This window comes from Phaenicophaeus curvirostris, chromosome 18 (genome assembly GCF_032191515.1).
Source record: "Phaenicophaeus curvirostris isolate KB17595 chromosome 18, BPBGC_Pcur_1.0, whole genome shotgun sequence".
Taxonomy (NCBI): Eukaryota; Metazoa; Chordata; class Aves; order Cuculiformes; family Cuculidae; genus Phaenicophaeus; species Phaenicophaeus curvirostris.
Window position 1 is genome coordinate 4,314,357 of NC_091409.1, and position 60,948 is coordinate 4,375,304.

Consider the following 60,948-nt stretch of genomic DNA (forward strand, 5'->3'; position numbering starts at 1 on the left):
TCTGAAGAAAGAACAGCTTCAGAGAGAGGAAGGGAAAAATTCATAGCAGGGTTTTCAATAGGGCACACGGATCTGCTGCAGATAAGAAGCAGTCTTTTTTCCTTATTCAAACGTTAAGCTTTCCCAGGCAAATAATATTTTCCCCTAACTAGTCATTCACTCATCTACAATTCTATGCAAACAAGTCCTTTTTATTAGAAGGGTCACTCTCACAGTTTTATTTTGATCAGACATTGCTTTTGTATTGCATATATTGGATTTTTTTCCTGGTTTTGGCAGCTAAACAGCCTCTGGAGGCCTTTGACAGTAACTCTATGCTCTCATCTTTCATTAGGTCTAAGCTCTCACAGATCACTTCACATTTATCAGAGCCAACAGCTGCAGGATTGAGTGGACCGGACACCCACGCATCAGCTCTACCAGCACCCTGGTGCCAAGGCTGGGTCACAGCACTTTTCTGCACTTCCCTCCTTCCCCAGGCCTCTGTTGAATCCTTTTGACGCAACTGGCTGTCTCCAGGTTTACCCGGGAATTGCAAAATGAAGTAGAACAGACAAATTAAGCTATAGTCCAGGCGTATTATGCTTGGCCTGGTGCAGCCATGGAGCACAGAGTCAGCCCTGGAGAGCTCAGGGCTGAAATGCTGGAGAAGAGACAACTTGCAGATGGAGATACAGCCAGCAGCAGGGGTCACTGATAGGAAACCACAGCTCAGAGCTGGCCAGTCCCCAAACAGAGACATGCCCTATATATGCAAGCTTTTCATCTTCTGTCCTCGGCCAATTTTCTAGGCTGTAAGTGCACCGAGGGCAACAGCAGGCAGTGGATCACAACATGATATAAGGGATTGGACAACCTCCCCTCCCACTCGGGATGGGAGAACTTCTGGTCTTCTCGGCTTTTTCAGTGTTCAGTGAGAGCTCCCTGCTGAAGGTGATGGGGAACCCGGGAGAAGTTCCTGCTTTGTGCCAGGCTCTGGAGGGTCTGTCTCTTCCCATCAGCTGCAAAAGCCATGCAGGGAGACCAGCCAGCCCACAGAGACACCTTAATTATGTCTTCTGTGAAGTGGTGCAAATGTTCTCAAAGTTTGCGCTGAACTTCCTATAAGTAGAGCAGATCCTGGAGGGAAAGAAGGCAGCAGAGAGAAAGCAGGACTGGAATGTGATTCCCTTGCATATTTGAAATGTTATTTACTATCTTGTAAACTCATTTTATAGCACCCTGCATTTTATTTTCAAACACTTCTATCGACACACACTGTATATCAGTCATTATCTGATTATGGAAGCTTTCACAACAGTTTCTGGGCAGTTATAAAAGCTGCCAAAGAATTCAGTATGGCAGAGGTTTGAACTTCATTGCTGCTTTTCACAAAAAGGCTGAAGAACAAATAGCAGAGACAGAAACAAAGGGATTTCAATGACCTGTATGAACGTGGTCTGCCTTAACCCTTGGAAAAAAATTACCATTTGGGGCTTATACAATTCAGATAACCTGCTCACAACTTTCTGTCAGTGGATAATGAGATCCACAGCCTCTCTGGCTTTTTTATTAATTCTTGAAGAAAAGCAATAAATAAATGTCATGTCATTACTGAAAAAAAATGCCTACGAGACACAGAACAAATATTAATTGTATTTAAAGTAGTCTAGTTAGATAGTATATGTGCATCCTAGAGAGATGATGGACAGGTAAAGGAAGAAATATCTATGTTTAAAGGAGATAGCTGACTCAACTGGTCTGTTTTTGCTGGCCACATGTGAATAGGATTGTGCCTGTACCAATTACTTTTACATTCTCTACTTCTCCTCAGGGACAATACCTTGTCTTTTTAAGCCATTGAGTTTTGTTGATAATTTTTATTCTTTACACTAGGCTGTTAGCCAAGGCAAATGTTTGTGTTGTTTCAAAAACTTGAAGTGTATCACTGTGGGAAACTTAAAATATACAGATAACTTCAGAAAGCATTTAAAAAAAAAGATGTGATAATACCCCATGTTGTTTCACTTTCCTTCAACTAATTTTACATGTAGCAATGTTCAGTGCCTTCGCTGCCTGTTTTTCTGTCCTACTCCCTTCCTATTGCAAATATATGAAAATACAGATGCAATGTTAATTGAACTGAACCATCAACAATTCTGTAGCAACAAAAGTTACAGAAGAAATCAAGGGGCTAAAATCAAATGTTATTTTTATCTTTGAAAGAATGTGTGAAATATGTAGCTGAAATAAGAAAAACGCTTTGAGGTGTGTGTATATTAAATATTAGCACTAAACAGGACTCAAAATGGTAACGAAAAGACAGGCAAAGTTTAATTGAAAATGACAAAATTAAATAAGACATAGCCTCTGAGTTCACATAGAGAACATTTGTCTCAGTCAAATGCTACCAGTGCTGCATACCAACGATGTGCTGTGTGCTGCTGAGCACGCAGGGACTCCAATCAAAAAGATTACAAGTTTGGCTTGTGAAGCCTGCCTCAGACGCTAAGTAAAACAAAGTCAGACTGAAAATATTCAAGGACTGCTAGGCACAGACCAAGAAAGCTCAGAGGAAGGAGCAGAAGTGAGGAAGAAGGTGTCCGGGCTCTTTGCTGCTTGCAGAGCCACTCACCCTCCCAGCAGGTCTCCCTCACCCCAGGGGCAACAGCAAAGGAGGATCCTCCACCACGGGAGTACACTGTTCACTACCCTCTCTGTCCTGGAAGTGGATCCACTACCACCAGTCAAGGAGATATTGCTCACTGTATAAGGAAATATTGATTAAGGGTGAACCTGATCTGCAGAACCTGGGCTTGCGTGTCTGAATCCAGCTTAAGCTACAGTTCAAGCACGTAGGTTTTGATACAGTGCAAACAAGTAAATCAAGCAAGCACCAACTGTCAGCCCAGCCCAGCATCCCATATTTCTGCCACATTTTTTATGGCGAGAGCAATGCTATGTGTTTAGACAAGCCAGAGGCTGTCCTATCGGGAACCTGACATGTATAAACTATACAGGTGTCTATTAATCAGATGATGATTGAGCCCCTGTGTGTCCTTCAGCTAATAGTGGTCCTGGCATATCCAGTGTGGACCCAAATCTATTATATACACCAGCTTGTCCTCGTGAGTGATCATAACCCCAGACCTACCTTCCTTTTCCAAGACACACACAGAGGCACAAGTCCCTGCAGGTTTGTTGTTTTAGGAGCAGATGACATGAAAGTGGTACAGAGTTGTGTAATGTAGCTTTAAGAAGCATGTGCTTTCTATTTGTCACTGCTTAAACTGTACTTTTATACACACAGCCCAGAAGTCTTGCTGAAATCTGCAAAGTATTAACAGCAGCAAAGATGAAGGGGTTTTGAATACTCCGTGGCTGGGGAGAGCGTCTGGCTGTGGAGGCTGGGTTGGGAAGAAGTCATTTTGATGGAATTAAAGGAAATAGTAATCAGGGTTCTAGCGAGAACTCTCTTCCTCCAGTTAATGTATTTTCTTAAACAAAGAACAGGAAGTTATAACAGAAAGGTCCTCTGTGCTCCCTAGGCGCACAGCGGCCGGCATCCTTAGGCAACCAGCTTAGCACAAATCCCCTTTGACTGGGGGCAAATCGGAGATCCTCCCCATTAGCAGCACACAATCCAGGCATGCTCCATTCACCCCCTCCTGTTCCCACTCCAGGGATGCTTTTCCTCTTCCATTTAGCTCCTTAAATAGGTGATCTGTTGGTGGAGCAAAAAGAGAAATGCCAGGTTTTCCTCCTTTTCACTGAACTCTGTCCCTTCAGCTCTCTTGCTGGCTCTAAGTGTTCTTAGAGTGTCTGTTTTTCAGCACTAACCATTCCCTAACCAAGGTTACACATACTGTCTAAGTGCCAGCAACCAGAAACTTTAAATAAAGTGTTACTGAAGTAACTGTACAAATATCTTTTTCACAATAATCTGCTCACTGTCTTTCATGTGTTTGCTAATGAGCTTTACCTCCTGTGGAAATTCAATGGGCTCTAGCTGTACCATTTTCCAGCATTCAAAAAATATATTGGTTTTGCTGGAAGGGGAGCTGGTGTTTGTTTTTCTGTGGTGAATTTTGTTTTTATTGCTCTAGCTGCAGCTTCAGAAAATGAAATATCTGTCAAAACAAATCAGGAGCAGGAATGCTTGAAACTTACATTTTTGGCACCGTTCTGCAACATCTAATGTTCATCGTCTCCATTTTCGAAATGCTGAACGTGGTTAAAATGAACCTCAAGATCAAAAATCCATAGATGTCCCATTAATTATGTTTCAATGTGTAGTGAGCTTCCAAATTGGAACTCGAGGCCATACAGATTTTTCTGATGCCAAAGCTGAGGGCTTCTCTAGCTCTACTATTGCTGTTTTAGTTACTCTCAACACATTCCATCCCCACAACTCACTAATAGCAGAGGAGACTGGAGAAGTCCCAGTTCTGCAGAAATGTGCCACTGATCATATTAATCATATTACTAGCACAAATACTAGTAGCATTTACCATGGCGAAGGATAACACTAGTTGCCATGGCGTTACTTAGGCATAGAGTATAAGCATGAGAAATATTTTCAGGTCTCAACAAATGTTCTTGAAGCAATTCAGTGCAGTGAACTGAAATATCACGGCTTATTAGCTGATGATAAAAGCAGGGATGCTAATAGGCAATGCATTTTGTCTTTGCAAATGAACCCCTATCATTTTCTAATTAAGTACAAACAAATTGGTGTACATGATTAATTAGTCTGGTATAGGCGTTGTGGAATACAGCCTCCTCAGCACAGCCCTTGTCTCAGGTGGAGGATGGCAGGTACGAAGGCTGGAGCCCACACAGCACATGATGTTTGAGCTAATGCCAAATATTTTCAGGGTAGTAAATCTTTGGCTAACTAGGGAAGAAAGGATCAAGAAGAAAAGTTATAAGGCGAATAGTTATCATGATATTAGGGTGCAGACAAGGCTGAAAATGGCTGATGTTTATGATATCTGTTATTAATTATGAAAGCAATTTCCCATTGGGGTCTGTTGTTAATAATAACAACAACAACAACAATAATAATAATAATATCAACAATGAGCTAATAGTTGTGCAAAGAGATGCATGTTTAGGGTCATTTGCCACTAGACAGCACATACAAATCTTAACATACAAATTCTGAGTCCAGGACTGAACAGGTGGCTTCAGACAAATGTGCATAAATACTTTCCTAAACAAAAATAAATAATAGAAAGCACAGGCAGACTACCGCATCTAATATTTCCTATATGCAACTGCAGAATCACAAAGTCCAGAGATTAATAAGGGGGAAGTTATTCCATGTCAACGCTAGCGAAAGTTTTAGAGGCCAAATTACTCCTGAATCTGAGTTCAGACGTGAGGATATTCCCTCGGTGAAGAACCATGATTGATTCTCTCAGAACGAAATAATGGAAAGAATAATGCATTGCACTTGCACAGTACAGCATGGGAAGTGGCAAATAAGGACAGTGGTTGCATCTATGTGAAAATAAACCCCAAGCTGGGCTCAAAGCCAGCTCTGCCGTTCACCTACACTCCTTTGCTGCTGTAGCAACCTGAGTCAGCTCTGGAGTGAGCCCTCTGGCAGTTCAAGAAGGGGAGAATTTGACAGGCTCTCTGCACTGTGCAGCACATGCAAAGCATGGATCCAGATCTAGATCTATAGCATCTATAGCACGGATCCGTATCTAGGTCTATAGCATGGATCATACCATCTACTTTAGCCAGGTTCTGTCCTCCAGCGGTATAAAGGATGTGAGCAGCTTGTGAAAAGCGTTGTACATCACCATTCCCAAACACACAGCAGGCAAAAGCCTTAGCTGGGACACACTGAAGGAGAAGGGGTGGCCAAGAAAAGCTCTGCTGGCCATGCCTCACCTCTGACTGAGTGGCCACTGAGGTTGCTCAGACACACTACCAGCCAAAGAGCCAACCTGAAAAACTGAGAGTAGCTATTTACTGGTTCCCCTCCTCTCTGCAGTGTGCTGAGCAAACATTTGGACTAATAGAATAAATTTACTCTAAGGAGGAGAAGTGGCTTTATTAGTTTGTGGTAACATTTTTCTTTCAAGTTCCATTAATAAGGTTTTGTGTTCCTTTAGATGGTGTTCTACTGTGATTTTTAAATGTTAACATAAATCCTGTTGTTCCTCAGCATATCTGCACTGATCTGATTTCATTAATTCCTGGTTTTGCTACTGCAGATGTTATTAATTTTATTCAGTATATAATTAGATTTTTAAGAGTCATCATTAAATTTCTAGCACTTGAAGTAGTCCTGAGAGAGTCACCCTGCAAATGTGACCGGCTTCAAGCCCTTTTTTCCCTTATAAGGAGTGCTGTAAGATCTTTTGTTTTATTCATGAAATGTCAAGTTGTCTAACATCACAGCACTACATCACATAACACATCCAGTTCTGTAGTAGTAATTCCCTTTATGTTTCTACATTGTATTCCAATTTGCAATATTAATGCTGCAAGTAACATATAGTGACAACTGAAACTTTCAAAACAACATACAATTTCCATTCCAGACACCCACTATCATTTCCAGTAATGGGTATCCAGTCTGAATGTATGTTTCTAGCAGAAAATAACAGTACAACCACTAAAGTACCAGTGGTACTTGTGAAACCACAAACATGCAGGTAATCTGTGAATAGCAAACCATTTCCAAGAACTTTGGCTTTTCCATTTCAAATCTTAATTCCTTGATATTCCCCCAAAATACATAATAATGACAGCAACAATGATCGTAATGATAATAACAGTAACAGTTAATGGCAGAGTAAGTGTGAAGTGTCTTCCAATAATACTCATACATCAGTGCACAGCTACATTTCTGGGTGCTGCAGAGCAATTCATCTTGCCAATCCTGTCTAGAAAGACCCAATTTGATGACTAAACCACGGATGTCACCAAAAGACAACTTCAATTTTACCTCTTGAAGATCTTAAAGGGTTTCCCATTTTTAACCTGTGCCACCAGGCTTACACAGGCATTGCTACCTTCCCACCAAACGACCTTTCCACCGCACTCTCGGAGGAAGTCGCTGCCATCACGATTTAGAATCAGTCTTATCAGAGTCTCCTTTTTACCTCTCCAGAAATAGCTCAGACATCTGCACACATGATGTTCCTGCTCTGCCTGCAGTTGTACTAATCTCAGAAAATGTAAGAAAAGAAAAATGAGGAGTAGCTTTTGAAAAATCTAGAAAAAAATCTCAAATGAAGATAGCCCCATCCCCTCCTCCTTGCACACCTCAACCACAAGTTTAGATTTGTTCAAGTTCTGGCTTTTCCTGAGGCCTCATTCTCCATTAGGAAGTTTTATCCTTTCTGTGCTGATTGTTTATACCAGAGGTAAATCCTCCCAGCTGCCCAGAAGGAGCAAAGAAGTTCCCACAGCGCTGCTATCTCAGGGAACACTGCAAGCCTCAGGGGAACATTTCAGAAGAACATACACACTGCACGTCAGGACCACATTTCTTTCAGGCAGTGGTGTTTTGAGCATTTAATTATCTTATTAGATATGTCAGGACAGGTGACAACATCACAATTCTCTGCTGGCATCGCATCAGTAGTGCAGTCTGGCTGCAAAGCTGTGAGAATGCTTGAAGATAAATGAGCCCCTGCCTCCCAGCCTCTCCACGTGTAGCTGCTTTCACCCTTGGGATTTCACAGGTCACTTTGGTTTCAGTAGGTCAATTATACCAGCCTGGGGATATGTGCTTACCCATTTCTTTTACATCAAAAGGATGTTCCTAGGAAACCAAACTGGGGGTGGCAAATTCAATTTATCAAAACTTGCAGGTAAAGAACAACGATCATCACAGACCTTGGGTCAGCTCTCAGATGCAGCAGGTCCGTGCTGTTAAATTCTTCTGTTTCCCTGAAGCTGAGCAACAGTTGGGCTGAAAGGGTTTCCAGTGTACCTTAGGATGGCCCTGGTGCTCTTCAGGAGCAGCACCTTGGTTGCTTTCTGCAGTCTTAGCAGAGAAAGAAACCTACTACCTGGACCAAAGTCCGAGGATTTAGCCTATAAAACTCAGGGCTTTGATTAATTCCTTTCCTTTCACTTTTTCCCCCCCCTTTGCAGATGTTAACATTTTCCAAGCAGTTATATGCTACCTTGGTAAATTGCAAGGAAAATAGAAATCGTGCCTGAAATTACACGAAGGATAAAGTAGAATAGCATGCATTGGTTTAATGCAGCAATAAAGATTAGATAAGGAGCATATGCCCAGTGCTGGATCTGAGAAATCAGAGGAAAGCAAAAGACATTTTTAGCATGTGTTTCTGATATGAAGTCACTTTCACTCAGAGTAGAAATACATTCTGCACTAATATCAGTGTTTTCTTCCCTGATCCATCAGGAGAAAACATATTGGAAGAGGCAGGATAATACTACTTCACCAACTGTACAATTTTCTTCTTGCTAGGAACAGATATATTGTGCCTTCTCAGTCAAAACTGAGCGTTTTTGACTGATGGCATCCAGCGTGCTCCCAATTACCTCTTGCTGCTTCTGTCATCTGACATTTTTGTATAAACAGATAATGATTTAAGATTTCAGCAGAAATGAAATAATTTTGCCTGGTAGAGGATGGTAAGCTTTGAGGCTGTGCGATCTCGATTATATCAATTTAATATGAGAATACACCATGCATCTAAAACTTGCTTCCTTTTTGTTCCAAACTTAAGAACTCAAGAACAGAGTTTCTTTCATCATCCATCATCATGATAATGGTGATGATGAAAAGATGTGCTAGCCATGCTCAATTTATTTACTTACATAAGTAAATTTTAGTATGGAAGCACTATAATAAAGTTTGAGAACTGAATACCACAGGTTTTCATGTTACAGTCTGTGAGCTGGACTATGGCAGTACAGATGTTCGCACAAATCTAGGGACTCAATAAAGACCTGAGAGTTCCTGTCTCATTCGCATTCAAATAAGCAGTTTTCACTGGGAATGTTGTGGGTTTGCCAGTCAAACTGACATGAGAAAAGATTAATTTCCACTCTTGAGGGGCTACACAGAATTGATGGATATTTTCCACAACATGCTGTAGGAGCCTCATGTTGATGCTCTGGATCCAATAGCCAAAGGATTGCTCTGTCCTTGTGACTCACCCTCTGGAGGAGCCCCAGCCTCCCTCTGTGGGAGTCTGGCAAGATGAGCCTTCTATTTTGGGACTTAAGTTAAAGCTAAACAGGAGAGAATACTCCTACAGATACAGCAATTTCTTCTGCAAAGAGTGGCTGAACAACCAGACCATTTCTGCAATAATTTCTGATATTTTCCACTTCCATACAGTTTCTGCTGGGTTGCCAGTTCAAGCGAGATGTGCATATGAACGCACACGGGTAGACGTCTATCAGCAGTGCAGCAAGGAACAAGCACTCAGTCAGCCCTGTGGCACTGCTCTTAGACCTCTCCTCTCTTTAAATTCCCAGTTTTATATCTGTATTTTTTTTTATGCAAGAAACAAATTACTCCCATGGTATACAGGCTCCCACCACACAATCATTAACCTCCCATACGTGATATGCGCCTGATGCCGCTTCCAACATACCAAAACTCCAGGACTGGAATACATGACCTCTTCCTTCTCCTTTCCCACTAAAGGCAATCACAATACATTTTTTATAAGGTTGTATACTCCCACATAGTAAGGGAAAACACAGTGCTGCTCTTGTGCCCATATCTTATGAAAGAAATTATTTTGTCAAAGAAGCCCCACAAATTATAGCCCAAGGGATAAAAAAAATCTAGATCCCAACTCAGATTTAGATGTGAACACACTGTGATCAAAGATCTTGGAACTAAGGATAATTACACCCTACTGCAACAATCATTGCTGCTTTAAAAATAAATCAGGCTGGTTAGGATCTTTTCACTGAAAGCAATTCCAAAGTAAAAATGGGAATTGGATCAAATACAATTTTAGGAAAATGTTAGTTCTAACTATTAAAAAAAGAGATCAGAAATTTCCAGGCATAATTTGGATTTTTGTATTAATTATATTTTCACCTGAAACAGAGTTAATGTTGATATTTTGTTACCTTTAGAAATCTCCTACAAAATGCATCAAGTGAAAAAATTTTAAGCAGAAAACGTTCAGTTAAAAATTTTACAAGAAAAAAACCACAGCCTCAAAAATAAAATTTAAAAAGACATAACTGGAGAAAATTAAGCTTCTGTATTCATAAAAATAGGATCAGCTTTTATTTATAAAAAAACAGGTTTTTAAATAAACATCAGCCTCACCTTCAAATGCGTGAGCCCAACATATTGTCACCAGTACGACCAGAATTACAGGCACGGCTAAAAGTGAGTGGTGACAGACCAGTGTGATGAAGTGCTGGTGTCTCAACACTTGAATTAAAGCTTCCAGGCTGCCCAGTGCAGTGGTGGCTGCCCCATCCCTGGAGGTGTTCAAGCCCACGTTGGATGGGGCTTGGAGCCCCTGATCCAGTGGGAGGTGTCCCTGCTCATGGGGAGGGAACTGAATGATCTTTAAGGTCCCTTCCAACCCAAACCATCCTATGATTCTATGATCCTACGATTCTATGATTCTATGATCCTACGATTCTATGATTCTATGAAATGATTGCTATCATGCATAATGCATTTATCACAAATTATATGGATGAAAATAAAAATCCCTATTACTCTAAGCACAAAATTACAGGGATAAATTTAGAAACTATTTTCAGATTTTCAGTATTCCTACTGCATTAATACCTCTCTGCTTCTCCCATTATTACCATATTAAGTTAATAGGACTATAGTCAGAAGAACTATCACAAACAGAGTCCCCTGGTAACTAATATGATGTATTTCAATTCTGAGATTCATCAATATACGGTCTAATTTTTCTATCAGCATTTTATTCTATGTGTAGAAAATGCACAGAATTTCAATGGCCATTTTAGAATCTTTTTTAAAAATTGAACAGTAGAGATCATATTTTCCAAACCTGCCTGGTCTGTCTCTTCTAATTAATGATGTGGTGCACTAAAATAGATTGCTGTGTAATTTGCAAAGTGTTGCTTGAAGTTTGACTTGTATGACTGCCATTGACTTTCACGGCTGTTGCCATGAAAACTCCAAATCATTATTAAAAAAAAAAAGATGTCTGTAGAGTGGAATAAAGGCAGGAGTCACAAATAACATGCTGAGAAATGAATATGCCTAAGTAAGCGTGCCATCACTGCCGTGCACCCAGGATTGCTCTGCCAAAGGGAGCTCTGTTCAAGAAATGGCAGCGGGGAGTTCTTGTGCCGTTTAATCCTCAGCCTTGAGCTCAGCAGCAGAATTAGCACCAGCCCCTTTTGAATCTGTTTAGCAGAACCGAGAGCAATGAGTCATTTCTCAGGAGAAGTCAAAAACTGATCAGGTGAGAACGGCTTTTGATCACAATCCCTTCTGTGGCCCTTCCACCGGCTCTCCTTGGTGTCCCGCGTGAGAGGGCCAGTGACCCATGGAACCTGGCAGCTTCCACAAGAGCAACATGCGACTGCAGATTCTTCTGCTGGTGGATCTATTCGTAAATTAGTTCTGTTTAAAACCATCCAGCTGCAGAAACTTGGCAAGGGGGCTGCTCCACAACACGAGCAGTAACTTAGCTGTCACTCTGGGTACAGGGCTTTTGCACAGTGTGACATCTGCACTGATGGATGATGTACCCAAACGGGGTGTCTATGTAATAAATGCATATAAGTGAGTAAGCACATTTCTTTCCCAAACAAAAATCATGCCTATGAGAACAAGAAATCAACAAACACTTTAGTGAAGTGAAAGGGCAGGGCAGGGAGCTTTTCTCATTAACCCTTTAACTACTGAGAAGCTGAAAAGAGTAGTCACTTAGTCAATATATGCAGAGCTAAGGGTCTCCATTGCCTTCTTCCTTCCCATCCATATTAGCATCTAACAACAGTGTAAGCATGGATTTCTGATACTGCAAAACGTTTTATGTCTTGGCACAGACAAGAATCAGAGATCACTACCTACAGCATGAAAGAATATGTCCTGTTGGTATGGCTTTAGCTTCTGCCGTCGAGCCGCAGGACGCAGCCAAGGCTCAGCGCTGTCACACCTCGGTTAGCAGGTGCGGGATTTGATGCAGCTGGCATCTCACATACATGATCCACACAGGGTGAGTGCATGCTCTGCCTGCTGGAACCTTGCCCATCGCACGCACTACGTGAACAGTGGCCCTGATGCTGTTTCTTCCAAACCCCTCAGGGTTCCTTCCACCAACACAGCACATCTACCTGTGTGCTAAGCTTGTGTTCAGACACCAACACTAGGGAATCTTCATTCCCTTTCTAGCTGGGTCACAAGGCAAAGCTTCACATGCAGCCAATGCCTGTCTCACTCTTTTCAGATCCAAATGCCCTCAGGGCCTCAGTATGGTGAGGTGTCTCTGTTTCTGAAGAAATCTGCCACATTTACTTCACAACTGCATAACTTTCTCATAATGTTTCTTCCTGCAGATCACAAAAGGAAGCCAACTCTCCTAAATTCCCAGTTGCTGCAGGCCACCTATCCTTTTATACCCCTATTTTGTGTGCTATTTCAAAGGCGGTTTAGGGAGGGAGAAATTCTCTCCCCTCTGTCCATCAGCACAGGCTTCTTTTCCTCATCGCCCTGCCTGAGGCAGGAGCAGAGCTGGGGGGTGACAGCAGAGCTAGGACCAAGCTACTTGTGGCACAGGAGCAGCCCTTGCTGCAGTGTGCTACGCCTCAGAAAGCTTTCTCCTGACATCGGGTGGTCCAGGATCCATAATTTGAGAAACACTGACAGAGAGAAACAGGCTTTCTCTGTTCTAGTCCAACACCATTTGGTGTTTTCACTTACACGCTGTTCTCTCCACCTCACTGCACAGAGAAAACACCCTAGAGTATCCTGTTCAGAGCCACTTCCTTACCCTACATCCCAGTGGATGCAACTTCTGAAAGGAAGCAGAGTCGGCAAGGATGGAGTGCTTTTGGGAATCATTCCCACCATATGGAGACTGCATTCTGCAGCAAGCAAGGGCAGCTCCCTCAGCAAGTGGAAAATGGGCTTCACCTCTCTGTGGTCTCACTGCGGTTTGCTTCCCTTGCGATATTATTTTTGAATAGCAGGCAGGAGCTCTGTGTTTCTTGTTCTGTTTAGTAAATCCAACAACCAAACCTGGCCCACTTCTGGGTGGTCTCCGCAAAATACCAGGAAACCACGCCAAGGCCATGTGATATAATAATTATAAGAAACAGAGGGATTGCTTTGACAGATACCTCAAAATCAGGTTTTCAAGAAGTGGGATGTTTCAACCAACGTGTCAGTTCCATTTGGGTTTTTTTTCTTTTTTTCCCAATGCCTTTTACTTCATCAGCGTCTTTGTTCTTCATTCTGGTAAGCCAGAACTACCAGCCTGGAAAATGAAGGTCACTGATGCGTGATGCTTGACTCGGTCTTAGGCTAGGAGACAGTACACTACACAAAATGCCTTCCAGGTTAAAGAATTCAGATCCGAATTGCTAGACAGACTGACTGCTTTCATGACCAAGAATAAGAGATGCAAAAAGCCAGCCATTAAAACCCAAACTTAAGCATGGTTTCCTTTTATTTTCCTGAATATTTTGTGGGTAAAGCTGGCGTTCAAGGACTAATCTCAGCGCGCAAGGCCAGCCCAAACCTCGCCAGGCAGCGTGCCTGCCCACACACCCGCAGCTCTGCCAGCAGAATTCACTCGCAGCAGAGCCGCCGCTGCCCCAGGCAGTGCCCCTGCAGTCACCGTGTGCCAGCGTGCTCCAGCCCCAACTCCCAGTGCCTGTGGTCCAGCTCCGACCCTCCTCGCTGGCATCAGCTCCAGGAGCATCCCTGCCCTCCTACCTCTAAAACTGCTTGTTGGATGTATCAGCCTCTGGGGCAAATACGGGTGGTGCGAGGTAGGCTAAGGGAAAGCAAATAATCTGAGTACCTTCTGACCTGAGTGGAGGCTGCTTGCACACTTACTCTGCTGTCTGGTCCCTTACAGGAGCAGGGGCACAGTGAATCATCAGCTAGTTCATCAGCCTGCACATTTGGGACATCCCTAAAATGCTTGCCTCAGAGAGAAAATAAGCATCTTATTTCATCACTAACAGACTCCTTCCCAGCTACCAGCTATTATGATGTTATAATTAGCTAGCGTATTTTCATTCACAGCTTTTTACAACTGCATTGTATATATGCACAGCCATTTCTGGAGGGGACAAGAACGCAGATGTCTTCAGAAAGAGACGACAGGTCAGAGACACTGTAGTAAATTCCTATTCTGCTAGCAATAAAATTAATAATTATTTGGATCAGAAAGGCTCTGCCTTCTTAAGGGTCTGATTCAATTCACACTGTATCAGATGAACTTTTTTCTTTTCTTCAGTTGCCTGTGCAACAGCGCCTAATTGGGCATCAATGCTCTTATTTGTCACGGCCCTGATTGAATTAATTGCCATAGGATTAAAAATTCTAGTTTAATTCATGCTCACATTAATATTAATCATTCTTGACTATTTGTATGAACATGGGCCCTAATTCAAATATCGTAATTTTGCACAGCAAACATAGCCAAGCATGTGATAAAGGAGAATTTCATGATCAGAGTTTGGCCAATATGGACACATAACACAGCAACGTGACCAAAGCAGAAGAGTGTGATTGATTTTCCTCTTCCTTTACTCCCAGCTGCTGTGATTCATGTGAAATCTGTCTCAAGACAATGGGATCCCACGAAGGGAACAAGCAGCCAGCAGTAAAAGGGATACACATTCTCCCTTTCCTGCTGGCATGGATATGCATCTCGATAGACAGTTATTGCACTCCTGGATGCCTTGTCATTTCCTCATGATCTGGGAACCCAGCTGCTAAGCTGCACTTACACAGACGCTCAGAGTTAAACAGGCACACCCCAACCCTCCCAAAATCTTCATCCTGCTATTACCTGGCACTTCACAAACCTGCTGGTTTTTATTTGCTATGTTACTTTCTCGTAGAGCTTTCTTTGCTCTCCCAGCATGTATATAATATAAAAAAGACTGTTCCCTTTGTATTCAATTAGTGAGGGGAAAATGGCTTTGTGGTTAATGGGCCAGGTGGGGATTCAGGAGATCCCAGTTCAGTTCCCGGTGCTGCCATACGCTTCCTGTGCAACCTCAGCTTCCCACACAGTCTTGTTGCATACACCCAAGCCAAGAGGAGAGTGAGAGAGCAAGCATGATTTCAAACAGCAAGCCCAGGGTGCCAAACCCACCAGGCATCAAATGACCTAGTCCCAGTGATACCAATACCCTGCTGCCCGCATGTGGCTTTATGCAACCAGGGTCATAGGCTGAGCAGAGCACGGTGCGGCGCCGTCCCTCCTTCTCTTCAGCAGGAAAATTCCACCGCAGTATTTCTGGCTACAATGATTTACTGTCTGTTCCCTTGCACCGCATTGGACAGAGCCAGCCAGGGCACAGGGAAGCTGAGGACAAGCTGTGATGAAGGGGGCATCACCGCGAAGACAGAGGAAGGTTTGTTTAACTGCAAAGGCAAAAGGTCAAGTCCTTTATTAAAAAAAATCCATAAACAATTAAAGTAGCCACTAATACGAGAGGTATGAATGCAGCCATTAATATTTAGGGGAGTGGAGGAAGGAAGACAGAGAGATGAAAGCTGAACACCTTTCTGAACCTCAGCCAAGGCTTTATCAACCATATAACTAAGAGAACATATCCTGCTCAGCAAGACACGTATTCACCCTGTTTCATTACATTCTGTTCTGTCCTCAGTCATGATGGATCCTGCTGAGATTCGTGTTTAACAGCTCCTTCCTGGAGTGGCTCAAGCAACAACAAGAAAAAAAATATTGTGAAAGTCACACCCCATTGAAATTGCATCCTAAAGGGACCTGGCGAGTGCAGTAATTACCAGAATGACTCCAAACACCAGGGCCACACTTGGCTCAGAGACTGCTGTACATGTTGAAAGTAAAAAGGACTTTAAGCAGATGCAAGAAAAGTAGAAATTAGGGACCAAAGTGTAGGCAAAAAAGCGATTCATCATTACTGATAAGGAGCCATTATGCTGGATTTTGATGGGAGTAGAATGCAGGGAAGCCAGTCTTTCTAAGCTTACAAATGCAGTGTAATCCCCAACTGTTTTCAGATAATGGAAAACTGCATTAACCTTGTAATGCTTCCCTGGTGACTCTCACATTCACCATCTTAGAAGCTTCTCTGCTACTTTCTTTGTGCCCTCTGATTTCCATCCTCTGGGGCCAATGCAAAATTCCTTGGTACACGAGATCAGAGCCCCATCCCTTGTTATTTCAGCCAGAACAAGATTTCTGGCTCGCTTTAGCCATCAGGATGGCCTTGACATGCTTTGACTTGCCTGCACCAAAAATGTAAACAGCAGCGCTAAGTACAACAATTAACATTGCGTCTCTGCAGATGTTTGTTTCCCTTGAAGGAGCTTGGAATTTGAGGGGGGAGAGCAGGGTAGGCAGCAAAGAGAGGCTAATGCAGTCTGGGGCAAACTTCCCAACTGCAGTTTTATAAACAGCTTAAGCTGCTCCCCTTTCTATCAGTGATGTCACTCCTAACCTTAGAGCGGGCTGCAGCATTACTATCCATCATCTGCCAGCTGCTGCTCCTTCCCCACCAGAGAGCAGGAGGCACACGGGCTGTGAAGGCAGCTGGAGTCTTCAAGCATTTCAGCTTCACGTGAATGGAAGCCAATAAGCTTCAGATTCCCTGGATTTTTCGTACAAATTATCTCACCCAAGTCTGCAGATAATGCCGTCTAACAGTTGTAGTTTATAATTTCCAAACAGCAAGATAACCTTCATCATCAAGCAAAGGCAAAAATGCCATTAGCAGATAGAGGGGTGATTTAACTCAACCTAGCCATTTGCTCAAGAGTCTGAATTTATGTCATCAGCTGTGATGAAATGAGTGTTTTCTTAGAGAGATACGGATGACTAACACAGCACAGAACTCGGTAATCTTCAAAGGACACTAAGTTTTAAATTCTCTGGCTGAAGCCAAACATTTGTCTTTCTTATCACTTTCGCTCAAGGGATGTGGTTTTGCAATATTACATCAGGTTCATTTGCCAAGAGAAAAGGCCAAAAGGTGATGTCCAAGAGATGAACGCTGCCTTCACTTACTAGACAGTAACCCATCAGCTGCACTGAAATGTCTCTGGGTTTCTAGTGAAGGACTTGACTGCAGGACCATAACGACCTGCTAGCACATTTCTTATATCACCCTTGCAAGAGATCTGTAAATCCAGCATTTTCCAGCAGAGAGATGAGAGCTCAAAGTTGAGGTGATTAAACATCTAGAAAAGAGGTGATTGAACAAAGAATAACAGTAGGATACTCACCTGCGTTCCCCTGTCCAAAAAATGTGTTAGAGTAACACTAAATGCAGAGTTATTCCATAACTAAATCTGTTTCTCTGCAATTATACCCCTTCACAGCATGGGAACTGGAGGCTTTGGGAACAGGACATACTCTTTAACAGGTGCCCTGCATTTTCTTGTTCTCTTCTCAAATGACAGCACCTCGGATGCTTTTGTATCCTCCTTTAAACAGGTCAAGCCTGTATGATTCTTTGCAGTGCCACTCTCATCCCTCAACAGGCCATGAAAATCAAAGCAAATTTCATTTGCTTTGGAAACAGATGCCTCGTGAAAAAAATCCTCTGTCTGTTTAGCAGCATGGCAGATTCATTCCTCTTGCAGTCAAAAGGTTTCAAGTTTATTGAGGTTGTACAGTCAGAAATTGGCCAATTGAATACTCACCAAGAACCCCTGCCCACGTCTGTTGTGATTTAACAGGACAGAGAAGTACCTTCAGCACCAGCTAGAATATTAAAGTATGTCTCATTATTTAAATACAGTGAAGAGGTTTCACTGCAGTACATTGTTATTACTAGACCAGCAAATGTTACCACATCAGTTTTACTCTCCTGCAGCCTCCGATAGGGCTCACAGCAAAAGCAAAAGAAGTGAGCAAAGCATGAATGTGGGCACTGGACTCCTTCAGGCACAGGAAAGGCTGAAGGTGACTGAGTGCTTTACGCAATATGTGACTACGAAGCCTGAGCTGGTCGTTTGCCACTTTTCTACCAAGGTAAACACAACATGCCCCTACTCAGCGCATGCAGTTTTCCACAATGCCATGAACCCTGCAGGTGACAGCCTGGGCAAGGGAACAGAGCCAGTTCTCTGCACACACGCTGATTGCATTTCAATACACAACCGTGACAGATGTGGATATTTTTCAAAGCTATCTGTTTACTGGAGGATTTGAAATGTTTCTTACCTGAGGCTACTTGCAAATAACTACTACTACTTCTTTGCAGCTGCAAACACCTTCAAAATTAAGGCAGAGTTCCAACTAAGCCTGATGCTCAAACTCCAGCTCCAGCTTTAAGGGATGTGAAGAATTCAATTGACCTACTCATGAATCTTGCTGAACAAAGATGAGTTGTTTTCTGTGCCCATAGTTTCGGGAGGGTTGTGTCAAGCTTTTTGCTATACCTTGCCCAAGACTTGCCTGAACCCTGATGCATCACTAAGTTAGTGAGATTTCCAGTGTCCCCACAGTGACATTAAAGAGAGCAGCACTTTGCGTCACAAGGAGCCACCTTTGTGGCTTGAGACAGATGGATCAGCTGGGAATACCTAGGCAAGGATGACCAGAAGGTTTCTGCATAGAAGAAGCTGAAGAAAAGCCCCCTAGCACAGTGCATTTAGCCATCACTAACGCTTATGAAGTACATCATTTGAAACAAAATTAAAAGTAGCTCTAATTTCAGTCTTTGCACTCCTTGTCTTCAAAGAGCTTCCAAAGGCAGCTTGAATTCTTCACCCTTTTGCTAGCATGCTCAGAGTGACATTAGAAGCCACTTCTGGCACTAGCTGTTATCACATCCCAGCAACAGCAGCCTCCAGCTGGCCACATGTTGGCAGCAGCAGGGAACGCAGCTGTAACACTATCTGACACACACCAGGAGAGTTTGTGCAGCCCCACTCCCAACTCCACTACACAGCAGATATCATCCCCACACGCTAACTATAGACCTGCTGAAACATTATCATACATGAAGGACTAATTAGGTGTGCTGGGCCATTAGCCATCTCTGAACATTGACTGATGAAAAACATAATTAATAGCAGGTTTCATAAAAAGAATCCAGAATAGAGAATTAAATTAAAAGGAAAACATCTGTTGCTAATGGAAATAAGGCCCATTCTTGATTAAAATATCTGCCTGTCTTTCTGTGGGAGTCCTTCCAGAATGGTGAGACGGAAGAGTGTAACGAGATCTGGGAGCGAAAAATCTGCAAAGCTTCCTGCTGAAGAAAACACAACTTCTCTGGCTGATGAGTCACAATGTTTTCCTTTCACAGACTGGAGCAGGGGAAAGAGCTATACAATTGCCTTGTTCATCTCGCTGCCAGCCTGAATGGCATTATAAACCTTGGAGATCAACCCTGACATAACAGAATCCAGTTCAGCTTTCACATAAGGTAATATTTCATGTGACGTGAACCCATAGATACAGGAGGTTCCAGATTTCAAAAGCTACTCGCTAGGTCCTACGTGCTAGTACAGAGCTCTAAATACAGAAGACATTCCTGGATCACCACTATGGACTCCATAAAAGTTTGATGACGTAAATGAAAGAGTCTGAAGGACAGAAAATATCAGAAGATTTTTTTCAGGTCAAGAGGTCTTCCCTTCATGCTCTGATGATTCTGGTCCTCTATGACAAGTAGTACTGCAGGAAGAACCTACAGTACAGAAGAGTTAACATCCAGATTTTCATAGGCACTGAGAAACACAGCTTCACCCACCTCCTATCATCTTCTGTATGACAGAAGTCACACACTTGTGGGGTGAAATTCTTCTTTCCGAGTCCCTGAAGTTGTTTACTTTCACATTTGCTTCATTCAGCGTGACATTTTCAATGTGCTTCCAAGCCGCTGGGATCTGTCTGTCAGTAGATGTGGCCTTCTTACAGTTCTAACCTGTGTGTTTCAGTGTGTCCTCTCCAAGGCTCACAGAGGCTTTAGTCTGTCTTTGTATAAAGTCTTGAACCATGGGGTTTATTCCTTGGGAGGGCCCTGAGCAGTGCATGTCACAGATTAATACTGGTACTTAACTGTTGAGCAGCTCTTTGTAGATTCGCACCCCGTTCTGTACCCAGGGCAAGAGAGTCTCTGCTCTCTGCGCTGACTCCATTCGTCTTGCTCTGCCTTGTTCAAAATGATAGATCTTTTCCATCACTGATGCCTGAGAGCTAAACCCTGGAAATCCTATGCCCCATGCAGCCTGCTGACAAGGAAATACATGTTCCATACCACCTGTGCCTTGAGGAATGAAGGCGTATGAAAGGCTGCGTTCAGGCTGCACTATCAGATTCAAAGTGGAAACTAAAAAGCGAGAAAGGTCCGAAAGATGAGCCAGACAGGAATGCCTGTTGCTTTCACCTTTGATCCACGGGGTGCTTTGATGTGGTATTTCAGTCCTTCAGACAAGGTGACTTATCCCAGTCTGTAGCTCACAGCACCGCCGATGGATATAAATGAGGCAGCAAGCCATGCTCTTCAGGTCTCCCTGAGGCACTGTCAGTTAGCAGCATAATTCAGTTCTCTTCCCATCCCCATTTGTTTCTCTGTCTGCAGAGTCTAAAAGGAAATTCCCTCACATAAATACAAAAGCACTTGATGTTGATCTAATGGCATTTCAGGGAAAGGAAGCATGAAACCACACAAGTTCCTAATCTCCATAAAATGGTTTTATCGGGGGCCCAGAATACAATTCCTTGGCCTGAGGAGGTCTGATCTTCCTTGTGAGATGTAACTGCATGACATCATGTGCAGAATGGGTGCTGCTTGAGAACCCAGATAGATAACAGAGCAGGCATGTGGGAATGATCAGCATAAAATATTTCCTTTTAATGATGTGCACACTTCTGCTCCTTTGAGGAAGATCAATATACACACTGAATACTGTAGCTCATTCTTCTAGCGATATGGAGGTCTTGATCTGCTGGTGAGGGCTCAGACTTGAGGCGTTATTTGTATCACTGACTTGGCCAAAGGTTTGTCCCTCCATCACTCACGATCTCTGTCTCCCAGTGCCAGGGTTTTCCCACCTGCAATATGGAAGGAAAGTCCACGTCCATAGGTTCATCATTTGGGCAATGAGCCAGGAAAACCTGGCTCTCAGCTCCCTGGGGTTAGCTCCTCTGAAGTCAACAGCAGCATGCAGTTTAGTTTTCTCCCAAAAGATTATCCCTGCTTCTTCCTTCCCCCTCACAATATCACCGATGTGAGCCTGAACTCCCAAAGCAGGATGACAGAATCATGTTCAAAGGAGCCCAAAACCAGTGCAGGAATGCAGCCTTTCTTGCCGAAGGCCTGGATATAAAGCAGAGGAATCCCATGGGGTGAGAAAGGACCTGTTGGGCTCAGCTGCAGTGATGCAAAGCAGTGGCACCAGAGCTGATCACTGCTCCTCCACTGGAAGCTGCTGTCACAGCCCAGCAGCTATCACAGAAATCACAGCTCGCAGCCACTGCAGTTCACAGTTCATTGCCATAAATTAAATCATCAGCACAAGGTAATACAGCAGACTGGGAATTGCAGAGGCTGAGGACCTGGCAGACATTTGTGCCTCTCTCCCCTTCCATTATGAAAACAGGCTTATATGTCCACCACCCTGGGAAGACTTGGCATAGTTTGTCTGTCGGCACCCCAAGCAGCTCGCTGAAGGTCACAGAGAAAATGTATGTTGGCACAGATCATCATGCAGGGTGTTGGATTTGTGTCTCCGAAGGCCCAGGCAAACACCCCCCATAAGACTAACCTTCCCCCCTGAGCAGGAGCTGCTGTAACCATCAGCCCCACACCCTTCAGCCACCACCGCTCCTGCCTGCCAGGCATGTGCCTATCGAGCCACCTTGTAAGCAGCTGGTGCATGCACTAGGAGGAACATTTTTCTGTAGTTGCCTTTCTAAAGCCCCATTGAGAAATCTGTCCCAAAGAACAGAAAGAGAGCTATTAGTCTAAACAAGCACTCCTTAACGTGCACATGAAACAAATCCTGCAAAGGAAGTAGAGCTGGAGCTCTTTGTACTTGCTACCTCTTGTGCAGGCTTTAATTGCATCGTATTCATTCATCCTAACAGATCTGCTTTAAGAACTCGTGTTCCATAAACAACCAGAATCCCTTCTGGACGACCCCGTGTGGGTTCACATCCACCCAAGGGACTGTCACAGACGTGTCAGAAATTCCCATTTCCCTGTGCAAGTGCTGTGCTAGAACTGACAGAAATTAGTATTCGTTGTGTCGCTTCGTTGGGCTGTTTTTGAAATTGGTTTTACAAAATCTGCCTGGGAATCCGAAGATAATTGCCTAGCTTTTGGTTTAGTTAGGAACAGAGACACCCTCAGGACTGGCACTTGGCGGGAGGCAGATATCTGCAGGGCTGCTCTGAGCTGCAGGAGGCATCTCACCGAGACGTGGCTCAGAACACAGTCCCCGGCAGGAGGGAGATTCCTTCTCTCACCCACCAGCTGTTTGTGTCGGCTGCCACCCCCGTGTGCTTGCTCTGCTGTCAGACCACGTGCGGATTAGACATGCAGTTCTGGGTCTACAAATATTAGCGCTCACCGCAGTGACAGGGTTTCATGGTCGCTCTACAGACAGCATCACTCTGGATCTGGGTCCATAAAACCAGAAAGAAACTAACAATGGAGATGCAGTAGAGGGTGAATTCTCCTCATCCAGGGCTTTGATCTCAGTAACACAGCTGCCATCTTGCTTTAAAAAAAGGAGGAAAGTTAGCTAGAAACAGAAATGAGAGACAGAAAGGTGGAGAAGGAAATGCAAGGAGCGCAGAAAGGTATTCACAGGTCTCTGTCACCCTTGGTCTGCACATTTAGGAGAATCGAACACAAATGCAGCTCTGTCATTCTTTGATTCAACAGGAAAGCTGGGCAGCTGGTCCTGCGGGGAGGAGGATGGGGTAACTCGCAGTCGGTACAGCAGAGAGACATTCTGAGCTGGATCTGGAGCCAGACCAGCTATTGGCCAGAGTCGCCTCTGATATAACACTGCCAAAAGCAGCTCAGCATTCTTCACCCCTCTTGAGCTTCACCAGGGACAAACCTGGCTGGGCTGTGCTCTGCACGGATAATCCAGCTGCGGTAGGACCCGAGTTCAGCAAACTGAGCGGCCTTGTGGGCACTAGCCAACCTGACACGTCTGAGTTCGTGACCTGCAGATGGTGCTGGCCCGTGTGTTTCACTTTCCCTTGACATCCCCAAGCGAAGCGAGTCAAGCGTGCCTCACCGCAGCGCCTAGGAGACCATGGGCAGGAAGGGATCAAATTTTCCAGTTTTGCCTCAAGCATGTCACCACATCAGCAGACAACTCCTTCGCCTAATGCCAGCGTACTGCATGTCACCTCATATTTCACACAATACAACACAGTCCAGTGCTGCACATCCCTTCTCCTGCCAGCTGACCGGTATTTATGGAGATAGCAATTACCAGGAAGCCAGGATTTAAGGCATGCAACGGTTGGTGGTGGTGCAGAGCTCTTGCTACTGGCGGGTGGGATTCCTTTACCTCTCCCTGAACTCCTGCCAGGCCACTCAGCACATCTCCAGCCACAAGAAGTTTGCAGCTGGTTTGGTTTGAAGCACCAGAAGAGGGGGAGAAGTAGGGGAGGCTCTATCAGCTCTTCCCAGGGAATGTAGTTCAGCTCCTCACACCTCATCTTTGGTCAGGAAACCAAGATGGGGATAGGCAAAGCTGCTGAGCCTACTTACACAGAATACCTCAAGAAAACACGCGGAGCCAAATTATGTCCCATTAACTTCTCCCAGCCCACCACGTTCCACAGCTATGCTGCAGGGAAAGCAACTCAGCAGCTGGACCATTATCTTGGCCTCTGTTACTAAACACCTCCTGGTTTCTCACCTCCTGGTTTCTCACGTGCTCTTGTTGGGGATGGGGAAAGCCAGTTCTGTTAGCTGGGACACAAAACCACCATGAATAACCCAGATTCAGGCACCCTAAATCCCACTGTGGTCCTTGTGCTCAGTGTTTCCTGCTGACTGAGAGCTCCTGATGGCCTCTTCTATGGATTTCAAGGGGAAAACAGTGGACAGAAGCCAGGGTAGATATTCCTATCCAAGGAAAATGGGGTGACAGTGTTAGGATAACCAGCCAGCTTGGACCGGCATGGGCTGGATCCGTTTCTCCTTCAGGTACAACAATTCAGACATGGATCTCTTTTTTTCCCCTGCAACTAAGCTTAGGGCTATAAGGATCCTGAGCCCTCTCTAGTCAATGGGGGATGTACTCCAAGCATGGGAAGATGTGACCACCCCTGCGAAGTACAATCAAAGGATTATATTTCCCAGCAGGGATGCAACAAGGACAGCAGAGGACAGCGATGGGGTCATACACCTTTAAGACCACAAAGCCTCCTGGTCCAGCCTATATAAGGCAGCATGGAGGTGGGAGATCAAAATAACCCTCTGCCCACTGTGACCACTGTTGCCTTTTTTTCACAGTGCACTGGATGATCCTCTCCTGGCAAAGCGGGTGAGTAGGCAACAGCTGAAGGGTCCTGGTCTAAAGCCAGACACTGGGGCATCAGTGAGGGGCAAACTATTGGAGCCTGCTGTTCCTTGCAACCCCTCTGTTTTGATTTCAGAGGTATGGTTTGTTTTGGTTTGTTTTGGTTTTTCTGTGATGCTCTTTAAGGCCAAAAGGGGATTTCATCATCTCCCCAGGGCCATTCTCAGCTGCAGCTCTGATCCCTCCGCCCCACCTTGCTTCACTTGGTCTAATAAACTTTTTTTTTTTTTGGTCTAGTTTCCTTCCTTGTGCTCTTACATCATCTTTGTACTTATCTCAGATTCCAGTATTTCCCATTTATAAGCACCTCTGAGAATAGCAATAAACAGCGTCTTCAGCAGTATCTTGGCATAACATGTCATTTCCAAGCAGCAGTCCTAAAAGACAGAAAACCAATATGGAAATCTATGATTCCTTCTTTTGAGGATACCCACTTGCTCACCACTTGGCACCAGTTCTTAAGAAAATCGGCATTCACAGTTCCCGATTCTACAGGAAAATACAGGAGAAAAAAATTGAACATTTGTTAAGAACCTTCTCTTATGTGCCCTCTGCTGTTCTCAAATGGCATTGAAATTAGCAGGGTCATTCCTTCTTTCCCTCTTATTGCAGAATGATTTATGGCCAAATGCTATTCATTGTAAAGCAGAGTCAGACTACTTCTGTGCAAGATAATACTCATTATGTAGACTTTCTGACTAGACTTTTTTTTCACTATTTCACTGATTATTTTTACATTGTAATGTGCAAAAACCTATTCATGTCTTTATTAGCCTGACTTGTTTCCTACACTTATGAAAAAGATCTTTCTTTGATAACAGTTGTTATTGCTGGAATGAATGTCAGACTGTGATCCATGGTAATACATCTTTTCGAATTGCCTTCTCTAATTTTATTAGTTGAAAAAAACACTGCCTAATTTAAAGAGATAAAACCTTCTGGAAGTGGAACTTTGCCACTAATTGGGATAACAAGAACATGGATATGAGTTGCTGGGGATGCTGGATTCTTTTTCTAACACAAGCACAGGCATTGTTTTCTGGAACAGTCTTCCTTCAGCTTCTAAAATTCTGTTGCTTTTGAAGAAACGATTGACATTAATCTCTTTATCCACAATTCCCTTGGGAAAAATGCTGACCAGACCTCAGCAGCTCCAGATTCAGGTCCTAGGTTTGCTATAAATACCTTGTGTGACCTTGAGCAAACCACTGTTTTTCTGTGACTTAGTTTTTCCATCTGTAAAATGGCAGTAATGACGAACTTTGTGTTTTCTTGCCAGCTCTTACATTATGCATATCTGCGGGGGAACTGCTCATCGAATCTCTTCATGGCTTGGTTCCCCATCTCTAGAAGAGGAATAATAATACTTCCCATGTCTACTTATTTTGATTACAATCTCTTCATGTATGCATGTACTTGAAGTACTGTGGGACTCAGCCACAGGATGCCAACAACATATTTTCCTCCTCTTTTACTCCAGACACGGTACTGTTGGACCCTCTAATATGGGTTTACAGGGTGCTTTTGAGCTAACTTCCCTCAGCACTCCAGCATGTCAGCTGCAGTGGCTTGACCTCTCAAGGAAAGCTTCTATATTAGTAACCAAACTGATCAGCTTGCACTAAAGCACATGAGACGCGCTCACAGAGCACACTGTGCTAGCTAAATTGCATGGTAACATCATTGCTATGGTAAACAGCAAACAGCTAGGGGACAGAAACATCTTGAATTCACACTGCTATTTCTGTGGATGAATGCTGCGGTGCCCAGCTAAACCGTACATCCATGAGAACTAGGCATCCCATCTTGAGCTACAATCTTCATATGTATGTTACAAGAAAGAGATCAATGAGGATTTTTTAAACCTGATAGATCAATTTAAATCACAATATCTTCACACGCCTACTGGAGAGGTAATTTGGATAACCAGAGCTATAAGTTCCTACCATGAGCAATATTTTATCTTTGCTGCAGAGGTGACCTAACACCATGGTGACACAGAAGATTTAATATAGTGCCCAGCTAAGGAAAGGAATTTTGCACAATATTAGATGACAAACTTGTTCCATTGTTTAAGTACCATAGGCATTATTAGCCTGTCACGAGACTGGGGTATGAGCTCATAGACTGTAACTCTTACATCTGCCTTTGTACAAGGTTGCCTGTCTAATTGTGTAGGTGAAATATGTCTGCCTGTAAAGACCAAATTTTTTTAGTTGAATTTTAATTAAAAAATTCCTCCCACCCCTCCAAACAGACACAGCAGTCTTCACTGCCTACCCAGCTTGAAGTAAAACTTGATTCCACCTCATCTGATTGCATTTCAGTAGCAGGGGAGGGGTACAGATACATTTGCAGGATCCATTCTACCATTTTTCGGAGTGCAGAAGAGCAGCTGAACCTAAGGCAACATTTGAGCATGGAGCAAAAGAAGAGAGCCCCCTTAGAGATGTGAATTTCTTTTTCTTTATAATTTAAACATCCGTTACTTAGGGGCTCTGCATGACTAACTTATTATTCTTTTTCAGATATTCTCCTCTAATTCTTTAGATTCTACAATCTGGTGTTAAGATCCTGGTAAAGCTAGACCAATATGAAAAGATAGTTTGTTCAACTGCAGTTTTTCGGGCAGAGCATAGATTGCCAACAGTTTGATCCCAGAGAAAATAACAGATCTCCTCTGTTTATGTTTCCAAGGGGTGCATTTAGATTATAGCTCATAAAAATAAAGAAATTATGGGAAACTATGTCTAATTTTCTTTTAACAAAGTTGGAATACCAAGAGCTAGTTAAGAAACCAAGGGACTGAATTTTTAAAAATAGCCTAGGCGAGTCTTACTCCCATCACGCTGCCTTGCAGCACCACCTACAGAGAGGCTGTCAGCATCACACCCACTGCCAAAACTCGGGAATCTCCCGGTTTGCTGGCCAAACAAATCCTGGTTCAGTGATTAACACGCTCTGGAAACTGCAGGTTTGACAGATCTGAAGCCTGCAGTCTTCTGGTACAGGATAAAGGAAAAAAATACGGTCTATTTTTCCAAGAGTCCCTCACTTCCCATGCAGAAAATGCACCAATGACAGAACTAACCCAGCCACTTCGCTGATTTTTTTTTTTCACTTCAGAAGCTTTCATGCAGAAGAATTTTTCTGGCAGCCAAGTGTCCCAGCTGCAAAAGGATGGTGGGATTTTCCAGGGCAAAATGCGCCTAACGGTCCATTAATCCTACCTTTGGCACAAGCTGATTGTTCAGGCTTCAAAAGACTGCAGTATTTCACCTCCTCCGTGTATCTACTCAATTACACAAGGTAAAATGCCGTGGAGATTGACCTTCATCAGCGAAGTATAAGATCTGTTTGCCCTTGACTTACCCTGGGTACTACACAGGGGAGATACAGGGGCTGGACAGTGAGAAAGAAGGAGTTTGCAAGCACAGTTTCAAAGCTGGCATTTGAAATACGGCACCGATTATCTCACCATTTAAAAAAAAAAAAAAGTTTCGCTATTCACCTCAAAATAGAACGTTCCTCTGAAATATGGAGTATTTTTGTTTTCCTCCAGAAGCCTAATCCAAATGCCACAGTAGTAACTGGAAAATTCCCTCAGTTTTGGATCAGGCCCTGGCTGTGGGAGGTGGTGGGTGCAGGAATGCGTGAGTGCAGGCGGCATTGCTATCCTATTGCTCATAAAGAACAGAAGAAAAGAAGAGGCACTGAAAAAGCAGATAAGAGGGCAAAGGAAGACACAGGCTCCAAACCTATGACAGTGAGCTTTAGCACCCAGAAGCAACAGCCCAAAATACCAACAGTATATGCTTAGATAGATATATTTAGGGATATGTGCTGTCTTAGGAGGGGAAAATATGATCCTTTTTATTAACAGATGGAGTGCTAGCTTATAATGCATTTGTCTGCCCTTCCCATGCCGGTAGAAAAGATATACCAGGACCTCATTCCTATGATGGTTAACCTTTTTCTTCTAATTTCCAGCCTACAGGTATTCGTTACCAGAAAGGACAGGTCTACTAGCTTTTATATGTTTAAAAACCCAGTTATCTTATAAAGTCATCAGGTCTAGCACTACACAGCTTTAGCAATGCATGTTGTGTTTTAGCCTACTTCTACATAACATTTTGTCTAGTATTATTCTTTCCTACTAAATTTATCCAAAAGTCTTGCATGTTATTTGGAACAGACTTCAATCATTTTTCCTCTTTTTTAAAAGCTGGAACGTTTTTTCCTGCTCTCAGATGGTGACGTGTTGTTCCTGTGGTGATGCTGGTACACAGCCAGACACAATCTTGATGGGGCAGTGCTGTTAGATGCCTGGGTCAGAAATCAGAGTATTTCAGTTGAAAGGGATCTACAACAATCATCTAGTCAAAATTATCATCGTATTATAATCTTTACATTTTGTTCCACTTGCATGAGATGATTTCTATCTCCATGCATTCATTTCCTCTACGTATAATACATTTCCACTATATATTATGCATTCATTTGTGTCCTGTCTCTCCCCTTTTCAACACCCTTACCTCTTCTCTTGTTCATCTCCTGGTAAGTAAGCCTGAAGAGAGTTTTGCTATTTGTTTTAATTTCCTTTGCAAGGTCTAACTCAGCTTCATTGCTCGCACATTTCCTTTTATGCCTACACTTTCTAACTTCTCAGACAGTTTTCTTTGATTAATCCTTTTTTTCCATTCCTCCTACTCCCTTTGCTTATTCACGATAACCACTTTGAAATGGTTATTTGCCGAGTTAGGTCTGGAGCCCTTCCTTGCAGAGTTTTATCCTCCTGTGTACATATTCCAAATAGTTTTTGTAGCCTTTGCTTAAATTCTGAGTCTGCCCAACATTGCAACTTTTCTTAAGCTGTCAAAAATCAGAAAGCAAAAGTTGTTAATAGCTGGTGTGTAGCAACTTCCAGCAAATTAGGCTTCCCATTGGGTTCATGTTTGCCATCCCACCATGTGAGATATTCCAACTGGTTTTCCCTGTGCACACATCCAAAGCTAGAAGATCATGGGGAGACTGCGAATGGTAGAGACATTCTTCTCGACCTACAGCCACAGCAGCAGTGCCAGAACAAGGCTAGAAGGCCATTAGCTGAAACTATTCTCAAAGAATAAAAAATTGTTACAGTAGATTAAAAATTAGCATGAAGAAATGAAGTACATACATATATTTTTAAAGCCTTTGTCAGGCAGCCAAAATGGAAACAGATTTCACCAGACCACGAAAAATGAACCACGTGTGTTAGTCCTTGTACAACTGGAGCTTATTTCCTTGCTAAATTCCAAGTTTCGGGTCTCTCCCACTGAAGCAAAAGGCCTGCTCAAGAAAACTCCCCAAATGGCTTATAATAGCAAAGGAATACTTCTTTCTGTTTCTCACTGTACAAGTTTGCCCAGGCAGTGAGATAAACCAGGGTAACATTTCCAGAAAATGTGGTTATGATTATAGTTACTGTTCCTACCATATGTGTAATTACTAGTTGTTTTGGGAGGTCTTTTGAGAATTTAAGCTATATTCTCCTGACCGCCCTGGGCAGTGGCTGCTGTTGTTTCCACAGGGGCCATGATAGGCAACCCTTGGGGTGCAGGAGGGAGCCCAAACCCACCCCGCACCATAGAATCATAGAATCATTTGGTTGGAAAAGACCTTTGAGATCATTGAGTCCAACTGTACCTGTCCACTACTACACCATATCCCTGAGCAACTCGTCTAACAGACTTTTAAATCCCTCCAAGGATAGTGACTCAATCACCTCCCAAGGCAGCCGTTCCAGTGCCTGAGAACCCTTTTGGTGAAGAGGGAATGGCCTCAAACTCCGCCAGGGGAGGTTCAGGCTTGACATTAGGAAAAAATATTTCACAGAAAGGGTCATTGGGCACTTGAACAGGCTGCCCAGGGAGATGGTTGAGTCACCTTCCCTGGAGGTGTTTAAAGACGGGTGGATGAGGTGCTGAGGGACATGGTTTAGTGATTGATGGGAATGGTTGGACTCGATGATTCAGTGGGTCCTTTCCAATCTAGTGATTCTATGATCCACCCTCATCCTATCACTCCATGCTCTTGTAAAAAGTCCCTCTCCAGCTTTCCTGGAGCCTTCCCTTTCAATACTGGAAGCTGCTCTAAAATCTCCCTGGAGCCTTCTCCAGGCTGAACAACCCCAACTCTCTTAGCTTGTCCTCATAGCAGAGGTGCTCCAGCCCTCGCTTCATGTTTTTAGCCCTCCTCTGGACTCGTTCCATTTTTATATTACAAAAACATTTCTTTTCCTAACACTGTGGCTGCCCCATCCCTGGAGGTGTTCCAGGCCAGGTTGGATGGGGCTTGGAGCAACCTGGATCAGTGGGAGGTGTCCTTGCCCAGGGCAGGGGGGAAGGAACTGGATGGGCTTTAAGGTCCCTTCCAACCCAAACCATTGTGAGGCCCCATCTGGAATGTTGTGTCTAGTTCTGGAATCCTCAACATAAAAAGGAGATGGAGCTAGTGGAACGGATCCAGAGGAGGCTACAAAGATAGTCAAAGGGCTGGAGCACCTTCCGTATGGGGACAGGCTAGGAGAGCTGGGCTTGTTCAGCCTGGAGAAGGCTCTGAGGAGACCTTATAGTGACCTTCAGTACCAGAAGGGGCTGCGAGAAAGCTGGGGAGGGGCTGTTTACAAAGGCTTGTGCTGACAGGAGGAGGGGCAGTGGGTATGAACTGAAGAGGGGCAGATTTAGACTAGACATAAGGAGGAATTTCTTCACTATGAGAGCGGTCGGACACTGGCCCAGGCTGCCCGGGGAGGCTGTGGCTGCCCCGTCCCTGGAGGGGTTCAAGGCCAGGTCGGACGGGGCTTGGAGCTGCCCGCTCCAGTGAGACGTGTCCCCGCCCCCGGCAGCCGGTGGAACTGGATGGGATTTAAAGTCCCGTCCAAGCAGTCCCGTGGTTCCGGTGGGGTGCGGGTCCCGCCTCGGAACGTTGCTGCTGGGGGCGCGGCGCGCGGCGGACGCGCGGGGCGATGCACAACGCGGAAGTGCGCGGAGCCGCGCGCGGATCCGGGGCTGGAGGGGCCCGGCGGCCGGGGGGGGGCGGCGCTGGCGGCCGCCGGCCGGGCCCGCTGAGGCTTCTGCCCGCGGGCCCCGGGCTGAGCCGCGGCCGAGGGCCCGGCAGCGAGGCAGCCGAGCGGGCCCCCGGGCGAGGGGCCCCGGGGCGGGAGGGCCATGGCCACCCGGCGTCTAACGGACGCGTTCTTGTTGTTGCGGAACAACGCGGTGCAGAGCCGGCAGCTGCTGGCCGAGCAAGTGAGTAGTTACGGCTCCTCCAGCCCTCTGAGTTCACGTAGCATGGCTGCTGCGGTGAGTCTCCTCCCTTCATCCTTCTGTACCGCGCTCGCCTCGGGCTGCCGGGCAGCCGTGCTGTGTGTCCCGTTCCCCTCTGGCCCTCCCACCCCCCTCACCGCCCCATGGATCCCTTGCTTCCTTCCCCTAGGTCGTCTCCTTGCCCCACACCCCGTCCTCTGTACTGTTTCCCCCCTCCCTGTACCGCCCCATCAATCCTTCACTCCCTTCCCCTAAGCCAATTATTTGCCCCGCACCCCACGCTCTGTACTCTTTCCCCCCTCCTTGTACTCCCATCAACCCCTCACTCGCTTCCCCTAAGCCTTCTCCTCACCCCCACACCCCGTTCTCTGTACTCTTTCCCCCCCCGCCCTGTGCCGCCCCATCAATTCCTCTCTCCGTTCCCCTGCCTCCTCCCAGTACCTTCACCAATGGATCAACCCCCCGCTCCCTTCCCCTAAGCTCTCTCCTCGCCCCCGCACCCCATCCTCTGTGCTCCTCCCCACCGTGTTGATACCTGTTCCAACTACTTCATGTCAAATGAATAGATCTGTCTTTGTGCTGATCACACCTCTGTTCGTTTTGTGACCAATAAATGCTGCTGTAATAATTTCATGTTAGCACTGACATGAGGTTTTTTGTCCGTTGCGATTTTTGATGCCTCCTTTCCCCAAAGAAAAAAAATAATCCAAGTTATTTCCTAGAGCAGAACTCTTCTATTCACTCAGTGTGGGCACTGTTAAATATAGTAGTATGGATTATTCCCATTGCTTGATTTTATTTTTTTTTCTGCAATCGAACTTAAAGTTCAGTGTGGAAAAGGGGAGTCAGTAGGTACTAGTGTAAGTCCTTATTACAGAAACTTTAAAAAGTCATTTGTTCAGAGGCAGTTTATGCAGCTTTTTGTGAGTTCTGAGCTAGTTAGACTGTGATAGACTGCTTGGCAGCTTGGTGCTACTGAGTTTTTTACAAATAAATGTTTGAACGAAAAATGTAATAGGCACCAGTATATATCTGCTGGCAGTTTCATCATTCTAAATTGTTTTGCATTCATGTATTTTTGTTAGGAAAAGCAGTACTTTGTGCTGCAGATTTTACTTCAACTGAGGAGTTGCTGTTGAATGCTCTTTGTCCATTGTTACACTTCTGTCCAGCAAGCTGCGTATTAAATTGCATTTGCAGAACAGGAAATGTCAATAGTAATCTGCGCTATAAATGTGTATTTTGGCACTGCATTTGGTTCTTGTTAACATGGGGGGTGGATTGCTGATACTAGTATCACTTTTTTAGTTGCTTGGATTTTTTTAAATGTATCACCTAGGGAAGTTAGTGGTAGTTCAAACTTGCCTACAGACTGCTGAGCAGTGAAGCTGCGGTTTTACTCAACAGTGAGTACAGTAACACTTAGCACTTGCATGAAACGTTTGTTTACAGTGTTAACGTTAATTGAAGCTCTTTGCTAGGATGCTCAGTCAGATGTAATGAATGCAGACAGCGATTGGAAATTCTTGCTGTTGTGCAGTGGATTAAGTCTGTCAGCGGCTCAGTGTGGATCCTGATGGGTAGCTGAGAGTTCTGTAGCTCACTACAAGCATACTGTTTCAGCGAGAAGTCCAAAGGTGGCAGTGTGAGCTGTTCACCTGCCATGTTTCTGAGGTGTCAGGGTTGTAGCTCACTATCTTTTCTTTTGGGTGGTATCCAGGGAGCAGAGCTGCTGCATGCTAGCAGGGCAGCACTGCCACTTCTGGCTCCTAGTACTTTGGCTTTCACTCTCCAGGGTTCTCCTGAAGAAATCCTTTACTAAGAGAGCTCACTCTCAAAAATGGCTTTCTGCCCTGTAAGGTGCATTCTCATGTGCACAGTCAACCACTCCTTAAAGTCAAATAATCGAAGTAGCATTCCTAACAGTGTTGCCCTATTTCAAAAGCTTGATATAGGATAAAGAGAGATCACTAGCTGAAGCCTGCTGCTTTGTTAGACCACAAGTATTTTGTCCTTGGTTTAGATCTGACATGCTTGCTTTATTCATCTTCCAGTGAAATATTCTATTGCTCACATGCTCCCTACCATAAAAGGACTGGTGAATAGAGAAGGTGCAGATATGTTGCCTTTTGTATTTTTTCAAATGCATGTTAGGATTAATGCTCCCTGAAACTAAAGCGTAATTGAAGTGTGGATATAAGTGAGCGTATACTGCACATGCTTTAGCTGTTTGTCTTTTGCTCTCTGTTCCAACTTGTGATAACTGGGGTGCTTGTCAATAAATGTCTTACAAAAGCTTGTGTCTGCCTCCTCCAATCATAATTGAACCTTCTAACTCACAGTAGGTGTTGAATGCTGCAGTCAAATTGCCTTTGCTGTTGAACTTCAGTATGTTCTATTGCAGTGCTTCTACCTGAGATCTTAGTATCTAGAAACTTCATTGTAAAGTTACTTTGGGAAACAAACCCAGCTCTTAATGTGATTTCTTATATTCTTTCTGTTTACCAAGCAACTGAAATATTTTTAGAAGCAATTTTGTGCATCAAGCAAAATACTGACTTGAAGTACATCATAATGTATTTATTGAATGTTTTAAAAGCCACTTTGTTTTGTTCTTGGTAAACCATCATGCTTAGAAAACAAATCAGTATTTTCTCAAATGACCATACTCTATATCTGTCTTCTGTCTCTTTTTTTTCCCTTTTACCTTTTGCTGTCTCTAACTGGATGGGGCTGATGGGATCCACAAATCACTTCAGGAGCTGGATGAGGTATTGTTTTTCATGTTTTATTCTACCATGGCACATCAAGTGCACATTGTTGAGCTAAAATGTTCCTCTCTGCTGCTGGTTTATTACATTTCCTTATATAGGATGAGGTGTCTCCATATGCAGAAGGATAAGGCTGCATAGAGAAGATGAACATTTTATGTTATAATGTTACATTTTTAATAGATGCGTGTATAAACTAGTTTGACTTTCTGTATACAAATGGGGTATAGTGACTTTGTACAATGAAGCTATTAACTATTTTTTTATGCTATTTATGAATTGTACAAACTTCAGGAAATAAAGTCAGAGACAAAAAAAGGTTGTCAAGAGAGAATTACCCAGAAAGGAAGAGGGATTGTTTTTTCAGAGGGGAGGGGATGGGAAACCACAAAGCTTTCCAGGTTTGATAAAGGAAAACGAGAAATCTGGAAAAAAACGGAAAGTGAGGTTTTTTTTATGAAATCTTTCCCTGAGAACTAATAGTGAAGAAATTTGGTATGTTGCAAGTGGTATCACTGATGATACCACCCCTTTCTGTCTTCAGTAAAGGAAGATGTGGAGCTTGATCATACGTACATCACATGCAAATACGCTTTTGGGGTTAATTTTTATTGGACAGCATATATGCACCTTTTCATGATTCTCAAGGATCTTGTTTGAGTAAAGTTAATTTGCTGTCTTGTCTTATCTTCTGTAGCTTGCTGATGACCGTATGGCACTGGTATCGGGAATAAGTTTAGATCCCGAAGCAGCAATTGGAGTAACAAAGCGCTTACCTCCCAAATGGGTTGATGGAGCAGATGAAGTAAGTTGTGTGGCAAATCCAACACAGAGTTTGACTTCTTATGTAGGAATTTATTCATGTTGTCAAGTTACATTCTCAGTGCTGTAAGTTTTATGATAGAAGTAGTATTAGAAGAGATATTAAAATAAGTATGTTTTCTGATTTGACACCCTTTAGGAGAAAACATGAGACGAGCTGTGATTTGTTATCTTGAAGGATAGATTGCAAGTGAAGTAACCAAGAAGACTGGGTTTGCATCATCAGTGGGAGTATTAACTGTCCCAGTATTAACAGTACACTAGGACCATTAGGATAGACATGCTAAACCTTTAGTTTTGAGACTGCAGGAAGGTCCTAAAGCTCTTGGCAAACCAAATTGTTCTCGCTTTAAAACTTGGAAGGAAGGGCACAAAACAAATTAGTGCTTCCACTACGCTTTGTGTTTTAACTCTGAGGGGTTCAAATGAATAGATCCTAAAATGTTGGAGGTTAACCTTTTCCAATATTTGGAGTGTGAAGCTATACTTGACTTTCAGAAAATCCTTTTTAAAATGTACTCTCAGAACACATGTTGGCTCATCAGTTTGTGCATACAGAGCCCATGGTGCAGAAGGGTGATCAGTCTCCTTCTTACTACAATAGTAATCATCTGTGCAGATTTATTTTTAATGACTTGCTTGAAAGCATGTAATTTAACTTCTGCTGTTGATTCCAGGATGTCCAGTGTTTGACAGAGTGGAAGGTGTGACCTGAATTTTCATTTATATTTTTGGAAGTTGGCTAAACCTTCTTACTATTATACTTATTATAGTATAAATTATTATTCCAACTTACTGAAGCATATTTGGAAATAGCATCTTAGCATAAGACTAAAAAGAGTAGGTTTAGAAAAGTACCGAACTTTATATACAAGTATTCAGTTACTTCTTAGTCAGCTTTTTGTGGGTGTTCTTTAATAATCTTTGATCTACTTTTTGCAATACAGATTTCTTTCAATTATTTTGGTCTAGCTTTTGTCAGAACGTTTTCCTCTGAAACATTAGTCACTTCCCTTTCTCTACTGTTGGATTTTCTATTCTAGATTCAGTATGATATCACCAGGGTAAAACAGAAGATGAAAGAATTAGCTAGTCTTCATGATAAACATCTAAACAGGCCAACACTGGATGACAGCAGTGAAGAAGAACGGGCAATAGAAATAACAACCCAAGAAATCACACAGGTACAGACTGCTTTCAGTTCTACACCTGCAGTTTGACATACCTGTAACGCATCATTATGAGGCAGAAGTTTCCTTTGAGCTACGCATTTCTTTTGTAATTAGTATTCGAGTGAGTCCTGGGCTCTGTGCTTGCTGCTGCACTCAGTGTCTCAGTGAACTTCTCAATGAGTCACTTAACCTCCACGTTCTTTTACTTACTGTTTGCTTTACTACTTGGAATAGGATTGAGGGACTTAATCAAATCATATTTGCAGGTATCTCTGAGAAATACAGATATATATTCTAAGGCTTCCTGTCCAAGCAGTTCTAATGAAGCAGATGTCATTGATCAGAAGTAGTTGTGTTATTTTTTTATTTTTACACTGTTAGCTTTGATTTGTTTATTCACTTGTGTTTCTGTATGTTGCATTGGGCAATAAGAAATCAATTTTTAAAATCTAGAAGTCAACATGTTGCTTCTGCTTGGAACTTCTGCAGTGTTAAAGTGTGTGCTGCTGTATTTTTTACTAATGGAATTGTTTTCTCAGTTATTTCACAGATGTCAGAGAGCAGTCCAGGTCTTGCAGAGCAGGTCGCGTAGCTGTACAGAACAAGAAGCACGTGTTCTCAGGAATGTAGTGTCTTCCTTAGCACAGTCCCTTCAGGAACTATCCACCAACTTCAGGCATGCACAGTCTGACTATCTCAAACGTAAGCATAAGAGATACAGTAATACACGGGCATCTTCTGTGGAAAGCACTAATTAAGGTGTGCTTATTTACTCAATTTGGAAAACCGAAGCACGGAAAGGTTAAGTGATGCACACAGGAACACCAAGATGTTAGAATTTAGGAGTTTGGGGTTCACAGTGAATGTTCAAATTGGTTTACTCTGCTTATCTACTGCATATTGCTAAAGAAGAAATTTCATAGTTAAATATATCAATGAAACCAGTGTATTTCATCCATCCACATCTTTAATGTATCATTGCTTCACAAATTGTTGTCTGCAAAGCTACGTCTGTTACACTGGTGAAGCAGTCGTTGGTCTTAAGACATGATACTTACTGTTGATTGGTAGTCTGTGATGAAATTCTGCATCCATAAGTAGACCAGAAATGGAATATCCTCTATTTAAAACTCTAAAGTTGTGTGCAGTTCTCTTGTCAGCTAAGTAAGATTATTCCAGTCTTGTAAGAAACCCAAAAAACCCTTGATCTTCAAATTTAATACTGATAATATTTCTTTCACCCATGGTGTAAATGGCACATGTGGAACTTAAGATCACAATTCAGACAAGGGATGTTTCTAAGAATTTGTTAAAGAACTGCCTAGTATGATCACACTTAAAGGCTCTTAACTTACTTAACTTAAACTTTATGGAACATCATGACTTAAAATCACCGATTTAATCAGTCTTGCAAGTCTGGTTGAATTTGTTGTGCTTTGTTAAACAGTAAGCCTGTGTGACCGTTAAAATTTAGATACTGCTGTTTGTCATTCATTAACTAGATTTTCTTTCTTGTGCTTTTCTATCTGGTGCTTCAGACCTTACTTTCACTCTTGATTTTAGTGTACATAAATGTTATGCTCAAACATAGTTGTTCTTTTACAGGCATGAAGAATAGAGAAGAAAGATCCAAACACTTCTTTGACACCTCAGTCCCACTGATGGATGATGGGGAGGATGATACGCTTTATGATAGAGTAAGTTAAGAGATTTTCACACAAATTCAATATGACAGAGTTTTTTAATGTACATTTATTTTTAGTATGAAAATATCAAAATAGTATGCCAGAGCACCAAGCTACGTGGATATTATATTGCTGCAGATTTCTGTGATACATTTTCTTAATTAGTATTGCTGATGCAGTGTTAAGATGATTGCACCATCTGCCTTAGTGCTGCAGTGTGAGGAAACTACTGAATTCTCCTTACGTGACTGATGGACTAGGAGGTCTGTAAATACCATACTGTCCTTTGTCTTGCCACCATCTGGGCAGGTGCAAGTGTAACTGTTAGAAAACTCTGAATTTGGGTGGAAGGTGGCACTTGCGTTAAAGCATTACTGAAGACTTTTACATTTATTAGTATTGCAGATTGTTGCTAATAATGATGTAATGGTTTGTTTCTGTAGTTATGTTGTAGAGCAGTACTAGACCCACTTCTTTGTTTTACTTTGTTGTGGAGTTTGGACATGCTACATTTCTCAGCAGTGGTGCGATCTTTTCTGTTGCATCCGATCTAGTAGTGCTACAGAATATTCTTGGTGGTAACATTTAACATTTCCTGTAAGTTCTCAGTTAAATGTTAAAGCAGTTTTTCAGCTAATCTGGTGTATAAGAGGGTTTTAATTTGTCTGTGTATAAGAGTGATTGTGGAAAGGATACTGTTCAGTTGTGACTGGCCTTGGGAGACAAAACCAGTAAGGTCTCTGTAGCGTAAAACCATCAGGATTGTTGCTGTATCTTTAAATGTTTTAATGGCCATTGAGGTTACTGGACGTTCTGTAATGCTGATAAGTCCGTCGATATTCCATAACTACGGGACACATTTATTGGTTTTGTACATCAATAAAAACATTCTTTTGGACATATCTGACTTTTAAAAGCTCTTCTTGTGTTCAGGAAGGATTTAAGATTTACCTTTTCTCTGCTAGAGAAACATGTATCTGCCCAAGTTATTTTAGTGGTCCTGAAACTCTGTTTTTAAAATACAAGACTTTTTTTCTTACGTAGTTGTCTTACTTCAGAAATTCCGAAAGGACTGTTGTGTTATGAAGTCTTATAATTATTTCTAGTGTTCTGATGCTGTTAGTGTTAATTCAACATCTAAATCTTTTATTTCAACAGGGTTTTACAGATGACCAGCTAGCATTGGTGGAGCAAAATACATTAATGGTGGAAGAGCGGGAACGGGAAATCCATCAGATTGTACAGTCAATCTCCGATCTCAATGAGATATTTAGGGATCTGGGAGCAATGATAGTAGAACAGGTACATTGACATCACACTGTTAGTAAGAAATAGGAAATTCTGGGTAGTGTTAAGGCTTGCAGACTCTTCCTGTTGTAACATCCTGTTTTCATGTGCTTTTTGCTTTTCTAAACTTACCTCTTCAGCCTAAGGTTTCCACTGCTTGAAATCTCCCAGAAGATGTGTTAATGGAGGGGGGTGGGGAGGAAATGAACTGGTTACGGGTGTTAGGCTAAAAAAACCCATTCAATCCCAGAGTTCTGTTGGTTATTTTTCCCAGAGATGGTTTAGGTTAAATTTGTCAGCCAGAAGCACCTGAACTGGAAGTAAGGTGATCATTAAGGCATGTGATTTGAGATAGTGACGTAGATGTCAATGGCATTGAGCAAGGAGGTCATCTAACAAAATCCTAACTAGTTCTTCTGTGAAAGTTCACAGTTTACATAGTTCATTAGCTGTGACCATTGTTAATTAACTTTGCTAGTAATTGGTTTATGAAGTTCATTTAGGTTCAGATTGGTGCTCATTCCTTCTATTTCATTTAGGGGACAGTTCTAGATAGAATTGACTACAATGTTGAACAGTCATGTATGAAAACTGAAGAGGGCCTAAAACAACTACATAAGGTAAGCTGATGGAATACTTGAGCTGCTTTGCATACCTAATAATCTTTTCTAATTTAACAGCCATGAAGTTATTCAGTTATTCTTCTATTGGTCATTATTCCTTTTAGAAATAACTGCTATACAGTGCAAAATGCTTAACTGTACAGTAGTAGGAACTTTCCATATAACTTCTGTTAATGTTATGCTTGATGCCTAGTGTTAATTTCTTAAATAACCTTCTAGGCATCCAAACAACACACTTTGATCTTTATATTGCTGACCTCTCTGTTTTGAGAACCCAGCAGTTGTGAAATGGGGCTGAGTATTGGGTACCTCCCTGTAGATTTCAGTCAGTTAATATATCCTAGTTTGAAAACATTATCCCAATAGCGTGAGCTGCAAGAATAATTTTTGATATTTTCTCCTACTATCTGACACTTGTTAGAAGTTTGGTCCAACCTTATGCTTTTAATGTGAAGCTTTTGCTACGAACATCTGAAGAGTTTGAATTGGCAGCAGAAGAGAGTTTTGTGGTTGTTTTGTTGGCATTTTTTGTTTTGTTTTGATTTTAAGCTAAGTTTTGACTTGTCAGCTCAGCTGAGTGCTTCCACTGCTGGAAATAAAGTAGAGTGAGAGATCTGTGCAAAAGCCTCTGAGTAAAATGTTCTGTTTTGGAAACAGACATTATTGCTAAACGCTCAACTTCATATTATGGTAGACTTCTAATACAGACAGCAGAAAAAATGCCATTTGAGAAAAAGCAAAATAAATTGATTAAAGGTTTAGTCCTGTTATACATAAAAGTAAATTAGGGGTCACTAAAATAAGACACTGACCAATGGTAAAGGCTTAAAGTAACTGCAAGCAACTTGTACAAACTGAACTAGAAATAAATTAATCTGTTGGCATCAACGCTATTTCTAGGCTAGGGGTAGTTAATGAATTGTCAGCAAACTGGATTGCTGACTAGAACATAAATTTTTGATGCAATGTATACATGTTTTCAGTACAGCATAGGAATTTTTTCACCCATCATGAAGACATATACACAGGTCTGAAAACCAGTATCATAGACAGTTACCTTGTTGTTTCTAATACTGTTGATAATTTTATTCTAATTTAATATCTGTAATGACAAACAAGAGCCTATACTTTGTAGATTTGCAGAAATCTGAATACTAATTCTTCCTTTTCTGTTAATATAGGCAGAGCAATATCAAAAGAAGAATCGGAAGATGCTTGTTATTTTAATTTTGTTTGTTATAGTAATTGTCCTTATTGTTGTTCTTATTGGTGTAAAGTCACACTAGGTTTCACTTTGTTTTCTTATTTTTGGAGTTATGTGGACTTTCTTCCCCAATGTGAATGGATGGACCTGCACTCCAGAAAGCTGCCTTTGAATGTATAAGCCCTTGTGGTGCGAAGTCTGTGCAATTTTTCTGTAGAACTCTTCAAAGTACAATTTTGGTGACCTGTGAGGTGTTTGTAAGGATTGTATGGAAAATGTCAGGAAACTTGATGCTCCCACACAAAGGATTTAGTACTCTATGCAGAGGTATTTGGAAACACAATACTTAAAAATAATTACAAAATTTAGGTTTACCAGTGAGTACAGTAATTGGTGTGTTACTGTGAACAAAAATGTGTTGTCTTCTGTATTCCTATGTCACAATTGTTATAGGCTTCAAATTTAAACCATATTACTGAGTTGTGGGACTAGATAACAAATTAATCCAGATGTCAAGTATGTTGAGGCATAAAAATGTTTGACTTCATCTCCATTCTTTCAGCCTCAAAAGATCCGAAGAACTGGATAGACAACTAAAAATGAAAGCTTTTAGCAACCAGAACATAAACCAACCCTTGTGATCTTAATTTAGATACTGCACATTACTAAGAATCAGAGTAGTATTTGATCTTGTAAATAACAAGATTTAATCACTGGCATAATTTAACGCATTTAGGTAATTAAAGAATTTTGTGAGCTTGAGTAGTCATGGGAATGCTTCTCCTCACCAGAAATGATCATATATGTTTTTTCATATACGGGCTTTTTTTTTTTTTTTAAGTACAGACATTTCATAAAAGCAGTTGTGAAATTAAACCTAAAAAATAGAGGTTCTCCTTTTGGGTTTCTACTCCATCTGACCTACTATAGTGGGTCTCATGTTTCATACTTCAGTTGTATAAGCTGTTTATTTTACAGTGTGTCTGTCCACATGTGTTGTTTCTTTATATAAGAAGGGGTTTCACTGCAGTACATGTTACATGCAGTTTTCCTGACAGAAGATGATTTTTTTTCTGAATTCCTGCCTGGAAGAGAACATGTTTCTGGCCTTTTACTGGTTGTGAGAGATGTTGTGCAAGTGAGGCCTTCAGTAGAGAATTTGGGGTTTTTTTCACTATTTTTGTAGTGGAAAATTTTGCTGTAGGCCATAAGAGAAATCAGGGTAACATCTAAGTAGTAGAATACTCCTGATTTAATTCAGGTCTGAAGTGGTGTGCAATTGTAGAGGCCTTAATATTTTTAATATGGTTTTTCTGTATATTTTTTCCCCCAAAGGGACTGTAACTTATTTCCTTCATGTTCTGACTGATGCAGTTCTCCCCATGAACTTGCAGAATAGCTGCAAGAATATGCGGTTTCATAATACTATGGTTTTAATGTTGACTATATTGCTGGCCCTGGGTTTCTTTACTGTGTACTGAGGAGAGCTTAAGATGTGAGTTTAAACTGACTTGGTGCAGGAACAGACCTGAAAGTAAAGACTACAAAGATGCAAAAGCCTTGGCTTTTCGTGTGGCTTATTGTGAAAAGCTTTGTACCACTCTGTTACCTCTATATAAAGGGGATGTTGAGCTTCCAAAACTGCCAGATCAAACCCTAGTTTAAATTTATAAATTAAACTGGCAAAAGAAAGAATAATGCTTGTAGTTGGTTGTGCAGCTCCCCTGTTCTGGTAATAGATCTTTTTGATGATCGTAAGTAAAACTACTGTCTCCCGAGTGTGCTGTCTACATCAGCTGGTGTGAAGCAGCATATGGCTATAATTTAATATACTGTATTTGCAACTCTCTCTCTAACATGAGGTTGTGTTATTTATTTGTCTTGACTGGTGCTTTTGACATTTTATCATGGCTAACGAATTCAAAGAAGTAATAAAACACTTCCAACTTAATTGGGCAATTCTTAATTTTCTTAAAAAGTATAAACTGAAACGTACTTGCGTGATGTTAATGTGTCTTTCTATTTTGTCATAATTAAATGAAAGCAGTGTTTACATGAAATATCTTGGGGAAAAAAAGATGTAACTTTCTCTAGCACAATGTAACTTGCATTGTCAAGAGCTATTTCCCATGAGTTATGCCCACGGTGTCTGAGCTCCGCTCAAGTAACTGACTACATATTTTCTATCCAATCCTGTAAAAAGAAATGCAGTTTCAATATGCATCAGACGAGGCAAAACTCTGATGTCAACTGTCCTGTGTAACTTGAGCTGGAATTTATTGAAGTTGATTATATCAAGGGGAAAACAATTACAACAGGCTTCTAAATCATTGCAGGTGCCTAGCTTATTACAAGTCAGTCTAAACTATCAGCAGCTAAATCAAACCCTTACGCTGTGCTTGGTAAGAATATCTCCACATGGCATGTTGCAGAAGGGGTGCTGTCTGTGCCATTGGGCAACGAAAGCCCAGAACAGCCACTGCAAATGAGGAGTAGCTTGGTTTTAACAGTGGCTGCTGCCTACTCAGGTGTTAAAGGAGAGGAGCTGCCTGAACCTACTGACACGCTTCTGCCCGGCCCTGTAATCATGTGTGTGTTCTGCTGCAGAGAAAGCTGGTACACCTTGTTCTGCAGATAGTGGCCTCTTTGTGGCTGCTGGATTCTTCCTCTTGGCCTGTACTGAACCTCTTGATTCCTAACCAAGGAACAGAAGAGCATTGCTAGAGCATCTCCCAAGAGTCTGTGGCTCCTCACTTGGTGGGAACGACCTATAAAGCTGTTGGCTTGTACAGAATTATTTTTAATAAACGTATGCAAGTGTGCAAAAATGAGCTGCTCTTCCTTGTTACCGGAAGTTAATTCTAGTGATATATGAAAATGAAAGTATTAAAAGCACAGCAAATTTATTGCTACTGCAAGCCTCTAGCAGTTGGAAAGTGAAATGGAGAATTATCATCTTGCTTGGTGGTTTTTGGAATGTGCTGAAAAATTGAAGGAATAAAATTGATGCAGTGTTCACTGAGGCTGCCTATGTTGTATGGATTTAATTTTTGCTTTTATGAAACATTGCAATGCAAAGGCCTCTTATATCCTTTGCGCAAATCCTTGGAAAGCTTGCTTTTGATGCAGCCTTTCAAAAGGTTTAGGTATTGGGTCTGTAACAACAAAATTCATTTATTGGGGAAAAAAAACTTACAGCCTTCCTGGGTAAAATCATTAAATAGGAATCCATTATGATGTTGCATATTATTTGTGATGGATTATGTAAGATTAGGTTTGAGTGCCTTAATTCTATAACTAATAAGAAAGGATCACTAATTAAGTGGCAATAGAAGGATGAAGGATTGAGAGTTAGATGAATGTTTCCTACAGCATTGTTTGATTGGGAGACTGCACCGTGTTGACAGCAGCAGCAGGAATAGCAGAATTTGTAGTTGGTGACAAGGAGCTGATCGCCTGGTTGAACCTGTGGAACGTCTCGATCCTGAGATTGTCGCTGTGTGGTGTTGTCTTTCCTTGGCCTGGAGTAGCAGTGAGCCCCTGCACAGTTTATGTTCTGTGGGTCAGGAAAGAGACTCCTACAAATTGGAGCTGGATCCTGTTTATTGCGTTACCCAGTCTGGTCCATGAGGTTGCACGACTGACCTCTGCAACAGGCTTTCCTAGATCCTTTGTTTGGGTTAATTTTAAAAGTACTGGGCAATAAAGTTTCCATAACGTCCCTTCAGAGAGAGTGACCTCACCTTAAGGAAGTAAGAGCAACAAAGCTGGTGAGGGGGCTGGAGAACAGGCCTTATGAGGAGCGGCTGAGAGAGCTGGGGGTGTTTAGCCTGGAGAAGAGGAGGCTGAGGGGAGACCTCATTGCTCTCTACAACTGCCTGAAAGGAGGTTGTGGAGAGGAGGGAGCTGGGCTCTTCTCCCAAGTGACAGGGGACAGGATGAGAGGGAATGGCCTCAAGCTCCACCAGGGGAGGTTCAGGTTGGACATAAGGAAAAAATTCTTCACAGAAAGGGTAATTGGGCACTGGAACAGGCTGCCCAGGGAGGGGGTTGAGTCACCTTCCCTGGAGGGGTTTAAGGCACGGGTGGACGAGGTGCTGAGGGGCATGGTTTAGTGTTTGATGGGAACGGTTGGACTCGATGATCCAGTGGGTCTCTTCCAACCTGGTGATTCTATGATTCTATGAAGTCTTTTCTGGAATTTAGCCTAATATATCCTTTTTTTTTTTCCTTTTAAGGTGGTATTTCCATTGGGGGGGGGGCGGGCAGAGCCCCTGGGTATATAGAATCACAGGGCTGTCTGTGTGTCCCGTGTCTGGGCTGCAGCAGGAGGGGGGAGCGTTTGGAGATGGGTCTAGCAGAGCTTGGGGACAGCAGCGAGGAGAGGGACCCTCGCGGAGGGGTCTGGGGAGGGGCAGGGCCGGTCCCGGGGAGCAGGAGGCGGGGCGGCGGGGCTGGGCCGGGCAGAGCCCCGGGCAGGGCCCGCCCCGGGCCGGCAGCGGGCGGGGCCGCGGGGGGAAGATGGCGAACGTGCAGCTGGAGTTCCAGGCCAGCGCCGGCGAGGGGGACCCGCAGAGCCGCCCGGTGCTCGTCCTGGGGCAGCTGCACCACCTGCACCGCCTGCCCTGGGCGCAGCTGCGGGCCAAGCTGCAGCCGCGGGTCACCGAGGAGGTGAGGGGGCCGGGCCCGGCCTGGAGCGCCCGCGGAGCCGCCGGGAGAGCTGGAACGGAGCCGGCTCGGGCTGGGGTGGGGGGGGAGCCCGGCCTCGAACGGCCTCGGGTTCGCCCCGAAACGGAAAAGTAACGGGCAGGGAGCCGGCTCGGGGCGGGCAGGGGGTGCAGCCCCTGCCCTCCTCCCGGCGGGGGCGAGGAGCGTTTTGCTCCTGGGGTTTCCTCGCTAGACGTGGGGCAGGGTCCTTTTCTGACTCCTTGCTCTCTTAGGGTGGTATTGAACCACCGTCTCTTGGTTATTCGTCATTAAATCGCGATCATGGAATCACAGAGCGGTTTGGGTTGGAAGGGACCTTACAGATGATCCAGTTCCACCCCTGCCGGGGGCAGGGACACCCCCTAGCTCAGGCCGCCCAAGCCCCATCCGACCTGGCCTTGAACCCCTCCAGGGATGGGGCAGCCACAGCCTCCCTGGGCAACCTGGGCCAGGTCCTCACTGCCCTTAGAGTGAAAAATTTCCTCCTTATGTCCAGTCTAAATCTGCCCCTCTCCAGTTTATACCCATTGCCCCTCCTCCTGTCACCACAAGCCCTTGTGAACAGTCCCTCCCCAGCTTTCTTGTAGCCCCTTCAGATACTGGAATGTTGCTATAAGGTCTCCTCCTCGGAGCCTTCTCTTCTCCAGGCTGAACAAGCCCAACTCTTTCAGCCTGTCCCTGTATTGGAGGTGCTCCAGCCCTCTGATCATCTTTGTAGCCTCCTCTGGACCAGTTCCAACAGGTCCATCTCCTAATTATGTTGAGGATTCCAGAACTGGACACAATATTCCAGATGAGGTCTCACAAGAGAGGAATAGACGACAAAATCACCTCCCTGGATCTGCTGGCCACGCTTTTTTCAGTGCAGCCCAGGACACCGTATGCCTCTGGGCTGCAGGCACACAGCTGTGTGAGACAATAACTCAAGACTCTTAAATCATCCATTCATTTATCACTAGGAAAACTGTCAGCTGAAGAAGGCTCTGAAGCAGCCTTTGCACTAAATGGTGTGCTTTTAAATTTTGATTTGTGTGGCTTAAAAGAGATGTTTGGAATGGAAAGTACATTTGTATTTTCTGGTTAATAAACAGGTTTGTTGTACTTCCCATCTCTTTTCCCTCTAGAGGTTATTACATTTAAAAATGCGTGTATAATTTCTTTGTTTCCAACACCTAAAACCCTGCAATTAAACAGTGCCTACATATAGTGGGAATGAGATGGGAAGAGAAGCCTGATACAGTTCGTTGTCTTTAAATTCTTCTTTTCTCCCCAGATATGGCATTCTGCTTTAAGCACTCTGAATCCAAACCCCACCGACAGCTGCCCTCTCTACCTGAATTACGCCACTGTGGCCGCTTTGCCTTCCAGGGTCAGCCGACACAATAGTCCATCTGCAGCGCAGTTCATCACCCGCCTGGTTAGAAATTGCCTTCCAGGAGGTGTCAACAGATGTATTGTTGTAAGTGGCTCTTTGAAAATGCCTCTGGTGAAACGCCTAGTCAAGTGTTTTCTTGACTTTTCAGGGTTTTCGCTGTATCCAAGGAGACTGGAAGTGGGCAAGTTCTACCTATAAAATTATACTGGCATTTATAAATGGGTTTGCACTGATGGGTAAAACAACAGCTTACCCATGCTTGAGCAGCTGAAGGGAATTAAGGTTGGATACATGTGGAATGTCTTCAGCTAGGAATGTGGAACCTGCAGTGGCTTTTTTCAATTTATGACATTAGCAAGTGCTTTAGAAGATTGACAAAGGCTGCGTGTGAGGTGCTATGTCTGTATTGCATAACCCATGTAAGGTGCCTTGTTTGTGTTATTCTGTGAGTTTTAAAAGTCTTAATGCAAACTAATGCTCCAATGTGAGTCCCTTGCAGGACAAGCTCTTGGACTGCTTTGGTTATCTTTTGTATGAACCTGATGGATTTGGTATTTGCTTCTATGGCTTCTCCACATTAATTCAGATTTCTAGGTGGTTAGAGAAGACTCATGGAATCGGTGTCAGTAACATAATCTAATTATACTCTTCACTTGGAAAACTTATTTGCAAGAGTAATAACTCTACTTAATTTTTTTAACCTTATAGTTAACTTTGAAAATGCCTAGCTAAAACTATTTTCCATTGGTAATTGCTGTAATGAACTTTAGAAAAATATTCTGTATGTTAAAAAGCTTTTGGGTTAATATTACCCACATTCTCATATCGTTTATCTCTTCATTTCATTTGTTTTGAACGCTTATTGGTGGTTCCCATGCTTTTTCTGTCTCAAACTGTAAGCTAACCTGTGTTAATTGTGCTGGTATAATTAAAGTAGTCCAGCTCCCTTATAAGGAGGTATTAATTCCCACACAGTCAAGTCCAGCAGTGTAATTAATTTCCGTATGGGAAAGGAATTGAACCAGTTCAGATGGGAACTGTTCGTACTGCCACCCCATCTGTGCAAAACACAACGTATGAGTACGTCTTGATTCAGACAGCAGTTATTCCGGCCCCCTTCACCAATAATATCACAGGTAACAGATCCTTTTAAGTGTAGTCTTCCATGTCCCTAATGTTGTGTGACTTGTTTCTCCTCTGGCTGGTGTTTCAGATGGTCTGTGAGCGGTCTGAAGTCTTCGCTTCTGCGTGTGCATTGGCCAGGGCTTTCCCATTGTTCACACATCGATCCAGTGCATCAAGACGCACAGAGAAGAAAACTGTAACGGTAGAGTTTTTCCTGGTTGGACAAAACAATGGACCAATAGAAGTGGCAACACTTAAAGTAAGATTTTGATTATTTGGGTTATCAGTTGTTTCTGTTACTCCTTGATTTTTTTTTTTAATTTAACTGGTTGCATGCACAAACACATTTGTCTAAGGCTACATATGCAATAGGTCTTGTAAAGTAACATTATCCTAGATGAAAGTTCCTTGAAACTGATTGGTCCACAGCACCTGTGAGTAGAAATACTGAACGTATTCCTGCAGGAAGGGCTGAAAATGTTATTCAGAATTGAGATTTCAAGGGTGGAAAACACCAAACGAGTAAGGAAAGAAAATTTATTGTGTTTATCATAGATGCAAATAGTGTATTTTTAGCCTTTAATATTACATTGCCTTCAGCATGTGGGCTTCTCAATTTCTGTTACCTGGGCAAAATCTGTGTGTGGCTGTGTGGGTGAATATCACAGTGAAGTCACTAAAAATTGCTTATTCCGGGATCGCATATGGCCTCTGCTATTTCTATCTGATGCACCTCTTTGGCTGTGTTTTTCTCGCATAACTGCAGCCAGAAACATGATGCTAAGAAATGATAAGGAGTGGAGATGAGCTATACATAACACTTAAATATGTCTAAGTTGTCTTTCAATAGTAGATAAAGACTGTTTCCCTTTTGTTTGACTGTTACAGAGAGGGAGCTCCACATCAGATAACTTTTAGTCATTCCTCTTCAAGATCCTAAGTTAAAAGCTTTTCCAAAGTTTGCACGCCAGGTTCTGTGCTTCAGTACAGATGGATGCTGGTCAATCAGTGAGGTTATCCAAACATTCTGGCAATGGATTTGATGAAGGAGACAGTGTTGCTGCATCTGAAATTTGCAGAATTACGGCTTTAGGGTATTTTTTTTCTTTCAGTATCTTTCCTTTCGTACTTTGTCCTTATTCTGTGAACTGAATTGGCTGTAGAAGATGATGCCAGACCAGTTTTCCATGCCCCAAATTAGAAAAAAACATAACTGGTGTCCAAAATAGTTCCTTCAGATAGGTAGATTCCAAACCACTTGGGTTATTTATAACTAAAAAACAAAGCTGAAATTATTTCTACCTCCTGTTTTTCCACTTGATGTCAATGCCAAAACTATTACTGGCTTCCTCCAAGCTTAGTTTTCTCCCCTTAAATTCAACCAACACCAGACAGCTAATGCAGAGCGTGGAAGAGGCCTGTGATGGTATTTTAGTTAAACCTCTTTCTTGGTGTGTTGCTCTCTTTTGCGCCTACTGCATTGTCCAGCATTTTTTATGGGGAGGACTTGTAGGGATTGTTATAGTTTTACAAGGCACTTATTAAAGGCTGGCATTATCCAGATTCTCCAGAATACCCTGGAAGCCAGGCACAGCTTATTTCTGTAAGTCATATTGTTTCCCTCAGACTTGACCTTTGGGTTAGAGCACTTGCATTTACCTGCATGGTTGTAACGGTGAATCACTCCAAACCTGACTTGGCTCCTGATGAGGTCCTTATCCCTTTAGGGGAAGTAAAGTAATCAAAGTAATTGTAGGGAATTGGGCACCATTCCAAAGCAAGCCAAGGTTTATGAGTCTGCTGGGGTAGGGAGTGGAGAGTCCTTAGGCCAGTCTGGCCAAGCCAGACTTCAGATACCTCAGCACAAAGAACTGTCCCACTCATCAGATTCCTTTGGAACACATCTTGACTCGCCTTTCTGCCGTGTGTGGTCTTCAGTGTAGTGCGACTACTGAACAGTTTGAACAAAGTTTCCTAACATCGCCTTTTGTTTCAAGTTGTTTATTCCCAGGAGTTAAAAGTAAAAGCTTGATGTCTAGTGCCCCTTTTGTCCTTTTTACCAGGAGGATCCTTCTTTAAGGAAGCAGCCTCAGCATGCTTTCTCTTGACCATTTTGATTCTGTCCACTCTTGCTTAAATAAGTTTTTACTCAGTCCAGTATATGAGGGTTCGTACCTTGTGCTACAGGAATGAGGAAACAGATGCTTGCATGTCTTACACAGATATGAAATATTCCACGTGCCCCGTAGGCCTGCTATGTAGAATGTGTTACAGTAGTAATCTTTATTGCACTCTACACAGCCACTCTGCCCGCTGTATATAAACTCTGCAGTTTCCTATGTTGTAGATAATGTAATCTCTGCAGGTTTCCAGCCCAAGCAGCCTACAAGCTTGTTGTGACTTCCTGAATTTGCTTGCTTTTATCTTTCTTTCCTCCTCCTCACATTGCCTCCTTAGTCTCCGTTTGATAGTGGAAAAGGCAACTAATTTTGCCATGTGAGTTCCCTGCAGGAAGGTATACAGTTGCTTAGAAATTAGAGCACAGGGAAAAACAAATTAAGTTTAACACATACAAAAAGTAACAGTTAGCTTGGTTGACATCAGTATTGTACAACTGCCTGTGATCGGTTGTGGTAAAGCATAAATGTGCTCCAGAGGAACCACGTCTTGTGTAGGCTGCATAGCACTAAATGCAAAGCTATGCAGAAAACCAGCCAAACCAAGGCCAGTTCTCAGGTGTCCTCGCTTCTTTTTATAGTGTCTGGCAAGTGCTACAGAAGGAGTCAGGCTGGCTGCTCGAATTGTGGATACCCCATGCAATGAGATGAACACAGATAACTTCCTGGAGGTAGGTAATACACCTGATAAATAACAGTTACTGACTGTAAGTCTAGACTACAGCAATCAAGAACTAGTGCTATCTCTTAACAAAACGTGTATGTCAGCAGAGGGAAACACATCAAAGAACCTGTCCAAGGATGCTGAGGCTCTTTCTTTGCCCTTTAATATCTCAGAGAACTTTGATAACTTGGAGGAAGGCAGAGTGTAAAGCTTGGCGTAAGGCACTGGAAGTCAGAAGACATGACTTCTTGATTTGGTCTTTGGTAGTGCTAGTGTTGTCTTAAACTTGATAGCGACAAGACTTTCTGAAATTGAAGTTGTTGTGTTTCCGAATGAATTGTATCATAAAGATCTGGAGAACTGCATCATGATCCAATAGGTGGGACAGCTGTCCTTTACCTCTGAAAAATTCTTTTATTAGTGGAGCTTGAAGGTCAGTTTTGTATTTCATGCCATAGTAAGTCAAGGACGCCCCAATGCAATTAGGTCATTGGAAAACCAGCACCACTCCCAAAATTGTGAATGTTTGTGTGTGTATGTATGCAAAAATCACCTAAAATCCTTATGTAGGTACCCATATGTGCGTAAAGACACAAGTGTGTCCTTCTGATGACTGACTGACAATGTCGTTTTTCTTCTAATGATTAAGGAGATCAAAAAAGTTGGAAAGGATCTTGGGATTACTCCTACCATTATTCGAGATGAGGAGCTGAAAGAGAGAGGCTTTGGAGGTATGTTATGTTGAAAATTCAGCTTTTTTCCTAGCAGTTAATTGAAATGTTTTTCCATCTTCATATATTTTAGCTGCACATTGTTGAAACAATTCTATCACCTATCGTATTCCAAGACGTTTTGCAAAACATAGCCAGATTGCTTCCCACAATCTTTCTTCCCTACAAGCAGTTTAATTCTGTTTTCAAGGTATCTATGGAGTTGGAAAGGCAGCTCTGCATCCTCCAGCGCTAGCAGTTCTCAGTCACACTCCAGATGGTGCTACGCAGACCATTGCATGGGTGGGCAAAGGTATTGTGTATGACACTGGAGGACTCAGCATTAAGGGAAAGGTACATAAACACTTGTTCTTCTGCTGCCGTTGCTTACTGTGTTGTTTTCTGGTAGAAATAGGTCAGTTAATATCTATAGGAAAGGACGATGTATTTATTTGAGTAAACATGTGATCTGTTGCCATCTGTATAGACACAAACTGCCAGGGGAGATCAAATAGAAGTCAAGAAACATTTTACAGAGCAGTTAAATAGCTACCTGATATTTTGTCCTTTAAGTGTTGTCCACTGTAAAAAGAAAGATAGAAACAATGATGTTTAGTTTCTGATTTTGGAGACAGATCCAAAACCCGTGTGAGCTTGCCTCAGTATGAATGTTGTAAACAACCTTTTTCTTTTTTCTTTTCTAACAAATTAGCAGTAGAGGTTTAGTATTTTCCAGTTCTAAGACAAGATCCACCAATAAGCAGATGCACGTATTCTGTGTTTCTGTTGTGGTGGAGCACTGTCAAGACCAGAGTTAGGAGCATCAGAAATACTAGTTTTAGCAGGCATTACAGTGGAATTCTCTTTTAAAGGATTAAAAAAAAATAAATCTGTGGTTCTGTTTGAACAGACTACTATGCCTGGAATGAAACGAGACTGTGGTGGAGCAGCTGCTATTTTGGGTGCCTTCAAAGCCACTGTAAAGCAAGTAAGTAAAATGTGTTAATTGATATCATGTAGCCTGGTATTGCCAAGGAGCTGTCTGGCTTCTGGATATATTCCCAGATATGAGGGCCAGTCTAATCCTGAAGTTCTGACCTGCCATCTCTGTTGATGATCTTGAGCCACTCTGCTCTTTCTGCTATTTCAGGAAAGTATTTCAAATCTTTACTGGGATCTTGAGAATTGTGAGAAATTCCTTGAGTGCTATATTTTATTTTATTTTTTTAAGAGTCTTTCTTGAATTTTAGGGTTTATTCTGCAGACTGAGTGGTTTCTAGTTCTTCAAAACAGATTTATACCTGAGTTATCCAGTGCTAGTTTTGTTTAAACTGTAAGATTTGGGGCAGCTGTCGTCCCCTTAGGAAAGAAGGGGATGAGTAGCTCGGGGGTATGAAATCTGTCCATATTCCAAATCCTGTGCCAGTTCTCACATTAACCTACAGGGGAAGTGGTATCTCTAGTCTCATCAGGAGCTGTGTGTCATTTTTTAAAATGGTCGGAAAATAGTAGGGGGCCTGAGAAGAAGCCAGGTATTGAAATGTGAAGAATTTAAGAAATGCATATTGCACTCTAGCAGTATGAACTGGGGAAAAGAAGTGGCCACTGCCAAAAAACCTCTGCCCTCTCCACAAATCTAGTGACTGTGTCTTGCTGACAGAGCGGCTATTGCCTTGAAGAAGTATCCAAAGTTCAAAGAACATTTACTGCTGCAGATTAATGCATAGATCTGATGGAAGCTTTGTCCAGGGGAAGATCAGTGCCAAATTCCCATTTCTCAACAGTTTTGCTCTGTGCTTTGGCCCTAGCAGCATGTTTGATGTGGAAATATTGTAAACTTCACAGTTATCTGCAGAGACTTAAAACTGAAAACAGATTTGTCAGCTGCATCCCGGGCAAAATGGCTGGTTTTCCATAGCAGAGTTCTTTGGAAAGTTAGATCACACATGTGCAGAGGACAAGAGGTAGAACTTACACAGAGCTTTGGGAGAGTTTGGGAAAGCCAGATGTGGTGTGTTCTTTCAGTGAGTCGGTCCCTGTTTCTGAAGTAGTTTTATGTGTAAATATCTGCAGTGAGAGAAGTTGCATTCACGATTCCAGTAGGTGTGAACCTAATTGATCTGTCACTTCACGTGCAGTTATTTTAACAATGAATAAACTGGCAGTGATTTGTTTGAACAAACTGAGTCTGAAGAAGCTGTCATGCCTCACAGGAAATCTGTGCCTTTATATGTGAAAACAAAGGAATCATCTCACTACTCAATTTTACAACCTCATGTAAGAAGACCTGTTAATGAAATCCCTGGGGAAAATGTATTTAGACAGGCGTGCTAAGAATTTGTTGTCACTACTGTTTCAAGACTCTGTTTTTTAATGCTCTTAAGAATAATATCAAGCTGGAAGAGGTTTAAAATAGCTGTTCTTCATCTCAGAGACTGAATTTGGAAACGTGTTTGATAGAAAGCTTAGTGGGAAGAGGGACAGAGGTTATTATCCATCTTCAGAAAATATCTGGCTTCGTACTCTTCGGCAGTTTTGCGGTGGGATTTAAAAAGGCTGTGAATAGCAGAATTATGCAAGTCATTTTTCCTAGACATACGCATTTCATGCATTGTGGGTTCCCAACACGAAGGAGAAGAGAAAAACATGGTCTTACATTTTTGAATGGGAGCAGGTTTTCACTTCTTGACAATAGGTTAACCACATCTCCCACTTGGAGGATGAAAATTTGGTGCAGTCCAGTGGGAGATTGTCAGTAGAGTGAGGGTTTTGCTGCACGGTCTATTTTGGAAGAGCAAAAGGTCATAGATAGAAGGTGATCTCATCAGCAATGCTGTTTGCTCACTGGCTGGACAAGAGTTACTTTATGGTTTCTAGATGCTGCCCGTTATTTTGAAAGGTTTTGATTGTTGCATTTGCCCTTTAGACTTCGGAGCACGAGCTGATTCAGCAAGTCCAGATTTCTTCAGCTACGGACTTTTATCAAGAGATTAACAGTAACACTGCCCCTGGTTTCCCTAGGAATTTGATGCTTTTAAGGCTTGCCGTCCTGGTTGAGGAGGAGCTATGTTTTTATTTGTTAAATGCTGCTGGCTCCCTTTCTGTTCCTAGGATCACTTGCAACTGAAAGAAGATTGTACTGATCAGTTGACAAAAGGTTTCTAGATCTCTTCCCCATTTGTGTCTAGCACGCACGCAGGCTTTCATTCACTCTCCAGTGTTACATGTTAGTTCCTCCTGACCGTTTTGTATAGCTCTCGGCCTCATCTTCGGGATATAAGACATTAGTGACACATTTCCCATGTAATTAGTGTCATTGCTGTCAAGAAGTTGTAATCTCTCATTGATTTCAGTCCCACTAAATTAGCTTGATGTGAATCAAAAGCTGTTTCTCTCTCACTGTTGCTACAGGGTTTTAAAGACAATCTTCATGCTGTTTTTTGTTTGGCCGAGAATGCAGTCGGACCACGTGCAACAAGACCTGATGATATTCATGTTCTTTACTCTGGAAAGTAAGATTGTTTCTATTCTTTTCACAGAAGCATTGAGAGGAAATGCCATCTTTGGTTCACTTTATCTGAGTACCATGTAGCTTGTGAACCTGTTTTTCATCAGCTTCTCTAAATATTGATAATAGCATTTCAGACAGCCATAGCATTGAGGTTTAGTATGCTTAGAGTTTCCTCTTGAGTATATAAATGCAAGTTAGAATACATATCGTGTATTGGAAGTTTCGGTGAAGCACACAGGTTTATGCTTTTCTTCCAGTAGAGCCAGTTTTCTGTATCCCTCTGTAGTCTATGTTGTCTAAGTTGTAGAAGCAGACTAGCATTGTATAAGAACCTCTTGTTGTTTTAAGCTGAGTATGATACTTCCTTGCATTGCAGTAGTTTGTAAAGTCCCAGCTCAGTATTCTAGGTATTGTACAGGCCCAACAAGCAGACCTGACCGTGAGGGCAATACTATTATAACCCTTTTCCTTGTTTGCTCTGTCTGGATCCTTGCAGCCAGGGAATAAGCAGTCATACAGACTTCCAGAGTCAAGTAAGAAAGCAACATTAGATTTGAGTCTGCTTTCTCATCCGCTATTCCCGTCCAGATAAATGAGTCTCAACTTCCAGCCCGAAGCACAGTTGTATTAAATGCCCTCTTTTCCTCCAGAACTGTGGAAATCAATAACACTGATGCAGAAGGTAGACTGATACTGGCTGATGGAGTAGCTTATGCATGCAAGGACCTTGGAGCTGATATCATTCTTGATATGGCCACTCTTACTGGAGCTCAGGTATTAATAAGGAACTGTTAGCAGACGGGGGGCATGCATCCTTTTACTGTCTGTGCATCACACACTTGTTGCTGCTGTCTTGCTGGTCTCTGGTGGAAGGCAGATGCTGTGAGCCATTGTGACGGAGGACGGCTTCCAAAACTTGTGCAAGAGAAACTTGCCAACAGCATCCCCAGTAAACTGTAATCCTCTGTGCACATAGCGTGTGCCATGAATGTGTTACATTTATAACTGCATTACTCAGGCGGGGCTTTTTCTGTCCTTAATGCAACTTTTATGCTTTTACATACTTAAAGAAAAAATTGAATTCTTCTAATGACAATAGCAGCTGATGTAAGCGATCCAGTATTCAATGTTTGCAATTCAGGAGCTGTATAATTAGCAATACTGATTCGATGATAGCAATTAGAAATTTTCTTGTCCATAAAATGGCTTATATTGTATGTCATACACAGAATGACACAAGTTCAAATTTAAAGCTGTTGTTTTGTTGTAGAAGGTTGTCTTGATGAGCAGAGATTTTTGTGGTTTAATTTTATAGAAAATGAAATGGTCTTCTTATCAGAAGGAAAAATGATGTCAAATTTTAGACGCTTTAATCTTGCACACGTTGGTGTAAACATCAATGTTCTGAAAGTTTCTTGTCCTGCAAAACTGATGTGATGGGTGGCTTCTGGGTTTTGTATATTTGGAAGGAAGCAACCTTTCCATTGAATGAGGATATTGCATTCAGACTGCTTGTGTGATTGATACTTATCACTGGGGTATCCTCCATTTCTGTGAGTGTTAAATATTTTATTTCTAATTAATTGCTGATTTAGTCTTATTTCTAAGGATAAATAATTGAAAAGTTATATATTTTGCTTGCTCAATAACTATAAAGACATATTTTTTGTAGGACAGTGGTTTGAGTAGGCCAGACAAATGCAGACTATTTTGCTGCAGAATGGATTTTCAGAAGTTTTAAAAGATTCAGCAGTAGCTACAATGTCTTTGTCTACACTTATAATTCTACCTTCTTGTAGAGTAGTTTTAAGATATTTTTTCTTGGTGGTTTTGGTAGGTGGAAAGTAGCTGTTAATGCTGAGAGGGAGTAGTATAGAATTATTCTACCCAGCACAGTTAAGGTTAATCCTTCCTGATTTTGTCTTATATCTCACTAGGGAATTGCCACAGGGAAGTATCATGCTGCTGTCCTTACCAATAATGAAGAGTGGGAAAAGGCTTGTGTTAAAGCTGGTAGGAACTGTGGAGACTTGGTCCATCCTCTTGTGTATTGCCCTGAGCTCCACTTCAGTGAATTTACCTCTGCTGTAGCTGACATGAAGAACTCCGTGGCAGTAAGAGTTTTCTTTTTCTTTTCAATTTCATTTATGACATAAAAATGTGTGTTTTCTAGATAATGCGCTGGCCTGTTGATACCTAGCCAAAAGCTTTTTGTACTGTAATCTTCTATAAATGGGCCATGTAATTGTGGTCTTCAGGGTCTTTCACCAGGGGATTTTGCAGGCTGTATGTCACTGCACTGATATTTAGTGTAAATTTTAAATAGGGTAGCCTGCTGCAAAGGTACCTTTGGGCTGCTTGCTTTTTAAACATGGCCCTAATATGAATCCTGAATTCTTGGATGGAAACTGTTTAAGAAGCAAAGACAGGTATTTGTCAGATCATACGTAATCAGCAGATACAGAAACTGGGAATGCAGCAACCAGGAAATTGAGGGCAGAGGCCTTGGGGACTGCTGCAGCTGCTTTTACTGCGTTTGAGAGTTAAAATGTGCAGTTAAGTTCCTAAAACACTGCAGAAAGGAGCTTGGGCAGAAGAATTGAGCTATCAGGGATCAAGTCAAAGGATTTACAGTATAGCTGGTTTGCAAGACTGTTCATTAACCTTTGAACTAGGTTTGCACAACTATATTTTCTGTAAGCGAGAATAAAATATTGACAGTTTCTCTTCTGATACGACTAACTGTATGTTCATTGTGTCTGCAGGACCGAGATAATACCCCAAGCTCCTGTGCTGGGCTCTTTATTGCTTCTCACATTGGCTTTGACTGGCCTGGAGTCTGGGTCCATATAGACATTGCTGCGCCTGTTCATGCAGTGAGTATGGTCACATGAATTCCACAATTTCCTGGGCAAGCAAGCTGCGTAAGAAAACTGCTTGTGCCTGCAGATATTCTGTATTCTGTGCCATCAAAATCGGCACCAGAGAATTAGGAGGAGAAGAGTTCTTTTGAAAAGGATTGGCTCTTCATCTGCATTGGGAATGTCTTCATTTTGGTAGCTTCATTTGTTTGTATTTTTCATTTTGAAATATTCTGATGGTCACTTTAATCAGCAACATCTTTGATGCTGTAAACTTTGACAACTTGCCTGCTTTCCATTCGTGGCAATAATCCTAGCCTTCCATTTTTACCCATATTGTTTTAAGATGATTGACCAGAGTTGATTATCCTGCCTATTGACCTGCAGCAGAGAAAACATTTGTTTCCTCCTGCAGTTTTCCCCTCCTCCCTTTGAATGAAGGATTGTGCGTATTCTCTTTTTTTTCCCCTAAAAAACAGGCCAATTTACTCCTCCCCCTCCTTTTTTTTTAAAAACAGGCTTGCTCAACTCACACTTCACATCCATGCTCATGCTGGATGGAACATTCCCTGCCTTGAACATTGCTTGCATAAATCCATGCCTGAGTCAGTGTGAGCTCTGTTCTCATGTGAATCAACTGATGTGTTGGTTTAATCTAACTGGGACAGATTCCAATAGCAGTAGGGATACAGAAGCACAAGCTGAGCAGGCCTGTCAGGGATCCCAAGTGTTGAGTGAGCGGGTGAATTAAAACTGGATTCAAATTATACAATCTGAAGCATGAATTGCTCTCTGTTTTGTTTTTTTTCTTGTAGGGCGAACGAGCTACTGGCTATGGCGTGGCTTTGTTGCTGTCCCTATTTGGAGGGGCATCTGAAGACCCTTTGCTAAACCTGGTGTCCCCTCTAGGGTGCAATGGAGACTCTCCTGCTGAAGATATGGAGAGGGATTCCAAAAGGCGGCGCCTGGTTTAATGTGCCCGCAGCCCTAAGTGACAGGGTGCATGGGTTACCTCACTTTGCACTGATTCATTCTCAAGCAATGAAAATGTCACGCATCAGAAATTGCCATTTTTTTTACTATCATTATAAGATTTATTACTTGTTTCTGACAAAAACAGCCTGATTTCTTGGTTTTTTTAAATTATTGGTGCACACAGTTGCTGAACAATATCAGTGGTGCAGAGTCCAGGCTCAACTAACTGTATCAGGAAGAGGGCACATCCTCTGCTGAGCTCCTCACAAAACCTAACTTAAGTGCATTAATGCATGAGAAGCTCTCTCTAGTCTGAAGAAGCAACTGCAGCTATTGCTAACAAAGCCTTTTGAATTACTTATTAAATGTGAGGTGGTATCAGACATTTCTGCAGGCGCCTCTACATCTCAGAACACAGAACAAGGAGAAAAAAACTCTGTAGGCTTGGCTTATTCAGTGACAGTTTAGCTTAGCAGCAATGGAGATGTAATGAGAAAAGGCCTATAGTTTTAATACGGTGCTGTTTCTGCATGTTTAATGTTTTTATGACCAGTAAAAGTCGTCGAGAGTGGTCCAGAACATCTCTACGTAAATCTTTCACATACAGATTACAGAATGTATTCATGTTAAATGAGGAAAAGAAAAAATAGGGGGACTGTGATTGAGTAAAATCGGTTTACAAAGCAGAGTGGCTTCTTGCCGCTTAATAAATTTATTATTAAAGCAGCTTACATATCCCATGTGGTGTTTCATGGCATTATTTACATTTCTGAGAACACAGAGTGCTCCGAACGTTTGTGTGTGACATCATTGCTCTGTTCAAATTCCTTTTCGCAGTGTTCATCTGAAAACAGACCTAACAGTAACAGCTTTTCCTGAATGGTTTGGGGCAGTTTTGAAGAACTTACACTAATTTACGTTGTTTGACTCAACAGTAATCGGGGATGCGCAGGATTAGTTTCTCTATAAGCCAGTCACAAGGAGCTTACAATAATTTGACTGGGACACTCATGGGAAATTACTTGCCCCAATTTATGTAATGTCAGCAGCAGAGTTGGGAACAGAGTGACCAAGTTTTAATCATTGCTGGTCCCTGCCCAGTGGCTCGAGTGTCAGCCTTTGGAAACATTTCTTGGCTCAACCCAAGCGTTGACGGTGAAAAATCCCACCCAGCACACACTTTTGGCTGCTTTGCAGATAAGTCAAGCTGAGTTGTGATGAATTACACCTTTCCCTGTGTCAGAGGTGATCTCTGGGGAGAACCAGTCGTAGGTTTTA

The 60,948-nt window shown here is 42.6% G+C and overlaps 2 protein-coding genes across 5 annotated transcripts; both read left to right on the top strand.

Moving 5' to 3' along the window:
* The first annotated feature begins 31,709 nt into the window (after nt 1–31,709).
* On the top strand, nt 31,710–41,961 carry STX16 (syntaxin 16). 4 transcript variants are annotated; one of them, XM_069871474.1, is made up of 9 exons: nt 31,710–32,037; nt 34,761–34,772; nt 35,470–35,577; nt 36,638–36,778; nt 37,306–37,468; nt 38,372–38,463; nt 39,610–39,753; nt 40,278–40,358; nt 41,543–41,961. In XM_069871474.1, the coding sequence occupies exons 1-9, from the start codon at nt 31,903–31,905 to the stop codon at nt 41,645–41,647; spliced, it is 981 nt and encodes a 326-aa protein (XP_069727575.1). In that variant the 5' UTR covers nt 31,710–31,902; the 3' UTR covers nt 41,648–41,961. The 4 variants fall into 4 exon arrangements, with proteins under 4 accessions (XP_069727575.1, XP_069727577.1, XP_069727576.1 ...); XM_069871476.1 differs by having other exon boundaries at nt 31,710–31,983; nt 34,728–34,772; XM_069871475.1 differs by lacking the exon at nt 34,761–34,772.
* Nucleotides 41,962–46,066: 4,105 nt separating this feature from the next.
* On the top strand, nt 46,067–60,410 carry NPEPL1 (aminopeptidase like 1). Its single transcript, XM_069871870.1, has 12 exons — nt 46,067–46,236; nt 47,546–47,731; nt 48,861–49,031; nt 51,531–51,620; nt 52,263–52,344; nt 52,535–52,677; nt 53,234–53,311; nt 55,735–55,835; nt 56,485–56,608; nt 57,772–57,948; nt 58,600–58,710; nt 59,511–60,410. Exons 1-12 carry the CDS (start codon nt 46,087–46,089, stop codon nt 59,667–59,669), a joined length of 1,572 nt encoding a protein of 523 aa, XP_069727971.1. The 5' UTR covers nt 46,067–46,086; the 3' UTR covers nt 59,670–60,410.
* The last annotated feature ends 538 nt before the right edge of the window (nt 60,411–60,948 follow it).

What these genes read in the sequence shown, in the direction of transcription:
- STX16 (XM_069871474.1), top strand. Translation starts at nt 31,903, where the DNA reads ATGGCCACCCGGCGTCTAACGGACGCGTTCTTGTTGTTGCGGAACAAC. An exon ending in ATGATACGCTTTATGATAGA is followed by an intron (nt 38,464 to 39,609) that starts GTAAGTTAAGAG and finishes TTATTTCAACAG; the next exon opens with GGTTTTACAGATGACCAGCT. An exon ending in GCCTAAAACAACTACATAAG is followed by an intron (nt 40,359 to 41,542) that starts GTAAGCTGATGG and finishes CTGTTAATATAG; the next exon opens with GCAGAGCAATATCAAAAGAA.
- NPEPL1 (XM_069871870.1), top strand. Translation starts at nt 46,087, where the DNA reads ATGGCGAACGTGCAGCTGGAGTTCCAGGCCAGCGCCGGCGAGGGGGAC. An exon ending in GACTCAGCATTAAGGGAAAG is followed by an intron (nt 52,678 to 53,233) that starts GTACATAAACAC and finishes CTGTTTGAACAG; the next exon opens with ACTACTATGCCTGGAATGAA. An exon ending in CATGTTCTTTACTCTGGAAA is followed by an intron (nt 55,836 to 56,484) that starts GTAAGATTGTTT and finishes CTTTTCCTCCAG; the next exon opens with AACTGTGGAAATCAATAACA.